Source organism: Lathyrus oleraceus, chromosome 5, assembly GCF_024323335.1.
Source record: "Lathyrus oleraceus cultivar Zhongwan6 chromosome 5, CAAS_Psat_ZW6_1.0, whole genome shotgun sequence".
NCBI lineage: Eukaryota > Viridiplantae > Streptophyta > Magnoliopsida > Fabales > Fabaceae > Lathyrus > Lathyrus oleraceus.
Window position 1 is genome coordinate 501,659,848 of NC_066583.1, and position 72,089 is coordinate 501,731,936.

At 34.3% G+C, this 72,089-nt stretch overlaps 1 long non-coding RNA gene across 2 annotated transcripts; it reads left to right on the forward strand.

The window, feature by feature from the left end:
* Positions 1–24,334: 24,334 nt before the first annotated feature.
* On the forward strand, positions 24,335–49,350 carry LOC127082875 (uncharacterized). Of its 2 annotated transcripts, none has more exons than XR_007788244.1 (4): positions 24,335–24,511; positions 46,694–46,777; positions 47,138–47,241; positions 48,737–49,350. It is a non-coding gene; the product is annotated as an uncharacterized LOC127082875 (long non-coding RNA). The 2 variants fall into 2 exon arrangements; XR_007788243.1 differs by lacking the exon at positions 24,335–24,511 and adding an exon at positions 45,914–46,311.
* Positions 49,351–72,089: the final 22,739 nt, after the last annotated feature.

Here is a 72,089-nt window from a genome sequence, read left to right on the forward strand (position 1 = left end):
TGACAAATGGACCTCTTTTGTACATGATTGAGGTGTCTCAACTCATTTCCCCACCTCATAGCCCTCAGTTGACTGCACAGTTGACTTTTTGGTCCTTAGATGACCTTGGAATGCCCTGATCAGCTTGAGCCCCTACCACTTGGGGAAATTGCTCAAAAATGAAACCCTAGCTCATGTAAGCTCCTCATGACAATCATGTGATCTTCATCCCAAGCAAATACCTCATCTCTTTGAGAAACCCTAGTTGGGAGAATGACATTGATTAGGGCTGACCAGAGGTCACAACCCTAATCCAGAGGAACTTGAGAATGAACCATGAAACCCTGGATGATGATAGAACCATGATGATGGTAATATATCCTTGCAAATAAGATAATTCTCAAGACCTTTGAAGGATCAGGAAACCCTAATTGAAGTGCAAACCCTCAGATGGTTGATCATCAATTCATATAGACCCTCAGGCTTGAATCATGTAACTTCTCCATCTTTTGAAAAGACTTTGGAGGATGACCTTCTTATTTCCATATGATATGAAAAATGCAATGCCTAATGCTCTAAAATATGAAATGCAATATGTCAAACTAGTCTCAAGAAGAGGAGGGCAAATTTTGAGGTGTTACACACAAATATACACACCACTACAACTATCACCTAATCATATAATTTGCCGAGTTATGTATCCAAACATCATCAAGGTCAATTACCATATCTCATACACACATCATAATCACAATAATGCATACACTCAATTATCACATGACTCTAATGTGTCTCAATGCAAGACATGTGACTCTATGCATGCGGTACCTCAATGTGAACCCAACGTTTCACCGCTTTCCGATTCAATATCTAGAATCCAAGCCACGCTTCCGATCCGGACAAGATCAAAGCCACTACGCCTATTTCCAAATAAGGATCAACGTCTATATGGACCCAACGTTCCACCGCTTTCGGATTCAATATCTAGAATCCAAGCTACTACGTCTATTTCCAATTAAGGATCAACGTCTGCTACGCCTATTTCTATTCAAGGATCAACGTCTAATACCATGTGAACCCACAATTTCACCGCTTCCACCATGAAGCCGACCATGCCATGAATGAGTGTACAAATACCAACACACATGCAATTAAGATCATCTCTACCATCTTAACATTCCACATATCACCATAATTCAACTCTATAAATTATCCACCAATGGTACATATACACATTCATAACAATATATCATTCACAAATATGCAATTAAGATCATCTCTACTATCTTAACATTCCACATATCACCATATATAAACTAATTATCAAGTACGCACAATTAAATTTTATTCCAAGATGATTACAACTTTTAAAATCTCAATTTTTCATTTTTCACAGCAAGTAACCGGTTAACATAAAACATAATCAATTTCCTACGCAGATTTTCAAGCAAGTAACCGGTTAACATAAAAACAGAATCAACAGATTTTTAAGCAAGTAACCGGTTAACGCTCGGTGGGTAACCGGTTAACATAAAACAGAATGCAGAATTTTCTGCATTTTTCATCGTTGGAGGACTTCCGGACCTCCGATTTCGATTCCGTAAAAAGCCAAACGTTCAAAAAATTATAACTCACACAATACTCTAAGTACATAACGTTAATTTGCAGTTTTAACACAATCAATCACCACAAATCAAGGATACTTATCAAACCTAACAATTTCAAACAACCATACAAAATTAGGAATTTTAACCTAAACATACTTCTACCCATTGACCCAATCATACTAACCCATAATAGTAAGGATTCCCCCTTACCTCTTTAATTTTCTGGAAACCCTAGTTTCCCTCTTGTTCTTCCCCTCTTCTCCTTACTTTTCCTTTTCTCTTTCTCTATTGTTGTCAAATGATCAAATGAATCCTAATTCTCCCTCTCCTCACCTCTTATATACTAGTATTCTATTTGGGCTTAAAGCATGATACCTCTAATTTAATTAATAGGCCCAATAAGACCTAATATTTAAATATCTCTAATTAGTTCAAAATAAATCAAACCAACTCAATATACACACCAAGTTAATTAATTCCATTATTCATTATATCTCATATCAACTAAATAATTAATTATCACTCCAAATTAATTAATATAATCGATTATTATACTACCTAACAACCAATTAATTAATTAACACTCCAAATAAATAAAATAAAATATAATAATAATAATATAAGAAGTAATTACTAAAATTGGATTGTTACATCGTACACCCATCCGCACTTCAACAGGGGCAACCCCTTTCTCTCTTGTATATGGTATGGAAGTTGTGCTCCCTGTAGAGGTTGAGATCCCATCATTGCGTGTCTTGCCAAGTTGACTGAGGCTGAATGGTATCAGACCAGGTATGATCAGTTGAATTTAATTGAAGAGAAGAGGTTGACTGCCATGTGTCATGGCCAGTTATATCAGCAGAGAATGAAGAAAGGTTTTGATAAGAAGGTCAGACCTCGTGTGTTTAGAGAAGGTGACCTTGTGCTCAAGAAGATCCTAACTTTCAAACTAGATTCTAGGGGCAAATAGACTCCTAATTATGAAGGCCCATATGTTGTTAAGAGAGCCTTTTCAGGCGGTGGTTTAATTCTTACAACTATGGATGGTGAAAAGTTCACTCGTCCTGTGAACGTAGATGTAGTCAAGAAATACTTTGCCTAAAAAGAAAAAGAACAGCTCGAAAATGAGCGTATCGGTGGACTGAAAACCTGAAAGCGCGATCCAGGCAAAAATTCGAGACATAAAACAGAAAGAATTATCGGGATAAATTGAGTACCCCACCTTGGGGAAATTTATGCAAAACTTAGGGATTATGGCAAGTAACTGCATCCTTCTAATCTTCAATTTTGAAGACTTTCTCGAGCACATTGTCGAATTCTAGTCCCTAGTAGCGGCCAACATCATAGTGAATATCAAGAGTTGGTAGAAGGATTAGTTATCATTGTATTCAATGTAGTCTTTTTCCATGTAAATTACCATTTTCAACTTTTGTAAAAGATCTATGGAGTTTTGTCATTTACAGACTACCATTCTATTAAATAAAGTTAAACTTTTATCCAATTGTTTCTACTCTTATTAAATTCATCCAAATAGTTTTAAATTTTATTATGGTCATTTTTTAAATTAAAATTTTAATTAAAACCATGTTTTCTTAAACATACAAAAGCATTAATTTTAGGCAATCGATTTCATTTAAAAGGAATATCAACAGTGGTCTGAAAGTAGTAAGCCCTAAATGTGGAGCATTATTGGTTCTCCCCAAAGCAGTAGGTGTGATTTCTCTTTCATCCCCAGTGACGTGTTTAGCACCCGGTGTTTGTTGATTTCTCCAGCTGATTAGTTCGCCGTTATCCCCAGCTGAAATTGTGTTTGTCCTCCAGCTAAGTGTAGGCATTTCATTGCAGCAGTTGACATGGTTTCGGCAGAACTTTGGTTTCCCACCGGTCGCCATCAGATTCGCTCTCAGTCAGAGTTTCCTCCTAGTTTCTGAGTAGCTATTTGTGTTTGCTCCCATGTAGGGTTGTCTCCCATTTTATATGGTGTTGACCTAAAATTCACCGTAGAGTTAGTAGCAGTTTCCTCAGGGGATCTCCTCATTTCTTCCCCAGCTAGGGTTGAGCCTTTGAGATGATTGATGATCTTTTCTCCAGCAGTTGTTTCCCTCTTTTGTGGATTGGCCGAGAATTGTATCGATGATTCATATCTACGACATTTTGTATCCTTTGTGATCGTTTTGTCAGCATAATCATATATATATATATATATATATATATATATATATATATATATATATATATATATATATATATATATATATATATATATATATATATATATATATATATATATATATACACACACACGCACACACTCATATAACTTCATTATTGCATCATTACCCCATGAGATTCATTTTTGTGATTCTGATTCTCTTTTATGGTGGTACTTTATCCCCATCCAGGTTTGGTGTCTCTGCCCTCCTTCAATTGTAGATTGTCATCCCCCTAAACATAAATTTATATATATATATATATATATATATATATATATATATATATATATATATATATATATATATATATATATATATATATAACTTCATTATTGCATCATTACACCTTGAGATTCATTTTTGTGATTCTGATTCTCTTTTATGGTGGTACTTTATCCCCATCCAGGTTTGGTGTGTTTGTCCTCCTTCAATTGTGTGTGTGTATATATATATATATATATATATATATATATATATATATATATATATATATATATATATATATATATATATATATATATATATATATATATATTATATATATATATATATATAACTTCATTATTGCATCATTACACTCTGAGATTCATTTTTGTGATTCTGATTCTCTTTTATGGTGGTACTTTATCCCCATCCAGCTTTGGTGTGTCTGTCCTCCTTCAATTGTAGAGTCTCATTCCCCTAAGCAGAAAGACTTTAACATTTCTCCTTTCCCCACTGAGTTATTTCCTCGTGGATAATTATTATTTCAACTTCCTCCCTAGTTGATTATCTGGATGGAACCACTCCCCTTGAGTTATATCCTCATTGGGTTGAGTCTTGATTGACTGTTTCTTTCTATATCTTACCTAGATATATATTTTTGGTCCCCTAAGAGTCTATTACCCAGTAACTGGTAGTATTCTTTTTAGTTTGCAGTTTGTTACTTCTCGCCCAATACCCGACAAAAGTTACCCCCTTTTCTCCCCAGCGGATTCGTTTTCACGTCTCCCCAGGAAGTATATCCTTGATATGTTCATCCTAACCGGTGACGGATATTTTCTTCCTCTACTTTGAGTTTATCCTTGATATGTTCATCCTAACCGGTGACGAATATTCTCTCTTTGGGTATTCTTCCCAGTAAAAAGGTAGTTGTAAGCCCTATTTGTTTCCAGAGAGTTAATCCTCGATATGTTCATCCTAACCGATGACGGGTTTCCTTCTCTTTCCGGTCTTCTGCCCAGTAACCGGTAGTTGTAAATCCTGTTTTTTCTACCCTTGTAGAGTTTATCCTTGATATGTTCATCCTAACTGGTGACAAATATCCTCTTTTTGGTATTCTATCTAGTAATTGATATATGTAATCCCTATTCCTCCCTGCAGAGTTTATCCTTGATATGTTTATCCTAATCGGTGACAAATATCCTCTTTTTGGTATTCTATCATGCATTCGATAGATGTAATCCCTACTTGTTGATCATGTGGTTTATCCTTGATATGTTCATATTAACCTGTGACGGATATCCTCCTTAACATTCCTAGGAAAGTTAATCCCTGATATGTTCATCTTAACTGGTGACAAATTTTCTTTCCTCTGAGTCTATCCTTGATATGTTCACTTTAACCAGTGACAAATATTCTCTCCCTTTGGTCTTCTGCCCATTAAAAGGTAGTTGTAAATCCTATTTTTAGCTTTCCCCCAGCAAGTTTATTCTTACCCTGTAACCGATAATGAATGCACCTCCTGGCGGCCCTCAGTGAGTCATCCTTGATATGTTTACCCTAACTGGTAACGAATGTCCTCCCTATCAAATTTTATCATCCCTGTACCTAGTAACCGGTAGTGGATAATATATTTCTGCTCCTCCTGTGTTAAAGATTATTTCTTCCCCAATTGAATTGAGTGCGTATTTCCTTAGTGAAATCGCTGTTCCTGCTTGGTTCGAGTATTTCAGTTTTATTTTGATCTATCCGCTTCCCCTGCAGATGTTCCATTTCTCCCTGGCCGAGTCTTTCCATTTTCATGGAATTCCTCTAGTCCCCCAGCATTTTTTAAGTCGTAGCCTGGCCTACGCATTACCCTTTATCCCCTAGGGTGTCTGTCACCCCAGTGATTTTTTCTTACGAAATGCATTATGCTCCTGCGGACTTTCAGTCTCTCCGGATTCTTTTCCTTTGTGGCAATACTTCCCCGCAAAGAGTTTACTTTAGCATTCATATCATATGCATCACGAGGTCTCTTAGGGACCAAAATTTGTTTCTATATATTGTTATTTAAGCCCATTCTACTGAGTCGATATGAAGATTTTAACCTTCACCTCCTTAGTTAGAATGTCCTTAAATAGGGGCAGCTGTAAGACCCTAATTTTGACCCTAAGACCCATCATGCTATCTCATTATATGCATATGCATTGGGATCACACCTTGGCCTCCTCCTTACCCCTCATTCATTGGGTTTGTATTGGGAGAGATCACAAAGCACCATGTGATTATATCATACTTTGTATTTTATCATTTACTAACCAAAATACGAAAAATATGTCTTTGCATTTGTCTAACTCTTTTGTAGGTAGGGCACATGATCACCTTTGATTCATCAAGCTTACATCTAGGGTTTAAGACCCTTATTGCTAAGAGCTCAACCAAGAAATGATCCACAATGTCTCTAGGCATCATATATGAGTCCCTATGATCTTTGCATGCTATTTTGATCAAGAATTCTTCAAGAATTTGGAATTGGCTTGCCTTGGAAACCCTAGTTCATCTGGGTATCTTGTGTAACTTCTTCACCAAGTTTCTTCACCCATTGATCAAATATTTCAAGGGGCACTTCAAATTTCATCATATTATGCATATATGATCTCCCTTGAGTCCCAAAAGTCAAGAGAATTGCAAGCTAGCAAGTTGGTTAATGGTGGTTGACCAGAAGAATTCATCTGATCAAAACAGGGGTCCCCTAGACCCTATCTCCTACAATTTTTATCATATGAAAATGATTCCAAGAGAAATGTTACTCTAAATGAAATTAAAAACAATTTTCATGTTGAGATCTAGAGCTAGTTTTTATTGGAAAGTCATTTTTTATGGTGAAAGATTATAGGTCATTTTGTCTAAACCCTGATTTGGAGGTCAACTTCCCAAATCCATAACTTGCTCAATTTTTATGAGATGAAAGATTTCCAAGTTGAACAATCAAATTCAAGGTGTCTACTTCAACTTTAAGTTTTGGAGGAAGAGCTAATTCAACGTTTATGAGCATGTGATATGAGGATACATTATAGGTCATTTTGGACTAATACCATTGAGTAAGTGATTTTCCTCAACTTCAAAAACGCATAACTCCTTCATCTTAAATCCAAATGAGGTCAAATTTATGACCAGTTTGAATGATTTTGAAAGAGCTACAACTTTGATGAAGACACTTTTCTCATTTGAAGCTCACACAAAAAGTTAGACAAGATGGAATAAGTGAACATATGGCTTGACACTTAGAATTTTTTTTTATATGTTAAAATTTCTAAACTTCAACCTCAAAAAGAATCATGATAAAAGCTTCAAATGGAAAGGTGTTAAACATAAGAGTTGTTCCTCTTGATCTAACCTTTTCAAAATGTCCAATTTCATCCATTTTGGAAAGATTTGAGTGGTATGCGCATGGCTTGAGCATGACATAATCATCATTTGGAAAAATCAAAACTCCAAACAGCCATACACATTTGCCTTGAATTCCAAGTTGCTTTCAGACTCATTCACACTAGATTATGGACCTAATTGAGTGACTTCATGGGCCTTTACACGCCCATGCAAACATGCATCATCCATTGCCAAATTTGGAAGTTGAATTTCAAGGTGCAAATATCATGAGCTACAACTATAAATAGAGACCTCTATCATCAGAATTAGGGACCCCTTCGCGCCAACTTTGCTCCAATACCCTAAACCCTTCCATTTGAAAGGAGAAACCTGAGAATTTTCTTTGAAAATTGAGTTTGAATCTCACTATTTTGAGATTCAAAACCCCAGGGATCCAAAGCCTTTGTTCATTTCTAATCTACTTCTGCAAGCTTCCTGAGTGAGATCAAGCAAGAATCAAAGCAAGAGCAATCGAGTTCTCCACAATATTGAAGGTATTTTTCAGATTTTTATCATCTCTTCGATTCTCTCTCAATTCTCATCAATTCTCTTGGATCCTTGGTTGTCTGATGTCCTACCAATGTAGGCAAGAAGATTGAATTGCTTTGAGGTCAAATCTAAGCAACTCAGATCATGTACCTCAAATTTCAACTCCATGTATCTCTAAATATACTTGGAGTTAGGATGAATTGAGGTCAGATTCATGATCAATGCCATTTTAGTGATGGTGATAAGTGGACCAGTCCGGCGAAGCTCGCCTGAGAAGATGACCAGCGTTTTGCTCCGGTGATGAGATGATATGGTCCAGAGCCACATAATCATTTCATTTTGTTTTAATCACGAGCGTTGATTTTGAATACCATGTATATGGCGTGCTGACTCTAGTGCATGGTGGAACGCGCATTTGGATCCACTTGATCTGCCACCTCAATTAATGAGGGAGTCAAGTGGTCCACGTTTTTTCTGAATATTTGAATTATATTTTATTTGTGTTGTTTTCATTAATTCATATTAAATTTAATAGTAATCCAAAAAATATAAGGGTTTCACCAATTTTTTTTAAATAAAATCGTCTTTCATTTTCTAAATTAAAATTACTTTTTGGGTCATTATTAGTATTTTTTATTATTTAATTGATTTTGTGAATATTTTTAATTGTTTAAAAATACTTTTAAGATTCCAAAAACTATGAAATTTTTTCTCCAGGGTCCTTTGACCTTGTTTGACCTATGATAAATCTCATGGCCATTTCTTTGATGTTTCGATGAGGTTTTAGGAAATTGATCAACCTTATTTAATTTAATGCATATTTTTATTATTTTTAATTGTTTAAATGCCAAATAAATTGTGTAGAGCCATTTTAATTGACTTTGTGAGTTTGACTGTGTTGTTGGGCCTTGGTCAAGGTCGATTTGACTTTGTTAGGTTAAGATCATTGGATTTAGGGGATTGATGGAATGTACACTCCATCTCCCAAAATGAATGAATGGTCTTAATTTGGTAAAGGTCCTCCTTTGACCAATTTATGTTGAATTCATTCCCCCTCCCTCTTCATCTAATTCCCCTTCTTTATTCATCCATGTCATGGACCTATGATATCTCTATATCCTAAGACTAGTTGATTGTAAAATCAACCTGAGTATGGATGAGATTAGGTCCACCTCTTTGCATATTCTTTTTGTGTGTGGTATGTTTCATGAGCATAATCCATTATAATATGTCCCTAACATGCATTAACACCAAAATTCTATTGTCCAGCCTCAAATAGTTATGACTTCTACATAAGTCAAATTACGATTGCTTAACATAATGCTAAATTTGTGGCACAAAAAGGCATAGCATTTTAGTTAGTGAGATTGTAAGTCTCCCCTCTTTCATGGTATTGTGTGGGAACTTGGCCTTTTTTCCTTTCTTTGGAAGATGTCTTGGTTCAAGGACCCATGCTTGTGATAAGTGGGTTGAGTGTTCTCCAAAGAATGACTTAAGCAAAACAAAGAAAAAGCAATACTAACTTCTAATCAACTAACAACTAACATTTAATTTTAAGTCATTTACTTTTATGCACTTTAATTTTTTTAAGCTTTTAATTCATTTGCCATTATTCATACCATTCAACTTGTTTACTTTAATGCCATTTTCACTTTGCCCATTTGGGCCATATTTTGTGATATTTTGTGTTTGTATATACTTGTTTGTTTGTGTGGTATTTTGACCTTAATGTACATAATAAGAACAAAAACCACGAACTACGAGGTTTTGATCCCTCATTTTATGTTGGTATGTAGGCACAAGTCCGAAGGTCTTGTCAAACACAAAAATATAATTAAAAAATTCTTTTCTCATCCCTCCACTCTATTTATTGCAAACATCATTTTATACAAAAACACATATGCACACAAGAAAGGGCTCCCTAGGAGTACCTAGGACACTTTGGATGCTAACGCCTTCCCTCTGTGTAACCAACCCCTTACCTGTAATCTCTAGAATTTTATTAGTTTTAATTTGAAAACTTCTTATCTTTTGGGGTTTGTTCGTACTTTTCCCTTTTTCCCTTGGAAACAATAAAAGCGCGGTGGCGACTCTGGTTTTATTGACGTCTAGCTTATCAATAGCTTGATGGTCATGAATTTACCGCTACAGACTGCACAAGAGTTGTGCTTTAAAGTATCAAGTGTTGATTCAAAAAATGGCTAACTCTTCGTAGTGTGATCAATCGCCGAAATTTAATTTGGTTTATTTAATTAACAGAATTTAAATTAATAATAATAATGTGTTTATTATTATTGTCTTGTGGTGATCGGTTATGTTCTTAATTTACCTTTATTTGTTTTTTTGGATTTTAAAATACGACCTACATGTCGTGCCTCTCTTTTAATCTCTTAATGTAACTTCTTTTCTCATATCACTCCATCGTATGTAAAACGAGTTTCTTTTATGTAATGTGATGTTATGAAGAAAGAGAAGAATACACTATCAAAGGAGGACAACCTTGAAGATCTTGCTTGGAGAAGCTTAGATCATTATTAGGTTAGCTTAGGTTCTCTCATTGACTTGGGAGAACAATTACGCTAGGGGTCATAATTGTTTCATTTTGTATGTATGTTGATGCATGTGAATGTATGTTAGTGCATGTGAGAGACGATTTATATGATAAATAAGCCGGTGAGATCAAAATAATTTCAAATTCCCTCAAATTAAATATTAATTTTACGCTTTCCAAGTTTTAGCACTCATCAAACTAGTATCGAATAATGTAGGTTTCGCCTACGCGAGGTGCATATTCTATATTAGTAAGGTGCGATGGGATGATTGTAATATCCAATTGCTAAAATAATGGGTCAAACTTAACTAAACAAATTATAATAAGATTATATACGTTTAAAAGCAAGAGTTGGAAATGATTCATATGATGGATTGGAATAAGGAGTTATTCACCCAACTAAAATATTCTAGAGTTGTATTAGATACAATTGGAATGAGTTCCTACCTAAATAACCTAGTTTTGTGTAATCCGCCTATGCAGAATTAAAACAAAGTGAAATATGGATCTCGAACCACTAGAAAATCTTCCAACGGGATTTTTCGAATCAAATGGTGAAGGTCATTTGTTTTGAGTAAAATAGTGGGAGAATATTTAATTAAAGGCCTAATTAAATATGTTAGTTTAATGATACTTATATTTTCATATTTTTCATGTAGATTACCATGACAACAAACACCTATAATAATATTTTACGATCAATCCTTGATAAGGAAAAATTGTCTGGGACACATTTTCTGGATTGACACCGAAATCTGAGGATTATCCTCAAGCATGATAAAAAGTTATATGTCTTGGAGACACCTGTTCCTGAAGAGAAACCTCCTAGTTATGCATCTAAGGCAGAAAGAGATGCTTATAAGAAGCATGTCGATGATTCCAATGAAGTTGCTTGCCTCATGCTAGCTACCATGAATTCGGAGTTGTAAAAGCAACATGAGAACATGACATCGTTTGATATGATCTGACACCTGAAGATGCTCTATCAAGAGCAGTAAAGTATGAACTGTTTGAAGTTTCAAAATCCCTTTTTCAAGGCAAGTTAGCTGAGGGAGCCTTTATAGGTCCCCATGTGTTCAAGATGATTGGGTATGTGAAGAACCTTGAGAGGTTGGGTTTTCCCCTCGGAAAGGAACTTGTGACTAATTTGATCTTGCAACCGTTGCCAGATAGATTCAGTCAATTTGTCCTTAATTTCAAATGAATAATATGGACAAAACTCTTCCTGAACTGCTAGGCATGTTAAGAACTGCTGAGTAGAATCTGAAGTCAAAAGGAAAGTTCATTCTGATGATCGTAAATGGAAAGGGACAAAACAAAAGGCCCACTAAGAAGGGTGGTAGAGTGAAATGCAAGGAAGTTGCCAAACGCAAACCTACTGCTCCTACTTTGAAGCCTAGTAGAGGCATATCAAAGGATGACACTTGCTTCCATTGTCGTAAGACCGTACACTGGAAGAGAAACTGTCCAAATTACCTGGAAGATAAGAAGAATGGAGTAGATACTTCAACTTCAGATATTTTTGTTATTGAAATTAATCTATCTACTTATGCATCATGGGTATTGGATACTGGATGCATTTCTTACATTTGTACCAATGTGAAGGGGCTAAAAAGGAGTAGAGATTTGGCAAAAGGTGAAGTTGACCTACGAGTTAGCAATGGAGCAAAGGTTGGTGCTTTAGCCGTAGGAACTTATGTATTGACTTTACCTAGTGGTTTAATAATTTAGTTAGAGAACTGTTATTATGTACCTTCAATTAGCAGGAATATTATTTATGTTTCTTGGTTGGACAAGTTTGGTTTTTCATTCATAATAAAGAACAATTGTTGCTGCATTTATTTGAATGATATATTCTATGCTACTGCGCAAATGAACAATGGACTATATTTCCTTGATCTTGAAATTCTTATTTATAACATTAATACTAAAAGTATGAAACCTAATGAGTTAAATCCAACTTACCTTTGGCATTATCGTTTAGGCCACATAAATGAGAAACATATTTCCAAACTCCATAAAGATGGGCTCTTGGACTCTTTTGATTATGAATCATATGAGACATGCAGATCTTGTTTAATAGGAAAGATGAAAAAGTCTCCATTCACAGGAAAAGGTGAAAGAGCTAATGATATTTTGGCTCTCATACATATTGATGTATGTGGACCACTGAACATACCAGTCAGAGAAGGTTTTCAGTACTACATCATATTTACTGATGATTTCAATAGATATGGTTGTGTGTATTTAATGAAACACAAATCAGAGTCCTTTGAAAAGTTTAACGAATTCAAGAATGAAGTACAAAACCAACTAGGTAAGAAAATTAAAACTCTTCGATTAGATCGAGATGGTGAATATTTAAGCCTAGAGTTTGATGACCATCTGAAAGAGTGTGGGATTCTATCCCAACTTACTCCTCCTGGAACACCCCAATGGAACGGTGTATCTGAGAGAAGAAATCGAACCTTGTTAGACATGGTCCAATCCATGATGAGTCACGCCGATCTTCCAAACTCCTTTTAGGGATATGCACTATTGACAATAGCTTACACACTTAATCGTGTTCCATCCAAAAAGGTTGAGAAGACACCATATGAGATATGGAATGGTGAGAAACTACATATGTCTTACATGAAAATTCGGGGTTGTGAAGTTTATGTGAAACGAAAAATTTCAACTAAGCTTGAGCCCAAATCTGACAAATTCTTATTTATGGGGTACCCTAAAGAAACAAGAGGGTATTAATTCTACAATTCTTATGAAGACAAAGTGTTTGTCACTCGAACTGGAGTCTTCCTAGAAAAGGATTTTATTTTCAAAGGAATCAGTGGGAGGAAAGTAGATCTTGAAGAAATTCAAGAATCATAAAGCATGGATACAACTATGGAGGAATTAGAGTAGGAAGCACAAGTAGTTGTGGAAGAGCAACCCGCTCAAGTAGAACAAGACTAGCGTAGGTCAAGCAGGATATGTCACCTACCTGAGAGATATAGATATCCCATAACTGATCAAGGTGATGTATTACTCATGGATCAATATGAGCCTGTGACCTACCAAGAGGCCATAACTGGTCCCGAGTCTGAGAAGTGGTTAGAAGCCATGAAATCTGAAATGGATTCCATGTACACAAACCAGGTTTGGACCTTGGTAGAGCCTTTTGTAGGAGTTAACCCTATAGGATGCAAGTGGGTCTTTAAAAAGAAGACTGACATGGATGGTAAGGTACATACCAATAAGGCAAGACTGGTTACCGTAGGATATAAACAAATTCACGGGGTTGACTATGATGAAACCTTTTCACCAGTTGCAATGCTTAAATCTGTTCGAGTTTTACTTACTATCGCTGCATATCATGATTATGAAATATGGCAGATGGATGCCAAAATTGCTTTCCTTAATGGGAATCTTCTTGAGGATGTGTACATGACACAACCTGAAGGATTTGACATACCAGAAGAAACCCAAAAGATATGCAAGTTACAGAGATCAATCTATGGATTGAAGCAAGCTTCCAGAAACTGGAATCTTCATTTTGATGAAATAGTAAAACAATATGGATTAATCAAGAATAAAGACGAGCCTTGTATGTACAAGAAGGTTAATGGGAGCATGATCATCTTCCTGGTATTATATGTAGATGACATATTACTCACTGGAAACGATATCCCTACCCTGCAACAAGTAAAGTCTTGGCTGGGGAAATGCTTTTCTATGAAGGACCTAGGTGAAACAACCTATATATTAGGAATTAGGACCTATAGAGATAGATCATAAAAACTACTTGGCCTAAGCCAGAGTACATACATAGACAAAGTGCTGAGATGCTTTAATATGCATGATTCCAAGAAAGGATTCATACCTATGCAACATGGCCCGTGTCTATCAAAAACACAATCCCCTTTAACTAAGGAAGAAAGGGATCACATGAATAAGATTCCATATGCATCTGCAATAGGATCTATCATGTATGCCATGTTATGTACTCGACCAAATGTCTCATATGCTTTAAGTGCAACGAGTAGGTACCAATCTGATCCCGGTGCTGCTCATTGGGCAGCTGTCAAGAATATCCTTAAGTATTTGAGAAGGAATAAGGACTCATTCTTGATATATAGAGGTCAGGAAGAGCTTGTTGTAATTTGATACACCGATGCTAGCTTCCATACATATAAGGATGACATTAGATCGCAATCTGGTTATCTGTTCTGCTTAAACGGCGGCGTTGTGAGCCGGAAAAGTTAAAAGCAAGATACATATGTTGATTCTACAACCGAGGCCAAGTAAATTGTTGTCTCAAGTGCAACAAAGGAAGTTGTTTGGATAAAAAAGTTCACTAGTGAACTTGGTATAGTTCCTAGCATGTGGATCCCATTTATCTTAATTGTGATAACAATGGTGCTATAACACAAGCTAAGGAGCCTAGATCTCACCAACGATCCAAACACATACTTAGGCGTTATCACCTCATTTGAGAGATAATAGATAGAGGAGATGTGAAAATATGCAGAGTACCTACACTTGACAATATTGTTGATCCACTGACAAAGCCTCTTGCACAGCAGAAGCATGATGGCCATACTAGATCTATGGGTATTAGGGGTATGTCTGATTGGCTCTAGTGCTAGTGGGAGATTGTTGGTGTAAGCCCTAGAGGCAAATACTTTTGGTACTTGTATCGAATAATTTATTAATAATAAAAGGCTTTTTATTTATTATGTTTGTTTAATAAAGTCCCTAGAATAACTAGTTCGCTTAATGTATAAAGTATGACTTAATCATGAGATCCCATTAAACATGAGGACACTATTCTTAAAGTATCTGTAGTCGAGCTTTGTTATGAAGTGGGCTAACATTAAAGCATTAAGACGATTATGTATATAGAATGCTGATCACATCTGATGGATCATGGATAATTAGTTATCAAGTCTTAAACATAGGTATGAATATTAGGAGTAATATTTATATTGGATTGACCCGCTATGAGAATACTACATAGAATATTATAAAAGTGTCATAAGTTATTCTCATGATGATAGTGGTGTATACCACCCTTCGACCTGAAACCACTATGGACCCTGGATGTAGAGTCAAATGCTTTATTATTGATCAAACGTTGTTCGTAACTGGATGACCATAAAGATAGTTGATGGGTACTCCACGAAGAATGCTGAGGGACATGAGTGACCTAGATGGATTTTGCTCATCCTGCATAACAGAAAAAATGTCTATGGACCCAATATTGAACTGGACAAGGATGACATAGTCTATGCCTTGTGTTCAATATAGACATAAGGGCAAAAGGATAATTGTACATGCAAGTAATATCACAAAAGGATTTGTCATATCACATGACATTTTTCGTGTCTTAGGTAGCAGTGATGTGTTGCTAGGTACTGCTCACTGTTTATTATGTTAAATACGTGATTTAATATAATTGCCAATGTCGCGAAAACCTACAGCTTAAGTTTAGCTGGATTTGGCTCTCAACATTGAGGAGCTATTCTGGAAAGAAAAAGCTAAACTGCAATGGCATGCAGAGTGGGACAAATTTTTTTTTCCGTAGAGTGACTAAAATCATAAATTCCACTAAGGTTATTTACTCTATAAAGATTGGTGGAGTTAGTTACAACAATCAGGATCAGATTACTGAGAATGTAGCGAATCACTTTAGGGCTTTATTTGACAATGTTTTTATTTTATAGGAAAACTCTCGTGGAAAATGTCATCCCTAAGTTAGTGACTGAGCAAATTAATAATTTGCTTAAAATGTTGCCATCTGAGCAAGAAATTCATAGTACTATTTTTAAAGGAAGGCCCAAAGCTGTTTATTTTCATGCTTTGGTTGATATAACCAAAGGAAAGCTTGTTGCTTGGAAAGTTAGTTTTCTATTTGTTACTGGTAGAGTGAAGCTGGTTAGGTCTGTTATTCAAAGCAGATGATTTATTCCATAATGGTTTATTCTTGGTCTGTCAGTCTCATTAAGATGATGGAAGGTTGGTGTAGGAACTTCATATGGAGTGATGACATTTACAAAAGGAATTTGGTGATAATGACTTGGAAGCATTGTTGTAGAGATTTGAGGGATGGTGGCCTTAGTATTGGATCTTTGGGGATCCTTAATGAGGCTTCTGATTTGAAGCAATGTTGGAGTGTTTTGAATGATCATGAGGATTGAGCCAGAATCTTGAGGATAAGAGTCTTTAAGAGAGGCAGGCATGTGAAGTACCATCTTTTCTCATCTATTTGGACAGGGAGCAAAGCTTATCATGAAGTAGTCAAGAACAATTAAATATGGATGGTTGGTAATGGAGAGAACATTAGTCTTTAGGGAGATAATTGGTGTGGTAAATATCTGACTGATATAATTCAAATTTACGGGGGAAATCTTGAGCAATTACAAGAAACTTTGAAAGATATTATTCATGAATAAAAAATTATTCTTCCTTCAGGGTAAATTAGGCTTTGTTTTATCTTACCTCAACTTACTACTAGTGTCTTTGTCAATCAGCAGGTGGATGATAAATTGATTTGGGAATCTACTGATAATGGTCATTTAACCCATAAAGAAGCGTATAATTTATGTGGCAGGCATCTTAATCATGCTTGAAAGAGAAATATTTGGATCATTGGCATCCCTCCTTCAAAGTCCCTGCTCTTCTGGAGATTGGTCCATGGTAAATTGCCTACTAAGGATAATATAAGAGGTAAGAATACCCTGTTAGTTTTCAATTTATGTTTCAAGAATTCAGAATATATGAATCACCTTTATTTTACTGTACTTATGCAAAATATATTTGGAATTGGTTAGGAAATTTCCTGAACAATGGTTCGGTCATTACTAGTTTGGAAGAGTGTATGAAGGTAATTGATTATGCACATTCTTCTCAATGTCATGTGGTCATTATAGTTGATGTCTTGAACTATGTAGTTTGCGTATAGTATACAAGAAATCAAGTCAGGTTTCAGAACAAGAAGATACATTAGAAGTCTAATTGTGCCATCATCCTTTCTGTAACCTCCTTGTTTGGTAATTTCTCCTAATGTAGAGTTAATTCTTCCATTAGGGACTTTGTGTTGTTAAAAAAATTTAAGGTTCATATTCATCCTTCTTATCCTAAGATGGTTTTGGAGGTTTTATGGTCGCCTCTCCAACATGGTTGGATCAAGGTAAACATTGATGATGCATATGTTGGAATGCCTTTGTTGGCTGTGTGCGAAAGAATTTTCAGGAATGAATTAGGTGATCACCTTTACAACTTTGGGTGTAATTTGGGGCCTGTTAATGCTTTGTACGCTGAACCCAAGAGGGGAATTTTGGCTATGGAAGCAACTATCAATAAGAAATGGACAAACTTGATGTTGGAATTAGACTCCTCTTTAGTTATTTCAGCTTATAGAAACTCCTATGTTATTCTGTGGCGAATAAGGAATATATAGGTTATTTGCTTGTCTAAGTTGCATAATTTCAATTTTTGCTTCACACATGTATAAGTAAGGAAATCAGTGTGCAAATAAATTAGCTAACATAGGCTTAAAGGTTTCTATTCTTACTTGAGAATGAGGTTCACTCCGATGATTTGTTGGATTTCAACAAAAACAAGTTAGGATTATCAAATTATATAATTAGATAGGCTTGAGGTCAAGTTATTTGTCCCCTTCATTTTTGTACCTATTTTTTTTATTTATTCAATGACTTTTGCCCCTTTTAATTAAAGTAAAATATATATCAAATCTAAAAACTTAAAAATGATAAAATATGATGAGATGGATAATGGTAGGTGAAGAAATATAGTTTAATATTTATTTTGAATTTACTCTTATATGGATGGAGGGTGTTTCTGATGAAGATATTTCAATCTCCAACAATGATAAAAAAAACATTTTTGACGTTTCCATTTGGTCTAAAAGAATACAAGTTAAATCCAACTTCTTTTATATTTTAATTATTTTAAGTGTCTAAGCAATCGAGTGGCATGGAGAATGTTACTTCCTCCGTTTAAAATGATTGTTGCTTTTGAAAATCAAATTTATTTTAAAATGTCAGTCATTTTCACTTTTCAATGTATACATAATTGTTATTTTTTAATTGTGTATTTTAATCAATATTTTAAAAATCGATTTGGTTATCAAACCAACGAGGATATTGGGTCAATGTTTCATTGGTCAAACCATTGGTCACTATTGAATCGCATGACTAAATTGGATTATACTGAAAAACCTAGTCTCTATAACAATATTATATAATTATTAACTCGATCGAACGGATTGATTCGGTTTTTAAAAAATCATGACACCTATTAACTTTAAATTTTCAAAATATCATAATTTTACAAATTCAATATTTAAACTCAAATTTTAAACATAGTTATCACACACAACAAAATAATATAAAATACAAAACCAAATACATTTTGAACAAAATCTAATTATAACTTAAGCAGAATAATAACTATATTTTTAGCATATGCACCATACTTATAACAAATAAAAAATATAAGACCAGTTTAATCATCACTTATCGTATTCAAATTTTAATATCCACGTCAATCCTTTCAAACTCTATGTTCATGTTGTAGAAAATAAATTAGATTTTTTATATGATGATCAATTAATTTATAGATCTATGACGCCATTCTATTTAATTCTATTTAAATATATTTATATAAAACAAGAACCTTGCATCTAAATTTTGAAGTTGCATTTAATTAGCTTTTATTTGTGCGTATGTACAATCAAGTCTCTAACCAATGAGACCGATAAATTAGACTCTTGGATTGAATTAACTATTCAAATTCATTATAAATAATAACAAGAGAATATAGACATATTCACACACAATCTCACTTCCTTATCTTCCTGAATTGTTAAGTTTTTTATTTTTCTCAAAATTTATTCTCAATTTCTTCCATTCCATTATTCTAATAATTATAATGTTGATGGGATGAATTTAAGAAACCCTTATCCACCTATGTTTCAGGTTTAGGTAAAAATCATGGGGAATTTTGTTTTATTTCTTAATTCCTTTTCCAATGGTTCTTTCTTCAAAGTTGCACTCATGATGCCTCCTTCATCTTAAGGTTTTGATGTTCTATCAAATGAAAGTTCTCTTTAAAAAATATAAAATATAATGTTTTTTTTGCTTCTTAACATAGACTGGAAAATATTTCAAATTTATAGAATTAGATAGGTTTGAGGTCACGTTATTTCCCCCCCTCATTTTTGTACCTACTTTCTTTATTTATTTCATGGATTTTTGCCCCTTTTGATTTAAAGTAAAATATATATTAAATCTAAAAATTTAAAAATATAAAATATGATGAGATGGATAATGGTAGACGAAGAAATATAATTTAATATTTATTTTTAATTTTATATATTATCTTAAGAGTCTTATACATAATTTGGCCAACGGAGTGACGATGGTGCATGTGAGTGACATGTATGCAAAATCAAGTAGCTTTATTTTTTAGCATATGCACCATACTTATAACAAATAAAAGATATGAGACCATTTTAATCATCACTTATCGTATTCAAATTTTAATATTCACATCAACCCTTTCAAACTCTATGTTCATGTTGTAGAAAATAAATTCGATTTTTTATATGATGATTAATTAATTTATAGATCTATGACGTCATTCTATTTAATTATATTTAAATATAGTCATATAAAACAAGAACCTTGCATCTAAATTTTGAAGTTGCATCTAATTAGCTTTTATTTTAGTTAATTTTGTATTTATACAAAATAATATTAGAAAAAGCTATATAACTTTTCATTTTATGACTTCAAGTGACCGTTAAATTATGTATAGTTAGTGAGGATACTGTCAAGTCTCTCATCAGAGTGAGACCAACCAATTAGACTGTTGGATTGAATTAACAAGAGAATCTAGACATATCTACACACAATCTCACTTTCTTATCTTCCTGAACCGTTAAGTTTTTTATTTTTCTCTAAATTTATTCTTAATTTATTCCATTCCATTATTCTAATAATTCAAATGTTGATGATATGAATTTAATAAACCCCTATCCACCTATGTTTTAGGTTTAGGTAAAAATCATGGGGAATTTTGTTTTTTTCTTAATTCCTTTTTCAATGGTTGTTTCTTCAAAGTTGCACTCATGATTCCTCCTTCTCCTTAAGGTTTTGATGTTCTATCAAATGAAATTTCTCTTTTAAAAATATAAAATAATTATTTTAAATCAAAATATAATGGTTTGTTTTCCTTCTTAACATAGATTGGAAAATATTTCAAGTTTAATTCATCTTTCTTGAAATTGTGAGAATGAAATTTCATACTTTTCAATTCTTTAAGAAATTATGTTGATGCGTTTAATGAAATCGAAGGGCATGGTGCTATTGATAAAAAAATATTTACTTTTGAGCATCGTAATGTCAAATTTGATGGAAAGGATGAATGTGAGGGAAAATTAATTTTGTGTAAAAGAAGTATGAGAAAGGGGAGAGATGTGGAGGCAAGATTGTGCACGAGAATCTTTAGGTGTTTTTATTATTGTTTTTATCAAATCTGAACTATTAAACTACATTTAACAATACATTTATGTGTAGGTATAGTTTAAACAAATTTAACATAAACCAAACAACACTTACAACACTTTCAATATTCAAACTTTTTTTATCAAACAAAAAGAATCATACGCTAATATACAAGGTTCCTCCATTTCAAATAACACTTGTTTTATCTTCCTTCTCCTCTGAATAAAAAATACAAAGAACAAGAAGAAAAGCTTTACATTACACAACTTACAGGGGAGCCTAATCAATCGTTTAAATCGTCAATAAGCAAGCCATTCAACCTAATGAATTTGGCCCCAAACTACGCCCAAGCTAACTTTTTGGCTAAATTGGAAATATTTATAGCGCTTTTCCCCACCTTTAAAAAGTGTCGCGTTTATGGCTAACCAAATAGCCTAAACAGCCGCTAACCAAAACAAAATCCTCCATTTCTTTTTTGTGATTCCGACCAAGCTAGCATCGAAGGCAAGGATATGGTTTGAAACTGACCCAGACGAAGGTAACCTGCACAAATCAATAGAAACAAGAATGTTGTTCTAAACAGAAGAAGCTATTTGACAGATAATGAAGAGATGGTAATGAGTGAGTAGTATTGTTCAACATCAAAACACTAAAAGAACATTAAAAAATTTTGTGCTAATCATATAAAAACAATTAATTTGATTGTCATTTTCCAGGTTTAATAAAATCCAGCTCTATGACATAATTCTATTTAATTATATTATAATATTATATAAATAGTACAATTTGTAAGAACTTTGCATATAATCCGCAGTAGCACACATGGTTAAATTCGCTGATTGAATTTCCGGGTTCGATTCCCGGCTGCGGAATAATGTTTTGCGTAGCTTTTATTTTATTCAAAGTCATAACAGAAAAGCTAATTATGCGTGGCTAATGTATATCCAAATTTGTCACAACCCCAAAAGCACTTTCAATATTCAAACTTTATTTTTTTTCCCATCAAACTAAAGAATCATAAGCTACTATGTAAGGTTCCTCTATTTCATCAAACAACACTTCGATTCACCACATTTATCTTCCATCTTTTTTTAATAAAAAAACATACTTAATGGATGTCTAGTTTTTGCATCACTGTTACTACTAATATTTTCATCGCAAAATTACATCAGAGGTCTTTTAAATTATTTTTTAATTGGTTGATCCTTTAAATTCTTTTAACAAATTGGTCCTTTAAGTTCTCAAATGTGTGCACCGTTATCTTTTTTAACAGAGTGAAGGGGCTGCATTGTCGCACTCTTTCAGAGAGTTTTCTGTTCAATCTATGTAATCTCTGTCTGGTGAAAATATTGGAGAAATTAGAATGTGTTTTTTTCTACGTAAGTATGTTTTTTTCTTCATGTATTACTATGTCTGTCTGTTCATTTTTTTCTTTATGTATTCATGAACTTGTATGTATGTATGATGTGTGTTCATTGTTTTTTTCTTTCTCTTTTTTCTTTTTAGAATTACTTATATTTGATTGATGATGATAAAGTACATTGTGTTTATGTTTAATCAAATTATTTTCTTTGTACTTGTGTCTTATTCATATTTGTGTCTTATTCTTGATTGTGTCTTATACATATTTACGTATATCTTTCTGCTATGTTTGTGTCTTATTCTTGATTGTGTTGTAGTGAAAGTTTTATATTCTTCCTCAACTAGAACAACTTTAATGAATTATGTTCAGAGAACTACATTTGCACTTTCAATATTCAAACTTTTTTTCTGGGTGGCCTATTGATAATGTGGAAGATAGGTTCGTTTTATGTTGACTTTTTTAAGGAGAAGGATTTTTAGGTATATGTGTGGAATGACAATGAGAACGTATTTCATTATTATTATAAGGAGCTTCTATGGTGAAGTCACACAATTGACTTCTTTGGTGAAATCACTTTAATTGGCCAATAAAACTAAGCCTTAAGTCATATATCACTTTAATTGGGGAATAGGGTTTGTATTTTTTCCAATTCAAAATTTTTGAAATGGATTTGAATTCTTACCCTGAAATTATGTATTTGGGGATTAGGGTTTGAATTTCTTAAATTAAGTCAAATTCACCATAAATTATGTAATTATGGATTAGGGTTTGTATTTTATTAAATTCATAAGTTCTGAACATGCATTTACATTGAATTGGAAGATAGTGAAATAAGATTCGTTCAATTGAATCTTTAAGGTTTCACTTGAATTAGGAAGGTTGTTGTATGAGGTTCTTATGAGAGAAAGGAAACAAAGAAGCTAACAATTGACAACTGTTTAAATTTGAAAACACACATTAAAGAAGGGGTTGAATGGGTAAATAAATCAAAGTTAATGGATAGTATTAACAAACCCAAGTGCTTTCTCTATGTATGATGCAAGGACTCAACATAAGAGATACATGTCTGTAAATTTGAGATAAGCTCTATCACATTAATATAAAATTTATAGTTACAAATGAAGATTGTTAAATGTACCTTAACTGATTAGACAAGTACACAAGTTTGATAAATTATGATTTATCTAATGTAATAATAAACATGTAACCTTGTATTGAATGATATCTAAATATTTTACTCTTTGTTTTGCATGTGTATGGATTATTTGGAAGAGTAGGAATCGATTGATCTTTAAGAACATAAATAACAGACTGTCGCAAATAGTTAAGCGGGTCAACATTTCAGCGTGGAATTGGCTTTACTCTAAAGGATTCAGTTTTTTGCTCAATCAATGGGCTGCCAATCCCTTATTATTTGTTGGATTTAGACCGTAATTGGTGGGAAGGACCTATGACGCTATAGAAATTGTATGCTCTGGTCTTCAAGTTGTTTATGTGATGGGGCTGCATTGTCGCACTCTTTCAGAGAGTTTTCTGTTCAATTTATGCAATCTTTGTCTGGTGCAAATATTGGAGAAATTAGAATCTATTTTTTTCTACGCAACTATGTTTTTTTTTATGTATTACTATATCTGTCTGTTCATTTTTTTCTTTATGTATTCATGAACTTGTATGTATGTATGATGTTGTGTTCATTGTTTTTTTTTCTTTCTCTTTTTTCTTTTTATAATTACTTATATTTGATTGATGATGATAAAGTACATTGTGTTTATGTTTAATCAAATTATTTGCTTTGTACTTGTGTCTTATTCATAGTTTGTCTTATTCTTGATTGTGTTTTATACATATTTACATATATCTTTTTGCTATGTTTGTGTCTTATTCTTGATTGTGTCTTATACCTATTTACATATATCTTTTTGCTATGTTTGTGTCTTATTGTTGATTGTGTTATAGTGAAAGTTGTATATTCTTCCTCTACTAGAACAACCTTAATGAATTGTGTTTAGAGAACTACAAAATGCGACATTTGCAGTTTCAATTAAGTTATTTGTTGTTTCAGTGGCTATATTGTTTGGTTGTTGAAGAAGTACCAGAAAATGATTACATGTTGCCATTATTTGATGCTGGGGTGCATAAAAAGTCCCAATGAATATGATAAAGAAGCTTGCCTTGATGCTAAAAAGGTAAGTGGCCGTTGTTTTGAAAGAGAATATGTTAGAGCATGTAATTTGACACAAATTTTAAGACAAATTTCAAAAACAATTTGAATGGTTAATGTAGTTCATATATGTGTCCTTAATTACATCCAAAGAATGTGACTGACCATGATTTTGAATGTCATGAACCATAATTTTTAGATATTCAAATATACATGCTCTCTTATAACCATAATTTGTAATGACTATTTGATTTTACAGTTTTCCATTTCCAAGAGAATATATGACTATGTATTTGACGAATGGTCCATGTTTAGAAATCTATATTTTTCATCTTTAATGAAATTATAATTTTATTATGAAATTCTGCAGGAAGAAGTTTCATGTGAATTGAGAGATTTGAAGACACTAATTCCTTGGGATAAAGAAATGGTAAAGAAGACACAAAGACTTCTTGTGAGTAAAATTATTTATCGAATAATAACCAAAACACGAATTTGTATTACCATGTATCACAATGCATTGAATAATATCCAATATAATGATAAATGTGTAACTTGTATAGAACGATACCTTAGATATTGTTCTATATTTGAGTTCAAATTTACAGGCATGTAGTTACATGAAAATTGTTGTTCATTTCCAATGTCAAATTTTGATTTCCAATATCAAATTGTTAATGAGCTTCGATTAATACATGAAAATTTTGTTCATTTCCAATATCAAATTTTGTCGGAATGAACAACTTTTTCTTTAAAATTGATGGGCAATTCATAGGAAAACACCATTCGATTTATATACGTTTATAAAAAAAAAGATATTGTAACAATCTTGCATCTATTTTTGCAAATACTTTTTACGTTGAGATATGAGAAAGGGGAGAGATGTGGAGGCAAGATTGTGCACGAGAATCTTTAGGTGTTTTTATTATTGTTTTTATCAAATCTGAACTATTAAACTACATTTAACAATACATTTATGTGTAGGTATAGTTTAAACAAATTTAACATAAACCAAACAACACTTACAACACTTTCAATATTCAAACTTTTTTTATCAAACAAAAAGAATCATACGCTAATATACAAGGTTCCTCCATTTCAAATAACACTTGTTTTATCTTCCTTCTCCTCTGAATAAAAAATACAAAGAACAAGAAGAAAAACTTTACATTACACAACTTACAGGGGACCCTAATCAATCGTTTAAATCGACAATAAGCAAGCCATTCAACCTAATGAATTTGGCCCCAAACTACGCCCAAGCTAACTTTTTGGCTAAATTGGAAATATTTATAGCGCTTTTCCCCACCTTTAAAAAGTGTCGCGTTTATGGCTAACCAAAGAGCCTAAACAACCTCTAACTAAAATAAAATCCTCCATTTCTTTTTTGTAATTCTGACCAAGCTAGCATCGAAGGCAAGGATATGGTTTGAGACTGACCTAGATGAGTGTAACCTGCACAAATCAATAGAAACAAGAATGTTGTTCTAAACAGAAGAAGCTACCTGACAGGTAATGAAGAGATGGTAATGAGTGAGTAGTATTGTTCAACATCAAAACACTAATAGAACATTTAAAAATTTTGTGCTAATCATATAAAAACAATTAATTTGATTGTCATTTTCCAGGTTTAATAAAATCCAGCTCTATGACATAATTCTATTTAATTATATTATAACATTGTATAAATAGTAAAATTTGTAAGAACTTTGCATATAATCCGCAGTAGCACACATGGTTAAATTCGTTGATTGAATTTCTGGGTTCAATCCTCGGTTGCGGAATAATGTTTTGTGTAGCTTTTATTCTATTCAAAGTAATAACAGAAAAGCTAATTATGCGTGGATAATGTATATTCAAATTTGTCACAACCCAAAAAGGTTTTTTTTTACAAAAATAACCCACTTTTAGGAGGAGTCTCCAATTGAAGTGGCGACTCCTCTAAAATGCATTTTTTTTGTGTTTTATGGTATAAGTGATAGATAAAATTGATATAAGATCACTTGATATTAATAAAATTTGCCGTTTACACAAAGAAACCTAATGGTGATGACCGGGATCACCTAACCGACCTCCGGTCCCACATCCTCTAGCTACCCTAACCCGTGGCCCTAACCCAACATCTCTGGCATTTATTCTATTCAAAGTAATAACAGAAAAGCTAATTATGCGTGGATAATGTATATTCAAATTTGTCACAACCCAAAAAGGTTTTTTTTTACAAAAATAACCCACTTTTCAAGGAAAATCCCAAAATACCCCTGGTTTAAAAAAAAATCCCAAAATACCCCACTTTTAGGAGGAGTCTCCAATTGAAGTGGCGACTCCTCTAAAATGCATTTTTTTTGTGTTTTATGGTATAAGTGATAGATAAAATTGATATAAGATCACTTGATATTAATAAAATTTTCCGTTTACACAAAGAAACCTAATGGTGATGACCGGGATCACCTAACCGACCTCCGGTCCCACATCCTCTAGCTACCCTAACCCGTGGCCCTAACCCACATTGACGATTCGGTACCAGTGTTTGATCATCTGAGGGGCCAGGAGCGTCACTACCAACTACAGGAGAAGGTTTGTTGAGGTAGTCAGACAATTCGGCATAGTCTTCAGTATGCATCGATGGTGTACCGCCGTAGCTGAGCTCATGACTCATGCCAGAGAAGTTGGGATGTGGTTGACTCATTGATGGACGACCGAGACGGTTGAAGGGAGACATGGGTGTGAACGATGCGTCGAGGAAAGGTTGGAAAGGTTGTTGGGGTGTTTGGTAGAGATAGGGTTGTTGAATGTTTTGGTTTTGTGAGGTTTGGGCTTCTTGGCTATGGTAGGAGGAGGGGCGGTTGGTGTTGAATGATCGTTGGGTGTTCTGGCTTAGGCGACTTTGGTAGGGTGATGGGGTGGGTGCTAAGCGATGTTGAGTCTCAGGTTGATGGTCAATTTGTTGGTGGTGGTATGGGGTATGTTCTTGATATTGGGGTTGGGTGTATGGAATGTTTTGGTTGTATGTTTGTGTGTTGGTTGAACGGAACGTTTGACGGACAGGGGGTGGTGTGTATCCGGTCTGACACTGTTGTTGGGGGTTTGATGTTGAGGTGTCAGGTGTGTAAGTCATCTGGCGTGGGTCGTACATGTACATATCCTCGACAATGAACTGAAAACCATCTGATCTGTACCAAGCCATATAAGTACGACTTGGTTTTTCTTCAGTTGGCATGACTGTGTCAGTTAACACATGGTCATGACGGTGCTTCCATTTGCGACACTCCGATCTTGCGAAGCTTTGCCATGGATTGAAGTTTCATTGGTCGTTAACTTTGCACAGATGCCATTCTCCTAGGCTAGCTGGGGGATCTAGGATATTTTGGAGCATACCGAACTGCAGCTTGACACGATCACTGTTGTGCATCGCCACAGTTGTGAACCGTATTATCGGTGTGCATGCAGTCCATACGGCCGCGTCTTCAGCGTTGACCTCATGGTCATGGTCCAAATTAAAGTATGAACGCCAAATGAACTGAAATGTGAAATAAGATAGGATTATAGTCAATGTAGAAGAAGTTAACAAAATATAACGAAATAATTAAGTTATTTTCCTTACGTCTGTCGGTCGAAGGTGATCCAACAGGTTGCGATACTGAGTAATACAGTGTCTTGGACATCTGTTGTAACTCATACCACGTGTAGACCATCTAGACCAAAAAGTCAAAAAGTATTTGTTAGAGGTAATAATCTTTGAAGAAGTAAGTAAAGATATAGCAATTTAAACAACTTACTTTTGTGCATATGGAAATGTGAAAGGGTTGTTATTGACGGGTGCTAGAGACGGTAGTCTTGACCAACCCCATGCTTGTAGCAAAACATCACATCCAGAAAATGTAGATGTGTCTTTGTGTAAGGTTTTGCACAAGGAGCTATAGAGATAGGCTAGACAAGCAGATCCCCAACTGTAACTTCCTATTCTATCTACATGTCTAAGTAGAGGTAAGTACATAATATGCATGCTAGAACCACTACCTTCGGGAAATAAAAACGAGCCAATTAACAGCATAATGTAACACCTTGTTTTTATTATTCGAGCATCTTCGGTAGAATGCTCATCTAAGTATAAAATATTATAGTACGACTTAAGGCGTGAGAGTAGTATACCTTGACCTCTTGCATTATCATCTAACAAATGAATCCCTAAGAGCTCCATGCAAATTGAATTTGCATAGTTGGTCTTACCATTAACAGCCTTACCTTCAATGGGTAGTCCTAAAAGCATGTAGACGTCTTCTAACGTCACGGTACACTCACCGGTTGGGAACCAAAATGTGTGTGTCTCTGGTCTCCATCTTTCGCATAAAGCTAGAATGAATTTGTTATCTATGGACCAAGACAAAATCTTGCTAATGTAACCAAAACCGGCGAGTTCAACATAAGGTTGAATCATCGGGTCCATATGGACATATTCGTGGACCCGAGTTCGGAACCTTGATACATCCTATAAAAGAAAGAATTAAAAACTTGACTAAGTTGGTATGTCAAAATAAAAGGGGGTTGGTGAAGATGAAAGATAAAAAGTTAACAAAAGAAAAAACTTGCATATGTTGCGATGTTTGCAACCGTTCCTCTATGTGTTTTGCCTATTGTGAGGATAGACATTTTGTCGGGGGGTTGGTGTAGATGAAACTACAAGAAGTTGTTGCAGATGAAATTGTAGAAGAAGTATTGTAGAAGAAGTAGTGAGAGTGATGGTGTGGAATAAGTGTTGATGGAGTGGATGTATTTATAGGCAAATGGATAGGAGCATGAAAAGTTGTGCTTGCATGGTGTCTCCACTTGAATTGGCGACCATGTACAACCTTTAAGAGGGGTCGCCATTCAAATTGGCGCCTCCATAGGGACATGCATGCAAGACATAGGTCTGATTGCTTGGTTTCGAGGTCTGAATGCATGGTGTCTCCACTTGAATTGGCGCCCATGTGCAAGGAATGAGTGGGGGCGCCAATGCATTTGGAGTGTGTGTCTGCATGTCTGACATGTGTCTGTCTTGTCTCTTGCATGCTAAACATGTCACTTCTTGGTTGCTTGCATGGTTGACACATCATTTTGGAGTAGCTTGCATGTGCGACACGTCATTTCGGAGTAGCTTGCATGTGCGACATGTCATTTCAGAGTAGCTTGCATGTGCGACACGTCAGTCCGAACTAGCTAGCATGTGAGACACTTCACTCCTCTATTTAAGTGTCTTACTATCAACATCCAAGACACTTCACTCACATTCATCTGCAGTAAGAAAATAGTTTTCATCTGCACAATGTTATCTTCATTATTATACAGTGTGAACGTTCACTGCAACGGTGAAACATACGAGTCTGAGCTACATGGTTTTTATTTTCGAAACACCGATACCATTACAGTCACGATCAAGAGAATTGCAACCTTCTTGCATTTGAAAAAAAGAATACAATTCTTTATATGACCGGGTATTGTGTCAAAGATCACATATCAAAATCCAATATTTTTTGAGAATGGTTAATGCAAGTATTTCCCCCTTAAGGTACGAGACGATGAAGATGTTGAATACATGTTTGTTAGTCATGAACATTCAGGCTACAACTGTATTGAGTTGTACATTACTCTTTAACCATGTATACCATCTCAACAATCTCAACTAACCGGTCAGGATGAATCTGGTGAAGATGATCAACAATGGTCAGATGACGTCAACCCAGAAGCAGAAGCAGAAGTGGACGTCGTTGATGAAGAAGAAGAGGAGACCGAGATACAGGTTTATCACATGTTGAACAACGACGATGAAGATGATGATCAACCACCACCAATACCTCCTAGTCATGTCTACAATCCGCCTCAACATATGACAAATATGGATCATCACGATGATGAAACATCCAACAGTGTTTTCTATAATCCGTATCCGAGATCAGAAGGCGAATTAAAGGTGGGAGACATGTTTCGTACCAAAGAAGAATGTGTTATGGCAATCAAATAATTCCATATGAACAACTCTGCTGACTTTACAGTGAAACGCATTGATTCTAGAAGGTAAGTTATTGAATGTCGTAACATGCTTTATAAGTTTCGTTTGGCTGCGTCTTACAAGAAGAAAAACGACTCTTGGGAGATCGCTTCAATAGACCCACCGCACAGTTGCATTGTAACTAACGTTGAACAAGATCACCGTAAACTAAGCGCAACTTTGATATGTCAAGACATTCTACCGTTGGTTAATAAAGACCCATCAGTGAAGGTGAGTATAATTATATCCCATATCAGAACAACATATAATTATACTCCATCTTACAAGAAAGCCTGGATTGCGAGGACAAAGGCTGTTGAACAAGTTTTCGGCAACTGGGAGGATTCATACAAGGAATTGCCATGGTTTTTATGGGCACTAAAAACATATGTCCCAAGAACTGTGGCAATTATGGAGACAGTGCCAACGATGATGCCAGACGGAACCTGTGCTTCAGGTAATAGAATATTTCACCGTCTCTTTTGGGCATTTGACCTGTGCATCAAAGGTTTCGCATTCTGCAAACCTATTATTCAAATTGATGGCACTTGGTTATATGGAAAATATAAGGGTACTTTGCTCATGGCGATTGCACAAGACGGCAACAACAATGTCTTTCCCATTGCCTTTGCTTTTGTTGAAGGTGAAACGGCTAGTGGATGGGGTTTCTTTCTTCGACATCTCAGAACGCATGTGGCTCCACAAGCCAATCTCTATTTGATTTCTGATAGACATGCTTCCATTGAGAATGCCTACAACAACCATGACAACGGATGGCATGATCCTCCTTCTACCCATGTCTACTGTATCAGACACATTGCACAAAACTTCACGCGTGCTATAAAAGATAAGAATCTTCGCTAGAAGGTGGTGAATGCTGGGTATGCTTTAACTCAGCCGTCATTTCAATATTATCGTGATGAAATTAGACTATCTAATGAAGACGCAGGGAGATGGCTAAATAACATACCAGTAGAGCAGTGGCCACATGACAACAAACATTGTGGAATGCATGAACGAGGTATTCAAAGGAATTCGAAATCTGCTGATAACCGCCTTGGTAAGATCAACCTATTATAGGTTGGCTTCTATGTTCGCAACAGAGGTGAAAGATGGGTGCGGTGTTAATGTCCGGGCAAGTATTCAGTGAGTGTTGCATGAAGGTCATGAAAGAGGAGAGCATCAAAGCTAGCACACACGCTGTAACAGTCTTTGACTGTCATAGACAAAATTTCAGCGTCCAGGAAACAAGGGACCACAACGAGGGGAGACCAAATTTAGCCTACACTGTTAGACTAAACAAAAGTTGGTGCGATTATGGAAAATTCCAGGCCTTCCGCATACCTTGCTCCCATTTCATAGCAGCATACGCTTATACTCGTCAAGACGCTTATAGCCATTTATCTGATGTGTACAAGGCCAACACCATCATGAATGTATATACTCAAAGCTTCTCAGTACTACCAATGGCGGATTACTGACCTCCATATGAAGGTGATATTGTTTGGCACAATGACGAGATGCGTAGAAAGAAGAAAGGAAGGCCAAACAGCACACATATCAGAACATAGATGGATTCCACAGATAAAATAATAAGATTATGTAGTATCTATCGTCAACCAGGACACAACAAGAACAATTGTCCCAATCGAGGAGCATCATCTAGGTCTTAAGCTTTTTGTAACATTGTATTTCTGTAACTTTCAATCATTATATATCATTAAGTTTTTGTTACAACGAGGTTCACAACAAACATCAGTACAAAACATCTGAAAACATATATATTTCTAACTGATTACAACAATCAAATTGATGTCGTCTCGACCGAACATCATTTCCCTAGTATCCTTATCAGTCTTCATTCGCACCCAACCAAAGATACTGTCAAGTCTCTCAATACTTCTGATTTTTTCCCCTTCTGGTATTTTCCCATCTAACCAACGAACCAGCTCCCTCTTCAGTTGTTCGAACGTGGTGATGTTCCAAAACAGCATCAGCATTTGAGGTTTGTCTCTCGCACAAATCACCTTTCTGTATCGGCGACGAACACCAAACATGATTCCTAAATGATTATATGAGATATGGAACGATTAGTCACACAACGCATCTATTTATAGGACAAAAATTGCATTTTAGGAGGAGTCTCCAATTGAATTGGTGACTCCTCTTAAAACCTACACAGGGGTGCCAATTGGATTGGCAAGGGCACCTGCCCTAGCCAATCCAATTGGCGCCTCCATTCAAGTTTTAAGAGGAGTCGCCAATTCAATTGGAGACTCCTCCTAAAAGTGGGGTATTTTGGGATTTTTTTTGAAACCAAAGGTATTTTGGGAATTTCCTTGAAAAAATGGGTTATTTTTGTAAAAAAAACCCAAAAAGCACTTTCAATATTCAAACTTTATTTTTTCCCCATCAAACTAAAGAATCATAAGCTACTGTTATTAATATTTTCATTGCAAAATTACACTAAAGATCTTTTAAATTATTTTTAATAAAAATCATACTTAATGCATGTCTAATTTTTGCATCAGTGTTACTAGTAATATTTCAAATTCCCAAGCGTGTGTACCGTTATCTTTTTTAACAGAGAGAATGTGTTAATAGTGGATGCAATTATTTAAAATTGCATGAAAATAATAAAGTGCATTCAGAAATACATCAATCAAACATTTTTAAATATTCAAAATATGAAATTGAATTTCATTGATAAGTCATATATAATCATACATTCACAATTTAATAAAATTAATATTTTAAAAATTTGGTAACCTAAAAAATGGGGAAATCCAACCATCCTATTTTGCAGTTCTTTTATCCCGCAAACAAAAACTAGAATCATAAGCATCTTTCCCATCGCAAACAAAAATTTAATGGAAGATCAATTCTCAAGAGGGTCAGTACTTTTTTATGAATCTACAACATACTCTAATGTCACTCAAGGAAACAAACGGTTATGGGTGCGCAAGGAAGTGGATGTAATGACAAAGGTTTGGAAGATGACTTTGGAGATGGGAATTAAAGGCATAAACAATGACATGTAATATGTGGAAGCAATCAAAGAGATGGAAATTACCAATCAAAAAGGGAAAAGAAGAGAGGGAAAGCCAAAAAAAAGGGGGTTATCATTAATATTTTGTCACTCAACATTAGAGGGTGCAAAAACTGGATAAAACAAAGACAACTTTAACATAACATAAAAATAGGTCTAGTCGATGTCTGTCCATTACAAGAAACTAAAACACAATTTTTGGATGATTATGGAGTTAGTAGTCTCTAGGGAAAGAAAGAAGTCGAATGGACGACAAAATGGTCACAAAGGAAATAGGGTGGCCTATTGATAATGTGGAATACATGTTCATTTTATGTTGAATTTTTTTAGGAGAAGGATTTTTAGGTATCTGTGTGAAATCGCTATGAGAATGTATTTCATTATTATTGTAGGGAACTTCTATGGTGAAGTCACACAATTGACTTCTTTGGTGAAGTCACTTTAATTGGCCAATAAAATTAAGCCCTAAGCCACATCAGTTTTATAGTGCAGGAAGTTTATAATGAACAATTTTTTATATGAAATTTTCAGTTATATCATATCTATCCTCATTAACTTAATAATAATATACAAACTAAAAACAACTTTGATCACAAAAATTTAATAGTTTTTATTTGAAAAACAAGTTCATTTGTTCATGGAACTTGTTCTTCTTCTTCCTTCTCCAAACTTTAGATGTCGAAATTGCAATTGAAAATCCTAAATCCCACCCACTTGTTCTTCGAAATCCTTATTCTTCTTCTCCCTTCTCCCAAATCCTTATTCAACCACTTCCCTCTCACCCAATTTTGTAATCATGTTCATGTTCGATTTTTAGCTTTTCGAGCAAATATTCGTGTAATTTGTATTGGTTGCGGTGTTCAACCATTAAAATTTGGTTGTAGTTGTCATTATTAAAAAAGAATGATGAAATTCAATCTATATATAAAAAAAAAATAGAAACGAAAGTTATTTATCAATTCAAAATAATTTTTAAATTAGTCAATATTTCCACTTATTTATCGTTAAAAATGGTGAATTCAAGTCTCTGACAAAAAAAATCATCTCTTATAGCTTTTATTTGATTTAAATTTTAAAATACTATAGTTTTTTTTACATTGTTATAAAAATCGGAACAAAATTCAAATCGGACAGACTTTAAATTTAAGGTTTAATTAGTTCTGCCGATTAAATATACCGTCATATCAATTATTAATAATATGAAACTGCATTTCATTGATAAGTCATATATAATCATACATTCACAATTTAATAAAGTAAATATTTTAAAATTTTGGTAACCTAGAAAGTGGGGAAATCCAACCATCCTATTTTGTAGCTTTTTTACCTCACAAACAAAAACTAGAATCATAAGCATCTTTCCAATCGCAAACAACAATTCAATGGAAGATCAATTTTCAAGAGGGTCAGTACTTTGTTGTGAATCTACAACATACTGTAATGTCACTCAAGGAAACAAATGGTTATGGGTGCGCAAGGAAGTGGGTGTAGTGGCAAAGGTTTGAAAGAGGCTTTGGAGATGGGAATTAAAGGCATAAACAATGACATGTAATATGTGGAAGCAATCAAAGATGTGGAAATCAACAATCAAAAAGGAAAAGAAAGAGGGAAAGCAAAAAAAAAGAGGGGTTATCATTAATATTTTGTCACTTAACATTAGAGGGTGCAAAAACTCGATAAAATGAAGACGACGTTAACATAACATAAAAATAGGTCTAGTCGATGTCTGTCCATTACAAAAAACTAAATCACAATTTTTGGATGATTATGGAGTTATTATTCTCTAGGGAAATAAAGAAGTCAAATGGACGACAAATGGTCACAAAGGAAATAGGGTGACCAATTGATAATGTGGAAGATAGGCTCGTTTTATGTTGACTTTGTTTTAGGAGAAGGATTTTTAGGTATCTGTGTGGTATGACAATGAGAAAGTATTTCATTATTATTGTAGGGAGCTTCTATGATGAAGTCACACAATTGACTTCTTTGGTGAAGTCATTTTAATTGGCCAATAAAATTAAGCCCTAAGCCACATTAGTTTTATAGTGCAGGAAGTTTATAATGAACCATTTTTTATATGAAATTTTCAGTTATTGCATATCAATCCTCCATTAACTTAATAATAATATACAAATTAAAAATAACATTGATCACAAAAATTTAATATTTTTTATTTGAAAAACAAGTTCATATGTTCATGGAACTTATTCTTCTTCCTCCTTCTCCAAACTTCAAATGTCGAAATTGCAATTGAAAATCCTAAATCCCACCCACCTGTTCTTCGAACTCCTTATTATTATTCTTCCTTCTCCCAAATCCATATTCAACCACTTCCCTCTCACCCAATTTTGTAATCGTGTTCATGTTTGATTTTTAGCTTTCCGAGCAAATGTTCGTGTAATTCGTATTGGTTGCGGCGTTCATCAAATTGATTATAATTTTTTTTCCATGTTTGTTGTTATATGATTCAAAGCAATAATTTCATGTTGTCACTCCTTTCACGGATAATTGTTCATATCCATCCCAGAAATTATAAAATTGGGGAATAAGGTTTGTATTTTATGCAATTCATAAATTTTGAAATGGATTTGAATTGTTACCCTAAAATTATGTATTTGGGGATTAGGGTTTAAATTTTTGAAATTAATAAATTTTCAAATTAATAAATTTTGATATTAAGTCGAATTCACCCGAAATTATGTAATTGTGTGTTAGGGTTTGTATTTTATCAAATTCATAAATTATGAATTTGCATTTGCATTGAATTGGAAGATAATGAAATAAGATTGGCTTATTTTATAATCGCTTATTTTAATCACTTATACTTTGTTTTCTTAATCGATCCCTAAACCATAAGCCCCCAATCGATTTCAGTAGGTTAATAATAATACAAGAATCCTTGTGATCCGGTACTCAAGTTGCCGCTTACGCTAAACTACAATTTTCTAATTACCCATTTTGACCCGTGCGCGACAGCGGATCAAATAGTTGAGTAGATAATTCCACTAACATGTGGTTTTTATGTGACAATAACATCAATATTCACATAATGGACATTGATCATCAACAAATTTCTTTTTTCTTTAAATCTAATGACAAGACTCTTAGCATTTCTGTTGTGTATTCCTCTACTTGTTATTTTGCTAAGAGGAACTTGTGGATTAGGTTATAGAGAGTGTTAAATCATGTTAGCCTTCTCTAGTGTGTAATAGGATATTTCAACACCATTATTGGTGCTCGTGAATATAGTGTCTCCTTTACCCCTTCTAGTGTCCCCATGGAAGAGTTTGCTAATTGGTCAAATAATAATAATTTGGTGCATATTCCTACTAGTGGTGCTAAATTTACATGGTCTAATGGTAGGAACGAAGCCAATAACACACAAAAGAGATAAGATAAGGTTATTTATAATCAGAAGTGGATTAATCATTGCATGAAAACTTCTTGTTCCACCCTTATTAGAAACAGATCAGATCATTATCTTTTAAGAATGTGTGGTTTGGCCTAACTTGTAACACCCCGATAATAATATGGTAATTATTTAAATTAAGTTGATAAAATATTTATTAATTTAATTAGATAATTGGATTATTATTATTATTATTTTGGAATTATTGAATTATTATTATTATTATTGGGATAATAAAATAAAGTGGAAAATATATAAGTGTGAAATAAAGAAAAAGAGCCCATTTGGTAAAGAAAAGGTTTTCACGTGAAACAGAGAAGCGATTGAGAAAGTGGAGAAAGGGCAAAGAGGCAGAGCAAGAGGAAGAAGATTGGAGAAGAGAAAAGCTTGGAGCTTAGAAATTGCCGGATTAACTCAGGTAAGGGGGGTTTATCGTCGTTTAATGGGTATTATGGGTTAGCATGTAATGGGTAGTGATAAACCGTTGAATTGACCCTAATTGGGATTGTTGAATGCTGAAAATTGTGATGGATATGTTGTGTTGAATCTGAAATTGAATCCGTAATTGTGTGAGTCGTGTTTTCCCGAACGTATAGTTTTCTACGGAATTGGAATCGGAGGTCCGGAAGTCCTCTAACGGCGGAAAATGCGGAGAATTCTGCATTCTGCTTTGTGTTAGCGCAGGAACTGTTGTTTTGTCTGCGTTAACCGGTTAACCCAGGGTGTTAACCGGTTAACACTGTTACGAATTGAGAATTAGTGCTGTTTTGCCTGCGTTAACCGGTTAACCCAGGGCGTTAACCGGTTAACACTGATAAGTTTTGGGCAGTAAGCGTGTTTTGTCTGCGTTAACCGGTTAACCCAGGGCGTTAACCGGTTAACACTGTTGCAGTATGGAAAAATTGTTAATTTAAATGTTGTGTACATAATCGATGTTTGGCCTATAGTGGCGTATGATGTAATAGGGATTAATTCCCGCTATTTTGAGCAGTATAGGTATTAGTAGAGTGTGCTAATACTGTGGTTAATTATTTAACATGATATGATGTTTTGATACATGTTTTGATGATGTTGATAGTATGCATAATGTTGTGAATGTACATGTTATGTATGCAATTGTGAATGGACTGTTGTATGGCTTAGAGTGTGAGCATATGTCCATTGTGGATTTTGTTGTTGATGTTGCATTGCTAGATGATTAGCATGCATATTGTGGCCTTTAGGGTGGTAGCTAATTCCCATGGTGAGGAATTAGTGAGTTAGTCATTTTAGACTGTTGTGATGTTTGCATGCTAGGTGATTAGCGTGCATAGCATGACCCATTTGGGGTGGTAGCTAATTCCCATGGTGAGGAATTAGTGAGTGAGTCACTAGGTCTCAAATGAGTGGGACTAGTGGGCTTGGTAGCCGTGCCTGGATTTGGACGGTGAGGTGAACTATATGTTCACAAAGAGTCGGTACCGCATGCATGGAGTCTCATTGCATAATTGATATATGGTGTATAATATGAATGGATGTATTCCAGTATTATACATGTGTTGTGTGTTGTGTGTTGTGTTGATGTTGAGTATGATTGAGTTGACATTGCTGTTACTGAATGTGTAATCTGATTTGGATGATGAAACGTGTTATTTACTTAGCATTACATGATGTTTTATAATGCTTATTATATCGATTGAAGAACTCACCCTTACAACTATTTTTCAGGTAACGAGCAATGAGTTGAGTAGAAGTTAATGCTTGGAGTCTAGTGTAGTCTCCTTAGTGGGTCGTGCTCTGATAGATGTAACATCGGGATGGGATGTTTTAACTTGCTTTAAATGTTTTATTGTTGGTTGTGAACCATTTTACATGTAATGTTTTACATGATTGATGAGATTTCTATCCGCTGCGTTTTATGCAAATGCTTATGTTTTGAATTTAATAAAAGAGCATGACCGTTATATTGGTGAATGGTGTGAAGTAACTGTGTGACACCCTTGATTGCATATTACTCTGATTGACACATTGTTATTTTAATTAAATATTTGGGGTATTTTAGAAGGGTGTTATATAACTCAACCCTACAAAACCGGTTAGTAGAGTTAGGACTACCCCCACTTAAAAACACATGTTTAGGCCATATATTGTCCGATGTGGGACTCTTAACACACCTCTGCACGCCCAGGACTGGACATCTGGAGCGTGGAAATAAATGGTGGGTGGCCCGATAGCGGAAACCATAGTAGGTGGCCCACCGGATCTTAAACGAGGCTCTGATAGCATGTTAAGAATGTGTGATTTGGCCTAACTCAACCCTACAAAACCGGTTAGTAGAGTGAGGACTGCCCCCACTTATAAACACATGTTCAGGCCATATATTGTCCGATGTGGGACTCTTAACATTATCCACCCCTCCTTCACTATTATTGTCAATATGCTAAAGTTAGGTCTCAGTTCATATTTCTTCACACCTGAACCCTACACCAAGATTGTCAAAGAGGGGTGGAAGACTCCTAGAAATCTAAAATGGTTAGTTTTCATATGTTTGTCCTTTCAAAGAAGCTTCAAATTCTTAAAAGCAATATCAAAGCTTGGACCAAAAATATCTTTGGGAAAGTTCATGATCAAGTCAAGAAAGCAGAAAAGGATTTTGGTTGCATCCAAGAGAAAATTGAGCAAGATGGTTACAATGATGATTTGGCTGTCAAAGAGAAGGAAACTCAAGTTAAGTTGGATTTGGCTCTCAAACCTAAGGAGCTATTCTGCAAAGAAAAGACTATAGTAATATTAGAAAAAGCTATATAACTTTTCATTTTATGACTTCAAGTGACAGTTAAATTATAAGTAGTTAGTGAGGATACAATCAAGTCTCTCACCAATTAGGCCGACAAATTAGATTGTTGGATTGAATTAACGATTCCGATTCATTAAAAATAATAATAAGAGCATCTAGACATATCTACACACAATCTCACTTCCTTATCTTCCTGAACCGTTAAGTTTTTTTTATTTTTCTCAAAAATTATTCTTAATTTCTTCCATTCCATTATTCTAATAATTCTAATGTTGATGAGATGAATTTAACAAACTCCTGTCCACCTATGTTTTAGGTTTAGGTAAAAATCATGGGGATTTTTTTTTAATTCCTTTTTCAATGGTTGTTTCTTCAAAGTTGCACTCATGATTCCTCCTTCATCTTAAGGTTTTGATGTTCTATCAAATGAAATTTCTCTTTTAAAAATATAAAATAATTATTTTAAATCAAAATATAATGGTTTGGTTTGCTTCTTAACATAGATTGGAAAATATTTCAAGTTTAATTCATCTTTCTTGAAATTTTGAGAATGAAATTTCATACTTTTCAATTCTTTAAGAAATTATGTTGATGTGTTTAATGAAATCGAAGGGCATGGTGCTATTGATAAAAAATATTTATTTTTGAGCATCGTAATGTCAAATTTGATGGAAAGGATAAAGGTGAGGGAAAATCAATTTTGGGAAAAAGAAGTATGAGAAAGGGGAGAGATGTGAAGGCAAGATTGTGCACGAGAATCTTTAGGTGTTTTTATTTTTGTTTTTATCAAATCTGAACTATTAAACTACATTTAACAATACAATTATGTGTAGGTATAGTTTAAACAAATTTATCATAAACCAAACAACACTTACAACACTTTCAATATTCAAACTTTTTTTAACAAACAAAAAGAATCATACGCTAATATACAAGATTCCTCAATTTCAAATAACACTTGTTTTATCTTCATTCTCCTCTGAATAAAAAAAATACACAAATATTTTTTACATTGAGATATAAAAGAGAGAGGACTATTATTCTTATGTTTTTATTTCTTATATTCCACAATCATTCTTTTTATTTACTCAAACCTTTTCTTTTACAATTTTCAACGAGTCACGAGAATTTTAGTACAATTTTATATAAAAATAATTTAGACCATGAAAAACGATTTAATATAAAACGATTTTTTATTTAATACAATATTTATAGTTCTGATAAGTGTTGCTCTTGATACATTTAAAAATTTGCATGCTATATTTATTTCACATGTAAATGTATATACAATTGTAAAGTTACATACTTAAGTAATTGTGTAAAGTCTTATTTTTTTTATAAACAAAATATTGCATTAAGTTTAAGCAGAAGGGTGTCTAACCCATATACAAAGAACAAGAAGAAAAGCTTTACATTATACAACTTATAGGAGACCCTAATCAATCATTTAAATCGACAATAAGCAAGCCATTCAATCTAATGGATTTGGCCCCAAACTACTCCAAAGCTAACTTTTTGGCTAAAGAGGAAATGTATATAGCGCTTTTCCACCCACCTTTAAAACGAGTCGCGTTTATGGCTAACCAAATAGCCCAAACAGTTGCTAACCGAAACAAAATCCTCCATTTCTTTTTTTGTGATTCCGACCAAGCTAGCATCAAAGGCAAGGATATGGTCCGAAACTGACCCAGACGAAGGTAACCTGCACTAACCAATAGAAACAAGAATGTTGTTCTAAACAGAAGAAGCTATCTGACAGGTAATGAAGAGATGATAATTAGTTTCTTTTGGCCTTAAACATAAGGGGAAAACAAGATTATGTTGGCCCGATAAAACACCATGTTTGGCTAACTCATCTTTGGTTTGCAACGTGTTCTAAATTAATCTCCATGTGAAGACTTGAATATTAGAAGGCATGTTCCGTGACCAAAATAATTTGAAAATCTGAAGCTTGTTTGCATCACAAAAGCTTGCTTCTAATCCAAAACAACACACCTGGTACGATTCCTGGATGTGGAATATTTTCGCATAGCTTAGATTTTATTTTAATTAATTTTGTCATAAACCAAACAACACTTTCAATATTCACACTTTTTTTATCAAACAAAAAGAATCATAAGCTAATATACAAGGTTCCTCCATTTCTATTTAAATATTTATGTATTCGCAAATGAAATTCTTAATTTAAGAATGCAATGATATTTTGAAGGGATTTAAAATTTCTTGTGTTATATATGATCGTGAAGAGTACTATTATATGATAATGCGAAATTCATTTTCTCATATAATATTTTTAGATTTCAAAATCTGAAAGATATATTCAAATTCTAAACACTAATTTAGTCATGAGTAAGTAGTATTGTGCAACATCAAAACACTAATAGAACATTTTAAATTTTTGTGCTAATCATAGAAAAAGATTTAATTTGATTGTCATTTTCCAGGTTTAATAAAATCCAGCTCTATGACATAATTCTATTTAATTATATTATGAATTTGTATAAATATTACAATTTGTAAGAACTTTGCATATAATCCGCAGTAGCGCACATGGTTAAATTCACTAATTGAATTTCCGGCTTTGATCCCCGACTGCGGAATAATGTTTTGCGTAGGCTTTTATTTTATTCAAAGTAATAACAGAAAAGCTAATTATGCGTGGCTAATGTATATTCAAATTTGTCACAACCCAAAAAGCACTTTCAACCATTCAATTTAGGAGTTTAGTCCTTAATTTTAAGATTAAAAATTCAAATTTTTTATTTGTGGGTTTCTTAACATGTGCCATTGGGGCACAAGTTAGCATTATCATAGATTAAATATTCTCTGCGCTCAATCTCAACCATTTAATTTAAGTGTTCTTGAATTTTCTGGGCTCATGCATTTGTGCCGGTAAAAATTCTAATACATTTATAGTTATTAAGACTAATAGGTTATAATTAAAATTTTGTTGTAATTGTCATTATTAAAAAAGAATAAAAAGCACTTTCAACCAGGGGTGTTCGCGGTGCGGTTTGGGCGGTTTTTGCGATAAAAATCACCCGAACCGCAAGAGAAAAAAGCATGCGGTTCGGTTTGGTTCGGTTGACTTTTAGAAATAAAACCAAACCAAACCAAACCAAACCAAATCAATGCGGTTTGGGTTGGTTCGGTTTTTTATAATATTTTTATTGAGCCATATATACTTCTATAAATAATGACATAACTTTGTGTTTAGTCATTCATATATTACTAAATAACATCAAAATTCATCATATTTAGACAAAAATGTTTCATTCAATATACAAAAAATCAGATTAGACAAAAGTGGAATAAAAGACAAATATAAATAGTAGCATAAAATAATATCAAAGACATTATAATAAAACATAAAAAAACATATGAGATGAGAGATTAGAGAAGATGAAAAAAAGAACATAAGAGATGCGAGATTGAGAAGAAAAGTGCAATAAAAACGTAATTGGAAGAGAAAATAGTAACATAAAAGATAAAAAAGAAAGAACACAATAGAGGACTTATTAGCGTAGAATAGGCGAGACCTACATGGAAAAGAAGATGAGAAGAATGTGTGATACTACTATGAGAGATTTAAGAATGTTGAAATTGAAACCCTAAGTGTGATTAAGAGAAAATTATTTGTAATTGTAAGGTTAAGACATACTAGGTTTGAGGTTTGGGTTGGATGTGGGATAAGTGAAGTTTGGGTTGTAACATAATGCGGTTTGGTTTGGTTTAGTTCGGTTTGCAAAATACAAACCGCAAACCAAACCAAACCGTGCGGTTTTATTAAAAAATGATCCAAACGAATCCAAACCAAATGCAGTTTTTTGCGGTTTCGATTTGGTTTGATTTGGTTTGCGGTTTTCTATTGGGTTGGTTTGGTTTTGAACACCCCTACTTTCAACCATTCAATTTAGGAGTTTAGTCCTTAATTTTAAGATTAAAAAAACTATTTTTTTTTCAAATATAAATTAAATATTCTCTGCGCTCAATCTCAACCATTTAATTTAAGTGTTCTTGAATTCTCTGGGCCCATGCATTTGTACCGGTAAAAAGTCTAATACATTTATAGTTATTAAGACTAATAGGTTATAATTAAAATTTTGTTGTAATTGTAATTATTAAAAAAGAATAATGAAATTCAATCTATATATAACCAAAAAAAGATAGAAATGAAAGTTATTTATCAATTCAAAATAATTTTTAAATTAGTCAAAACTTCCACTTATTTATCTTTAAAAATAGGTATGGTCGATGTCTGTCCATTACAAGAAACTAAAACACATTTTTTGGATGATTATGGAGTTATTAGTCTCTAGGGAAAGAACGAAGTCGAATGGACGGCAAAATGGTCACAAAGGAAATAGGGTGACCTATTGATAATGTGGAAGATAAGTTCGTTTTAAGTTGACTTTTTTTTTCAGGAGAAGGATTTTTTGGTATCTGTGTGGAATGGTAATGAGAACGTATTTCATTATTATTATAAGGAACTTCTATAGTGAAGTCACACAATTGACTTCTTTGATGAAGTCACTTTAATTGGCTAATAAAACTAAGCCCTAAGTCATATCAGTTTTATAGTGCAAGAAGTTTATAATGAACCATTTTTTATATGAAATTTTTAGTTATTGCATATCAATCCTCCATTAACTTAATAATAAAACTTTAATAGTTTTTATTTGAAAACCAAATTCATTTGTTCATGGAACTTGTTCTTCTTCTTCCTTCTCCAAACTTCAGATGTCGAAATTGCAATTGAAAATTGTAAATCCCATCCACATGTTCTTCGAACTCCTTATTCTTCTTCCTCCTTCTCCCAAATCCGTAATCAACTACTTCCCTCTCACCCAATTTTGTAATTGTTCAATTTCATCTCATCCACATGCATCTCCTTTCACGGGTAATTGTTCAATTCCATCCCAGAAATTATGAAATTGGGGAATAGGGTTTGTATTTTTTGCAATTCATAAATTTTGAAATAGATTTGACTTCTTACCCTGAAATTGTGTATTTGGGGATTAGGGTTTGAATTTTTTAAATTAAGTCGAGTTCACCATAAATTGTGTAATTATGGATTAGGGTTTGTATTCTATTAAATTCATAAATTCTGAATTTACATTTACATTGAATTGGAAGATAGTAAAATAAGATTTGTTCAATTGAATCTTTAAGGTTTGACTTGAATTAGGAATTTATATTTTGATGTTGTGTTATTGAATTGTTAGCATTTCGATTGAAATGCGAAATTAGGAAGGTTGTTGTATGAGGTTCTTATGAGAGAAAGGAAATAAAGGAGCTAACAGTTGACATCTGTTTGAATTTGAAAACACACACTAAAGAAGGGGTTGAATGGGTAAATAAATCAGAGTTAGTGGATAGTATTAACAAGCCCAGGTGCTTTCTCTACGTAGGATGCAAGGACTCAACATAAGAGTTACCTTCCTGTAAATTTGAGATAAGCACTAGTACATTAAATTTTATAGAACAATATTGTATATAATTATGTATTTGAGTTCAATAATGTAAAATCTATAGTTACAAATGAAGCTTGTTAAATGTACCTTAACTGATTAGACAACTATACAAGTTTGATAAATTATGATTTATCCAATGTAATTATAAACATGTAACTTGTATATAACGATATAGTAGATATTGTTCTATATTTGAGTTCAAGGAGGAAAGGTAGTAGCAAATAATTTTTTTACTCTTTATTTTGCATGTGTGTGGATGATTTGGAAGAGTAGGAATGGGCTGTCGCAAATAGTTAAGCGGGTCAAAATTTCAGCGTGGAGTTGGCTTCACTCTAAAGGATTCAGTTTTTTTCTCAATCAATGGGCTGCCAATCCCTTATTATTTGTTGGATTTAGACTGTAATTGGTGGGAAGGACCTATGATGCTATAGAAATTGTATGCTTTGTTCTTCAAGTTGTTTATGTGAAGGAGTTGCATTGTCACACTCTTTCAGAGAGTTTTCTGTTCAATTTATGCAATCTTTGTCTGGTGCAAATATTGGAGAAATTAGAATTTTTTTTTACGCAACTATGTTTTTTTTATGTATTATTATATCTGTCTGTTCATTTTTTTCTTTACATATTCATGAACTTGTATGTATGTATGATGTGTGTGTTCATTGTTTTTTTTTCTTTTTTCTTTTTATAATTAGTTATATTTGATTGATGATGATAAAGTACATTGTGTTTATGTTTAATCAAATTATTTGCTTTGTACTTGTGTCTTATTCATAGTTGTGTCTTGTTCTTGATTGTGTCTTATACATATTTACATATATCTTTTTGCTATGTTTGTGCCTTATTCTTGATTATGTTATAGTGAAAGTTATATATTCTTCCTCTACTAGAACAACCTTAATGAATTGTGTTCAGAGAACTACAAAATGCGACATTTGCAGTTTCAATTAAGTTATTTGTTGTTTCAGTGGCTATATTGTTTGGTTGTTGAAGAAGTACCAGAAAATGATTACATGTTGCCATTATTTGAAGCCGGGGTGCACATAAAGTCCCAATGAATATGATAAAGAAGCTTGCCTTGATGCTAAAAAGGTAAGTGGTCGTTGTTTTGAAAGAGAATGTGTTAGAGCATGTAATTTGTATTGCATCATATTTGTGTGTTAAAATCAATATTTTGACACAATTTTTAAGACAAATTTCAAAAACAATTTGAACGGTTAATGTAGTTCATATATGTGTCCTTAATTACATCCAAGGAATGTGACTGACCGTGATTTTGAATGTCATGAACCATAATTTTTAGATATTCAAATATACATGCTCTCTTATAACCATAATTTGTAATGACTATTTGATTTTACAGTTTTCCATTTCCAAGAGAATATATGACAATGTATGTGAGGAATGGTCCATGTTTAGAAATCTATATTTTTCATCTTTAATGAAATTATAATTTTATTATGAAATTCTGCAGGAAGAAGTTTCATATGAATTGAGAGATTTCAAGACACTTATTCCTTCGGATAAAAAAATGGTAAAGAAGACACAGAGACTTCTTGTGAGTAAAATTATTTATCGAATAATAACTAAAACACGAATTTGTATTACCCTATATGACAATGCATTGAATAATATCCAATGTAATGATAAATGTGTAACTTGTATAGAACGATATTGTAGATATTATTAAATATTTGAGTTCAAATTTACAGGCATGTTGTTACATGAATACTGTTGTTCATTTCCAATGTCAAATTTTGATTTCCAATATCAAATTGTTAAAGAGCTTTGATTAATACATGAAAATTTGTTGATTTCCAATATCAAATTTTGTCACAAAGAACAATTTTCGAATTATTGCCTAAAGTAGACTTCCGTTGTTAGATATTAACAAATTTCTTTTTGCAATTTGTAATAGCTGAGATGAATATGCAACATGGTGATTAGAGATGAAGTCAACATCTGAAGGAGGAGTATGTGAAATGAGCTAAACTCAGTTGTACTTAGCTAGATCACAAAGAGGTATGTTAAATCCAGACATAAAAAATGTTAACTGTATTTGGTGTGTACGTTAATTTCTAGACGTTAAAGTAGTAATATACTAGCAACCATAACATCATAGAGTGAAATATCACATCATCCAAAATACAAACAAATTATCCACCAAACATGGAATAACCACCAAATTGTCCTTAACTTTATAATAAGACCAAGTTAATGTAGAATTATCCAAACTCAAGCTGATTAACACAAACAGATTATCTAAAATACAATAAAATTATGCAAAATCTAAGAAAAAAACCAACCTAATGCAACATTATCTCAAATACTTCATAAAAGCATCATACTTAAATTTAGTGAAATATCACATCATCCAAAATACAAACAAATTATCAACCAAACATGGAACAACAACCATATTATACTTAAATTTAAAATTAGACCAAATTAATGGAAAATTATCCAAACTCAAGCAGCTTAACACAAATAGATTATCCAAAATACAATCAAATTATAAAAAATCTAAGAACAAAACAAACATGATGCAACATTATCCCAAATACTTCAAAAGTCTTCATACTTTCACCAATGCCTTCCTTTTCTTCTCCTCAACATCCCAATAACTTGAAGCCTTTGATAGAACTTCGTTCGACAAAACATTATTTGATGATTGAAGAAGATAAAGTGTAAGCTTCATCCTGGTAGGAGTCACAACCTGCATATAATTATAAATATTTAGTAACATTGGAAATCTAGTTATAGGGGAAATGTTTAAGAAATAACGATCACATTAATTCAACTTACAATTATCGCTTCATAATCACTCCTGAACAGACATTCAACCATCCATTTGGCCTTTGATAGACTTACTTAATGAAGGTAAATGTAGGAGTTGATTTTCTCTCGGTTGCTGGCATTTTTCTAACCAATTTTTGATGCTCCACTTTAGGCGTTGATGTTGTGGCGTAGTAATCTTTTGAGTTATGGTTATCATGTAAGCTCAGGCTAGTAGTTTGGTCACGTTTTGGGACCCAATTAAAGAACTCAAGCAAGTATAGAATGCCAATAGTCACGTCAGATTTTGTGTGATGTACTTGAGAAAAGCAACTTTTGGTGCACATTAATGGGAGAGTGAATTAGTCTGTTACTTCAAAAAAAAATTGTAAGTTACTATTTTTTTTATGAACTTGTAAGTTAATTTAAAAATTTATTTAAAATGTTGTTGCCTTGAATGGGCCGTGTATATTCGGGCTCAATATATGCATTAAAGAATGAATATACTAAATGACATTAGGTTTTGGGAGCTATATTTTCATCATTTAGAATTTAGAAAATAAGCAGTCAAGAGAGAGGAAAAGCTCCCATTATCACCATTTTGTCTGGCGGCAGGTTTGTTTTCTTCCCCGAAGAACATGTTATGTGCTCTACATTACACGCATTTGTTTGTATGTAGTTTTAGTCTCTTCCGTTTATGCATGTGTTTTAAGATCTGAATTTGTGTATTCTCTTACTGTAGTTCGTCTTCAGATTCAGATGGCCAGAAAGAAGAGACTATGCGCACTTTAAATTAGATGATATCTGAGATCAAGCATGAAAATAATGTCCCTGAAAACAGTGATACATAATATGGCAGTAAAGAACCCTCAAAGGAGAGTGACGATGACAATTCTGAATCTGATGATAGTGATATTCTTGTACCTTTATGTTGGCAAAAAAAACTATTACATCTGCTTCAAAGGCAAAAATAAAATGTTTTGGTATGATAACAATTTTATTTTGACATACTTAAAAAATATTGATTAGCGTGTTCTAACACTATCTGTGATATTTCCAATATTTTCCCATATCATTTTCAAATAGAGTATTGCATAAGGATCAAGATTCAATCCAGCTTATTGATGTTCAAAATGGGAAAATGTATGAGTGTGATCTTTACACTATTGACATAGACATAGACGAGAAGTACATTGCAAATGGCTAGTACCAATATGCAAAGGAAAAGAAACTCTGATTAGGTGATAAGTTGGGATTTACTATGCCTTATGGTCCTGATAGGCTGTATGTAAAGAGGTTGAACTGTTGAATCGAGGAAAAGGGAGAATATGTTATTTGATAGGAGAAGTAGTTGGATTAGTCAGGGTTTAATATTACTGTATTGTTAGTATAGACATGTGTTTATTTGAAGTCATGTTTTTTGTTATGATTAACTATAGCATGAAGAATGAAAATTTGTGTTTTTAACTTTGTAGGATGAATGTGACACCTTTATAATAAATACAAATTTGTCTTATCTTGTTCTGATTTAATATTATAAATCTTTTAAAATCAAATATAGTTAAAATATTTTTAAAAAAATTGTTTTATCTTGTTCTGATGAGCTATGATTTCGAAGAAGCAAGTAATGATATCGAAGTCGAAGATATTGTTAACATTCTAGTCGAAGTCGACGCATTGGCTGACATGCCTAACACAGTCGAAGTCGAAGATGGTGTAGCTAGTCAAAGGCCTCAAAGAACTAGAGTTTGTCCAACAAGACTCCAATACTGTATAGTGATTGGTGACGATGAAGTCACACCATATGGAGAATTAATTCATTTTTCCTTAATTGTAGGTGTGAAACAAATCAACTATAGCGAAGTCTTAAATGATAAACAATGGAAGTCAACTATGGGTAAAGAGTTTTAAGGAAGCGAAAGAACAACACATGGAAGTTAGTAAAATTGCTAGCATATACAAAAGCTATCGAAGTGAAATGGGTGTTCAAGTTGAAGCACAATGTTGATAGATTGATAGAAAGACATAAGGCAAGATTGGTAGCTATAGGTTTTCTTCAAAGAGCGAGAGTCGACTACTCTAAAGTGTACACACCAGTAGCAAGAATGGAGATTGTTCGGCTAGTAGTAGCCTTGGCATGCATGCAAGGATGGGCGACATTTCACTTAGATGTGAAATCATCATTTTTGAATGAACCTTTGGATGAAGAGGTGTATGCCACACAACCTCCTAGGTTTGTGATTCAGGAGGAAGCAAGGAAAGTACACAAGTTGCACAAATCACTTTATGGTCTCAAGCAGGCACCTAGGGCATGGAACAAGAAGATCGACTCATACTTAGTTGAATTGGGATTCGTCAAATGAAAATATGAGTATGGTGTCTATGCATAGGTTGTGACACAAGATATAAAAATGATATGCTTATATATCGAAGATTTGCTGGTAACTAAAAATAGCTTAGAGAACTTGTCGAAGTTTAAAGAGATGATGAAGAAGGAATTTGAAATGTCGGATATAGGAAACTTGTCTTATTTCCAAGGCCCATAATTTCAAATGTCAAAGCAAGGTATGATGCTAATTTATTTAAAAATGTTGTTTAAAATGTTAATTTAAAAATTTATTTAAAATGTTGTTGTCTTGAATGGGCCGTGTATATTACTAGTACTGTATATTCGGGCCCAATATATACATTAAAGAATGAATATACTAAATGGCATTAGGTTTTGGGAGATATATTTTCATCATTTAGAATTTAGAAAATAAGCAGTCTAGAGAGAGGAAAAGCTCCCATTATATCCATTTTGTCTGGCGGCAAGTTTGTTTTCTTCCCCGAATAACATGTTATGTGCTCTACATTACACACACATTTGTTTACATGTAGTTTTAATCTCTTTCATTTATGCATGTGTTTTAAGATCCGGATTTGTGTATTCTCATACTGTAGTTCGTCTTCAGATTCAGGTGGCCAGAAAGAAGAGACTATGAGCACTTTAGAGTAGATGATATCCGAGATCAAGCATGAAAATAATGTCCCTGAAAACAATGATACATAATATGGCAGTAAAGAACCCACAGAGGAGAGTGACGATGACAATTCTGAATCTGATGATAGTGATGATCTTGTACCTTTATGTTGGCAAAAAAACTATTACATCTGCTTCAAAGGCAAAAACAAAATGTTTTGGTATGATAACAATTTATTTTGACATACTTACAAAATATTGATTAGCGTGTTCTAACATTATCTGTGATATTTCCAATATTTTCCCAGATCATTTTCAAATAGAGTATTGCATAAGATCAAGATTCAATCCAACTTATTGATGTTCAAAATGGGAAAACATATGAGTGTGATGTTTTCACTGCCGACAGGGACATAGACGAGAAGTACATTGCAAATGGTTGGTACCAATATGCAAAGGAAAGGAAACTTCAGAGAGGGGATAAGCTAGGATTTACTATGCCTTATGGTCCTGAGAGGCTGTATGTAAAGAGTTTTTACCATTGAATCGAGGAAAAGAGAGAAGATATCATTTGATAAGAGAAGTAGTTGGATTAGTCAGGGTTTAATGTCATCGTATTGTTAGTATGTACATGTGTTTATTTGAAGTCATGTTTTTTGTTATGATTAATTGTAGCATGAAGAATATAAATTTGTGTTTTTAACTTTGTAGGATGAATGTGCCACCTTTTTAATGAATATATATTTGTCTTATCTTGTTCTGATTTAATATGATAAATCTTTTAAAATTAAATACAGTTAAAATCTTTTAAAACTTTTTTGCTTTATCTTGTTCTGATGAGCTATGATTTTGACGAAGCAAGTAATGATATCGAAGTCAAAGATATTGTCAATATTCCAGTCGAAGTCGAAGCAGTTACTGACATGCCTAACACAATTGAAGTTGAAGATGGTGTAACTAGTCAAAGGCCTCAAAGAACTAGAGTTCGTCTAACAAGACTTCAATACTGTATAGTGAATGGTGATAATGAGGTCACACCAGATGGAGAATTAATTCACTTTTCCTTACTTGTAGGTGCGAAACAAATCAACTATATCGAAGCCTTAAACTAAAAACAATGGAAGCCAACCATGGGTGAAGAGTTATAAGCAATCGAAAGAAACACCACATTTGAGTTAGTTAAATTTCCAGCACATACAAAAGTTATCAAAGTGAAGTGGGTGTTCAAGTTGAAGCACAATGTTAATGGGTTGACAAAAATACGTAAGGCAATACTGGTAGCTCAAGGTTTTATTCAAAGATCGGGAGTCGACTACTCTAATGTATACACACCAGTAGTAAGATTGGAGACTGTTCGGCTAGTAGTCGCCTTGGCATGCTAGCAAGGATGGTCAACATTTCACTTAGATGCAAAATCAGCATTTTTGAATGGACCTTTGGATGAAGAGGTGTATGTCACACAACCTCCTAGGTTTGTTATTCAGGAGGAAGCAAGGAAAGTACACAAGTTGCACAAAGCACTTTATGGTCTCAAGCAGGCACCTAGGGTATGGAAGAAGAAGATCGACTCATATTTAGTCAAATTTGGATTCGTCAAATGCAAATATGAGTATGGCGTCTATGCACAGGTTGTGGCACAAGATATAAAAATCATCTGCTTATATGTCGATGATTTGCTGGTAATTGGAAATATCTTGGAGAACTTGTCGAAGTTTAAAGAGTTGATGAATAAGGAATTTGAAATGTAGGATATGGGAAGCTTGTTTCATTTCCTAAGCATGCAATTTCAAACGTCAAAGAAAGGTATGATTCTACAACAAAGAAAGTATCTCAAAGAGATACTCAAGAGATTCATGATAAATGATTTGACTCCTGCATCTTCGCCAATCGAACCAAATTTGAAGTTGGAGAAGCAAGGAGAGGAAGAAAAAGTCGATGCAACTTTGTTAAAACAAATTGTCAGATCTCTGAGATATGTGTGAAGCAATCAACCTTATATAGGTTTCTCAGTCAGATTAGTGAGAAGATACATGCGTGAACCAAGGGTATCACACATGAAGGCTGCAAGAAGAATCCTGAGATACTTAAAAGGATTGATAAACTATAGAATTCTATTTCGACGAGACTTAGAAAGCAAAGAAAATATAGTTACTTTCTATTCAAATGTTAATTGGTGCGGAGATAAGGAAGATCAAAGAAGCACAACTGGTTATTTCTTTCAAGTATTTAGTGCCCCAATCTCATGGTGCTCGAGTAAGCAACATGTGGTGGCATTGTCATCGTGTGAGGATGAATATATAGAAGGACCTTATGTTGTGTGTCAAGTAATTTGGATCAGATTCGTGTTTGAAGAAATGGATGGCGAAGTAAAGAAACCTCTGGTGCTGCAGACTGACAACAAGTCAGCCATAAATCTTGTGAAGAATCCAGTTTTGCATGGAAGGAGTAAACACATCAAAGTTATATTTCACTTCTTAAGGGAGAAGCTAAATTGAGGTGAACTTGAAGTAAGGCATTGCTCAAGTGAAGCACAATTGGCCGAATTTTTCTCTAAATGATTGAAGATCGACAAATTCTTAAATTTGAGAAAGAAATTAAGAATAGTTCAGATCGACTATGATTAGCGTATGTTGAACAACTTGGGTTATAAAGGAGTATGTTGAGATATAGGTAATATAATCCAAGTTATATGGCCCAAGCCCAAAGTTAATTAGGGTTTAAGGTTTGTTACTTACTTATTTGATAAGTTAGTTAGTTGTATATAAATACATATCATGTAATTCAATTTGTATATCATTCAATAATAAAATGACTTAATTGCAACTTTGGTGCCCCTATTTTGTCTTTTTTAGTTTTGATCCCCCCATTTTAAAAACCACGTTTTTGGTCCCTTTTTTAAGTTTTGTTTTGAGTTTTAGTCCCTTGACTAATTTGAGAATAATATTTTATGATGTAGCGCTCGTTATGATGATGTGTCAATGTCAAATTATAATTAATTTTTCCAGCTCATTATTTATTAAATTTTTTATATTTTTAATAATAACAAAAATTTAAAAATAATTCATAGACAATTCATAAATATAAACTAAGTGACTGAAACATTTTTTTCATGCTCATCTCCTATTTTCATCATTCCCAGAAAAGTGTTCTTCCCCAAATGTAAACCCTATTATTCATCAACAACAACTCCAACTTTAGAGCCTACCCTTATAGATGACACCAAAAATCTTCCAAAGCTAGGGGATGTTTCACAACTTCAGCTATTGCAAATGCTCTTTCGGCACTTTTCACCTACACATTATCTTCTTCTTCACCTACACACTATAATGTGTAATGCTCACACCATCATCATCAATTTCCACCAACGATAAACCCTTTCATTTCACAATTTTGTTTCCTTTTATTATCCTCATTTAAACCCACACTCTTTCTTTCAAGGTTTAGCCAATTTCCTCCACCAAAGACCCAATATTGGCTTTTTTTCCCTGTTCTCCACCATGAGCACGATGATTATGAAATCTCATATCTCAGTAAGAATCGAAGTCGACAATAGCAAAACCTACAAAAGAGAACAGAGAGGAAGAAATAATTGACAACAACAACAACAAACAGAAAAAGAGAGAACGGGGAGGAAGAAAGAATCGAAGCGAAAGAGAAAAGGGAATCTATGTCTTTTCCGATTGCTGGAAAACCAGCCACTGCGACCTCCGCCCAATCATCTCCAAACCTCGCAACCTGCGTTGCACTTCACCTCTTTCATCGTTCCTGGCCACCACGCTTCAGATTTGGCCATCCACAACAACAACCACACCTTCATCCTTCGATCTGACAACCACACACTTCCATGAGTGAGAGAAAGGAAAAAATGATGTATTGAGAATGGATAATGAGGTTGTTGGCTATATCAATTTGAAGTAATTAGAAGAAGGAGAAAAAAATTCAATGTTTTATTTTTTCTGATTTTTATTTATTTGATTTATTTAAAATAAATTAAATTAAATAATTTATTTTTAAATGAATCAATATGATGTGGGAATATATTTGGGCAAATAGAAATTGACATGTCATCATAATAAGTGCCACATCATTAAAAATTATTCTCAAATTGGTCAGGGGACTAAAATCCAAAACAAAACTTAAAAAATGGATCAAAAACGTGGTTTTTAAAATGGGGGGAACAAAACTAAAAAAAAGTCAAAATAGGGGGACTAAAGTTGCAATTAAGCCGAATAGAATTCTTATTGCCTTATTCTCTCTCTTTCTCTCCTCACTAAAAGTGTCTCACGCATTAACATGGTGACCCCTTCAATTCTCGATTCAACCGGTTCGATTCGGTTTTTAAAACACTATTTTAATTATTATTTTGTGCATTACTTACAATACATTAATAAGGTTAATTTAATAAATATGTAATATTTTATAATATTATTATTACAATATTTTTTATATGTGCAAATTTTGAAAAGGGGGGGGGGGGGGGGGTATAACAATATTCACTTCATCTCTAAATTTACGATACTAAATAATTGAAAACATTAATCAATTTAGTCATGAGTAGTGTGCAACATCAAAACACATAGAATTTTTAAAATTGTTAGGCTATTCATAGGAAAAAATATATAAGATATTGTAACAATCTTGCATCTAATCCGTAGTAGCACACCTGGTAAAATTATTGAATTGAATTTTCAGGTTTGATTCTCGGCTGCAGACTACTTTTGCAAATACTTTTTACATTGAGATATGAAAGAGAGGACTATTAAATTTTAAGTGGATATTGAGCTAATAGTACATGAACTAAAATACAAAATGTTAGTGGGAAGGAAAGGATTCGCTTTCTTTGTGGAAATTGAGTATGATAATATGCCAGAGTTTTGCACTCACTATAAAACTATGGACCACCAAGTTATTTAATGTAGAGGAAACAATGAAAAATAGAGCAAGGAAGTGATAGTGAGAAACAAACAATAGAATGATGCTCAAAATGAGGTTAAGAAGACACAAAGAGATGAGTTGATGGACCTCAAGCCCTCTTCCTCAAAAGCAGATGCTCACAAGCCTCTAGAACAGAAGAAGGATGATGTAAACATTGAGATGTCGGGAAACAATGCTTATGATATATGGCTATTAATTTAAAATCTAATAGTGAAAATAATGCTTATGATGTCGGGAAACATTTTTCTTGTTGTTGGTTATGTTTCAAAGTGGGTGGAAGTTATCCCTAGTAGGACTAATGATTCTAGAGTTGTTGCAGATTTTTTCAGGTCTAATATTTTTTGCAGGTTTGGAATTCCCCGAGCTATCATAAGTGACCAAGAAACTTATTTTTGTAACCACGCCATGGATACTTTGCTCTAGAAGTGTGGATTTATGCATAGAATCTCTACCGTATATCACCAATAAACTAATGGGCAATCTAAGATCTCAAATAGGGACATCAAATAGGTTTTATAGAAAGTGATGCAAACAAATAGGAAGGACTGAAGCCGTCGTCTGGAAGATGAACTTTGGGCTAAAATAACAACTTTCAAGACACCAATAGGGATGTCTCCCCGTCGACTTGTTTTTGGTAAGGCATGACACCTTCCTGTAGAGATAGAACATCGTGCTTATTGGCTGGTAAAAAAATTTAATTTGGAGATGCAACAAGCAAGTATTGAAAGAAAAGTCCAATTACAACAGCTTGAAGAGCTTAGGCTAAAGGCTTATGAAAGCTCTAGGATTTATAAATAGAAAACTAAGCACTTTCATGATAAGATGATTTCTATGAAGGAATTCTCTATGGGCCAACATGTTTTACTATTTAACTCCCGCCTTAAGCTTATGGCTAGGAAATTTCAATCTAAGTGGATTGGCCCTTTTGTCGTTACTAATATTTTCCCTCATGGTGCAGTAGAAATAAAAAGTGCAGGTACTGGCAAAACCTATAAGGTCAATGGGCAGCTCCTGAAGCTATTCCATGAAAGTTCGGTGCCTGAAGATGCACCCTTAGAAGAGTTTTCGTTGGAAAAGCCCACCTACTCTGCAACTTGACAAGGGAGCACATTTTCCTTTCTCTCACTCTTATTTAATAGTTGTATCCCTTCATTGAAGACATTGCATGTTTTAAGTGTGGGGGATGGAACCATTTATTTGTTTTGTTTTCATTTTTTCTCTGTTTTTGGTTTTTGTTTGCTTTCTTAAATAAAAAATTTGCATGCTTTTTCCTTTGGTTTTTTAGTTACAATTATGAGTATTTTTCTTAGTTCTCTTGACTAAAGTCTTGTGGTGTAATGTGAAAAATTTATTGTGCATTTTTAGTATGATAGGTAGGAATAAACTCTGAATTGTACATCTTTAGCAGTATATCATTAACCCTTGTGAGTTTTGAGCCTTATATGGATAACATACAAAAATCCATCTCTTTTTTTCTTGTGTGATTCAGTCATGTCTGTTAGTCTCTAGAACTTGAATTGACTCTTATTGATGATGTTGTTTACTTGTGCACACTGATATGATAAAGACAATTTTGTATTTATTTTATTTTATTTTTAGCCAGATAGCTAAAAAGCCAACCCTGAAATAATATCATCCCTTGTTTGAAACCCCCTTGATCTTATTATCCTATTTTTTTAAAACTCATTACAAGCCAAGAAGTGAAAAACAATGTTATCACCCTATTCAAACAGTTGAAAGAGTATTGTTTGGAGTTGTGTGGGGTTGAATAATTATGTTTGTAATATTTCAGAAGTTGGAAGAAAAAGAAAAGAAAAAGAGAAAGAGAAAATAGAAAAAAATATATATAGAAGGATTTCAATACATGTCAATACATACTCCTTCCGAAAAGGAAAAAAAGAAAAAGAAAAAAAAGGAGAAGAGAAAATAGTTGCTATAGAGTTGTTGTTGAAGTGAATGAAATCTTTTGTAAATTCAACTCACGCGGTTTCTTTCAAGTCTCTTTTGTCTCTTTGAATTTTAGCCTAGTACCCCCTTAGGATTTATCTCACCCGTACCTTGGTCATGTTACAACCAAATAAAAGTCCTTTTGATATTTGTGTGCATGTATTTAAATTGTAGATGTTAGAGTCTTTTAAAGCTTATGGTAGTACTAACTTTCATGTTGTGCTTTGAGTGTAAACAGTTAACCTAAACACTTGAGAGTTGAGTGAATTTTATCCTGTGAGGATCTTACTGTTTTTGATGTACACTTTGGTAATCTATTTTCCTATCTGCTTTGAATATCATAAAAAGTTGCTCACGAACCCCATATTATTGAAGCTTAGACTTAGAATTCTGCTTGTACCTTGTATCTTGAAAACTTTTGGAAGTGCATGCTCTGTTTTTTCCTTTTGTTCTGAAATTGTAATTTTGCTCGAAGTGTAAAAGTTCAAGTGTGGGTGAATTTGATCAGTGCATTTTGATTCACATTCTTCTATAATGTACTTAGCCATTCCCTAGTTTATTTTTCTTATTTTCTTATTTTATTATGTTTTTAAGTTTATGTTTGCCTTTAATCTATTTTCGTTTGCTATTTTCATGTTTTAAAGGTTTTTGATACATGTTCACTGTTCGGATCATAAATGGAACTACGTGATGTTGTTTTGAGCGTTCTTATGTGTTAGAAATCTAAGAGAAAGAGATACAACTTTCACGTTGAAGATAAAAGTTGATTCGGAGTGCAGGAATCTCACATAATTCGTTGAAGTTGCTTACTTTAGAAAATAATTTGTTTTGGGTCATTTTTGGGCCGAGTTTATGTTTTTTGACCCAATTTGAATTATAAGGCAATCCTTATTTTGTTAAAAGGGATCATCCGTGGTACTGTAGCTTTTTAAACACTATTCATGATAAAATTTTTGCTCTGTACGATTATGATGAGGAACTAATCTTCCAAAGTTAATCTGTTGTAATCGAGTTTCCAACGCTTTGAGGTTTTTATTCTATCAATTAAATTTTATTTCTTTTTAAACTCTATTATATGAAAATTCATTTTATTAATATGTATTTTATGGAATGGTTCTGATTAAATTCGTTTGATTGTATTCCTAACTCTTAATCGAAGTTTACGTCGCTTTGTCGTTAAATCATGTTTGTAAATCGTGTTTGCTTAATTCGCGATTGTATTAATCCGTTTTCTTAATTCAGAATATAGGAATACCAATTTGTCTTATATCTATTGCACTTGTCAATCGATATTGAATCGGATAGAGATCGAAGCCACTTAGGGAATTGGTAGGTGAAAACCAGTGATTAGCCAGAAACCGAAAATAGTAGATTGGCTTATTTTATAATCACTTATTTTAATCACTTATTTACTTTGTTTTCTTAATTGATCCTTAAACCATAACCCTCCCCCCAAATCGATTTCACTAGGTTAATAATAATACAAGAATCCTTGTGATATGATACTCGAGTTGTCACCTTCACTAAACTACAGTTTTCTAATTACTCATTTTGACCCGTGTGCGACAGCGGATCAAATAGTAGAGTAGATAATTCCACTAACTTGTGGTTTTTATGTGACAATAACATCAATCTTGAAATAATGGACATTAGTGATCAACACATTTCTTTTTCCTTTAAATCTAATGATAAGACTCTTAGCATTTCTGTTGTGTATACTTCTACTTGTTATTTTGCTAGGAGGAACTTGTGGATTAGATTACAGAGAGTGTTAAATCATGTTAGCCTTCCCTGGTGTGTAATAGGATAGTTCAACACCATTATGGGTGCTCATGAATATAATGGCTCCTTTACCCCTTCTAGCGGCCCCATGGAAGAGTTTTCTAATTGGTCAAATAATAATAATTAGGTGCATATTCCTACTAGTGGTGCTAAATTTACATGGTCTAATGGTAGTAACGGAGCCAATAACACACAAAAGAGATAAGACAAGGCTATTTGTAATCATAAGTGGATTGATGCTTGTATGAAAACTTCTTTTTCCACCCTTGTTAGAAACATATTAGATCATTATCCTCTCCTCCTTCACTTTGATTGTCAATATGCTAAAGTTAGGTCTTAGTTCAGATTTCTTCACACCTGAATCCTCCATCGGGATTTCAAAAAGGGGTGGAAGACTCCTAAAAAGATAAAATGTTTAGTTTTCGTATGTTTTTCCTTTCAAAGAAGCTTCAAATTCTTAAAAGCAATATCAAATCTTGGAACAAAAATATCTTTGGGAATGTTCATGATCAACTCAAGAAAGCAGAAAAGGATCTTGGTTGCATCAAAGAGAAAATTGAGCAAGATGGTTACAATGTTGATCTGGCTGTCAAAGAGAAAGAAGCACGAATTGATGAGAGATATAGTAAATAAGGAACACCACAAGGTACGGTGCACTTAAGTGAATTATAGAACATCGTAAGGTATGGTGCACTTAAGTAGAATACAAAATATGGTAAAGTACCACACACTTAAATGATTTTTGGTATATCATAAGATATGGGCCACATACACTTAAGGGGGATTTTTAGCTTGCAGCTGTCGCATCTCGAAAAATACGATTCCTCGCGATGGTCGTGGAAAAATTAGGTTCGAACAGAGTCGCCACCGAACTCTATTTATCCTAATGAAGGAATAGGAAAATATCGATAAAACCTTTAGGAAATAGAATAATGGCCGTCGTAACCATATTCGGGTTCGGGAGTGGATTACGTAAGGGGAAGGTATTAGCACCCCTTACGTGCGTTGTACTCAACGGGAACCTTTTAGTTCTAATTTGCATTTTAAGTGTTAATTTATGTTTGTTTGTTATCTTTGGTTATAAAATATTAGAAATTGAAATGGATGAGAACCTCGGAAAGGGAAAGGGGAGGTTTTTTTATTAGTGTGCTCGCGAAGATACAACAATCTCCTGCCTACGTATCCTTATGGTATAATAAGGAAATCAGAGCATTCGTAGTTTGGGGAACTACGGTTGATTGGTTTTTTTAATGAACAACTGTTTAGATCGCATCCTAAAGGCTAAACGTTGGCTTGTCTACTCCCGGCGGAGGCTTAAGCACTAGTTTATTGTACGCATTAGAAAGGATTAACAGTGTTCTTTCTGAAGAAGTTTTGGTCACAGGGGTGACAAGTTGACTCAATATGTTTGATGTTTAGTTTGATTGGTTTTGACCGCACGAGGGTGAGGAAAGATAGGTTTGATGTGTTGAGATATTTTGGTTGGATGACAATTACTCGGATATTCGAGCAAGACAACTCGTATCCTAATAGTCGGGAAAGGGAGTAGAAGACTCTAGACCACTTTCTTTTTCATCCTTAATTACAGAAAGGATTTGATAATAATTAAGGTGTTTTAAATGGATGACGAATACTCGGATAATCGAGTAAGACAACTCGTATCCTAATAATCGAGAAAGGGAATAGAAGACTCTAAACCACTCTCTGTTTTATCTGAGTATTTATGAAAATAAGGTTGTATAAGATTGACGTATTTTAGTATGAACGACAAATACTCGAATGACTGAGTAAACCAACTCATATCCAAGCATTTGAGGAGAGGAATCGAATACTCAAGTCCATCTCCCTTTTCGCATAATTTGTTATGAAAGTGGTTTGATTAAGTTGTATGTTTGCGGAGAAATGACAATTGTTCGACTGACCGAGTAAGAAAACTCGTATTCGTCCAATTGAGGAGTGAAGTTGAAAACTCAAAGTCGACTCCCTTTTCATTTAGCTTATTTTGAAAGTGTTTTGATTTAATCGGGGTTTGGAAGTTTGTAGAGGAACGACAATTATTTGACTAACCAAGTAAGAGAACTTGTATTCAAATAGTCGTGGAGAAAAAATTGAAGACTCAAAGTTATCTCCCTTTTGGTTTCTTGTTATAAAAGGATTTGATTTGTTTGTGCTTAAATGGATTAGAAATGACGACCATTTGACTAACCGAGTAAGAAAACTCGTATTCAAATAATCGAGGAGAGGAGTTGAAAACTCAAAATCATCCCCTTTTTCATTTTTAGATGAAGTGTTGCTTACATGTGATTAAGTATTTTAATTTAACTTTTATAAAGAATATTCGATGTCGGATCGAGGTTTTAAAATTTGCATTTTTGTGAATGAACTGAATTTATTTAGTGAATAATCCATCTAATCGATTAATTAAAACCGAATAGGTCTCATTGTAAGAAGGCCCAAGAGTAAGCCATGTGCGGTTGATGGCGATGCTTTTACAAGCGATCGACTTACAAAGGTATTTTGAAAATAGGCTCGACTTTGAATCGAGAAGTATGTGATTTATTTTGAAGTCGGCTCGGATTATTTTAAAATCGACGAAAGTGACATGATTTTGTCATAATTATAGCATGTCATTTCGTGTACACTCAACGTTCGATATAAACAAATAGATAAAGAATAATCATGCACATACACTCCTCAAGACAAATAAACATCTAAATTATGAAGGACATTTGTGATTCTATAATCAGTTAATTAATTGAATGTCTAACGGATTATTTTATTTTAATTAAATAATAAGTAATAATAAAAAAATGAATATAACTAAATGACTACATATTTATTAAATATTAATAATGATAACAATCATATAACTGTGTATTTTCTTTTAAAAATTAATAATAATAATAGTAATAATTACATGTTTATTTTCTCTCTCTCTCTCTCTCTCTCTCTCTCTCTCTCTCTCTCTCTCTCTCTATATATATATATATATATATATATATATATATATATATATATATACATATATATATATATATATATATATATATATATATATATATATATATATATATATATTAACAATAGCATAATTCAAATTTCGAAATAAGATAAATAAACCAAAGTATTGTTTTATTTTAATGATCAAAGAATCTAATGTATATTTTTTATGTATAAAAATAAAATAAGTGAAAAATTACTTGAAAATGCATGTAAATGGGCCAAGGGAAACAGACCAAGCCCAAGTGGGCGCTGCTAGAAGTCGCCTGGGGGGTGCTAACAACGAAAATAAAGAAAAAAAACATAATAAAAAGGGAATATGGGCCCAAATCTACACGGCCCATGTCAATCCCAAAATAAAAACGCCATCATTAAACTGTGGGGGGTGTGAACAGTCAAGGAACATGGGCCTAAGAGCAAAGGAAAGCCCAGGAAGGGTTTGGTCAAACGTTGACCCCAGAAGTCTCACTCTCTGAATGGTGACAAGTGTCCAAGGCTGGTGACACTTGTCACCACTACCCTCACGCCTCCCACGGTTAAATTTAAAACAAAAATAGAGAAAAGAAGCGTCACTTTACAGATCCCTTCTCTCTCTTCAATTTCCCAACCGTTTCAAGAAGACTCTGCAAACCCTAAAGAAAAAATTTCTTCCCGGAGAAGACGGCCGAAGGCGATGGCTCACGGAGGAGCCTCCCTTTTTCTCTGGTCGCCCTAACCAAAACGCAATCCATCCCACTACATACAACCTCCCGAGTTTGAATCCGAACTCCAAAATCCCTAAACCAAACTCAAACCTTCTAGATCGGAGCAAGAACCAACCGATCTAGAACTTCTCCGACCCCTAAACCCTTAACACAAAATCAAGGCTTTTGCATGTTGCGATTTAAGGAAAATAATGGGGATTCATTCTACTTACCACAGCGAAGGAGGTGGAAAGATGATTTCAGGCGAAGAAGAGTGTTTTTGATCCGAGTTCGTCGCCGACAATCCATCACGGTTTTAGATAAGTTTCTTCTTAATCTTTCTTCTCGTTTCCTTCTTCTTTGTCTGTTAACTTATGTCTGATGATTATATGGATTGCAAAACTGTTTCAATTTTCTGTTTTATGATTCACTGGTTTTTTGAAAATTCTATGTTTGATGTTCTTAACGAAAATTGTTTTGGATTAATCTCTGGGGTTTCAAGAATGTCTTCTTTGTTTAGTTTTTAGGTTTGAAAAAACCTTTGTCCTCTTGCCTCTCTCTTTCTCTTGCTGTTAACTTATGTCTCCTCATGTGCACAACCGATGAACTTTTGAGTCTTATAAAAAACACCTTTCAGTTATGCCCTTTCCTTCCAGATTAAGTGGGATCCGTTTTGTAGATTTGTTACCGTTTTAAACCATCTTTGAAATGCTTTTTGGATGTTCAAGTTAGTCCTCTGGGCAAATTGTTAAACTGATTAATTTATTAGTTATTTTTCGGTCCTTTAAGCGCTTCTGGAAAGGGATTTTTTCATTTAAGCTCTTTTTTCTATGCAGGTTACAACGTGAAGTGGCCTGATTGAAGAAACCCACATCCACTCTATGAGGCAATTGGATTTAGGAGCGTTTTGGCCTGAAGAATGGTTTTGGCCGTTGGTTCTTCAAAGGCTCTGTTCTCAACCTGTCATTGTTGCAGCAGCTTTTGTTATTTGAACTTTTTATTTTGGATAATTATGCAACTATTCTTAAATTGTTTGTAACGTGTGAAGTTTTAAAAAATGTTTATGTAATTAATCTTCTTTTTGTTTAAAAACAACTAAATTTTATTTTAATATTTTGTTTGTATATGTCCCATTAAGGTGCTTTAAATTTATCCTGTTATCTCAATTAGAAACTTGTTTGGACCGTTTTGAACTTAAAAGGTTGCTTTTAGCATGTTATTACTTAACAAAATACAACCGTGACCAAAGTTTTAAAATGAAACATCAATGCAATTTCAACTCTAAAAAACAACACACTTTCAACTTTGGCACAAAGAAACCAAATAGGGTGACTTGATTTAAAACAACATAATTTCAACTTTGGCACAAAGAAGCCAAATATGGTGACTTGATCTAAGACAACATAATTTCAACTTCAGCACATGAGTCTAAATGTGGTGCTTTGATTTAAGACCGACACATACATGCCTCAAAAAATGCAAATTTAATTTAGGGACCTATGAAGAACTTAGAATTTGGCATAAATATCTGGAATGTGCAAATGGACTAGTAATAAGTGAACATAAAAATAATAACATGGCTCTTAATACTTACTAATAAGAAAATAAGTTTTGGATTAGTAATGTAAAAGATTCAAACCATATTTTAAATTATGGACACACTTATGCAAACGGGCCTTCGAAACAAAGAGATCTCATGGGTACACCACAATGGGCTTTGTTATCCAAAATACACATACCATTCCATGCTTCAGTACAACCAATGCAGCAAATATATTTTTTTTAAAGATCTTAACAAATGAAAAATGTCTTTGAAGACTTGTTGTCACCAAGGGGCTGAGAAACCTCAAGAGGAGGCTTATATCTTAAGATAAGATACATGTCTTATAGCATTGGGTAGTAAATGTTGGTTGTAGATTTTTTACCCGGACAAAATTGGGGTATGACAGTTGCCCCTATTTAATTACCTCAAACCGGAAAGTAAGAATGACAACAGTCTTTATGCATTCGCGGTAGGAGATAATTAAATACAAGAAGACCCAAATTTTGTCCTAGGAAATGAAAGGGAGAAAATACAAGAAGAAAATATGGTGAGAAATGGAAAAAGACATTATCCCACCGTAAAATGGAACAGTCAAGACTTTCTGTGAGTCATCAGAACAGTATCTTGGATATCTCAGTCGAGATAGGTGGAATGGCATCCCTAACTAAATCTCAAGACTTTCCGGGACATTATAGCAGTATCTCTAAAAGACTCTAAAATGAGACTCTTCATATTGATGAAGCAGCATCTCAAACAGTAAAACATGAGATTCTCTGTATCTAATCAAACCAGCATCTTATATGATAGAATTAAGATATTCCAGGAAGGGAAAGATACCTTAATCGAATCTAAGACTCTTTGAGGATATTGGAGTAGTATCTCTAAAACAAAATCTGAAATGTGACTCTTCATATTGATGAAGCAGCATCTCAAACAGTAAAAGTGAGATTCTCTGTATCGAGTCGAAACAACATCTTATATGATAGAATTAAGATATTCCAGTAAGGGAAAAATACCTTAATTGAATCTAAGACTCTCCGAGGATACTTAGAGCAGTGTCTTTAAAACAAAATCTAAAATGAGACTCTTCATATTGATGAAGCAGCATCTCAAACAGTAAAAGTGAGATTCTTTGTATCCAGTCGAAACAACATCTTATATGATAGAATTAAGATATTCCAGCAAGAAGAAAAAAATACCTTAATTGAATCTAAGACTCTCCGAGGATATTAGAGCAATATCTCTAAAACAAAATCTGAAATGAGACTCTTCATATTGATGAAGCAGCATCTCAAACAGTAAAAGTGAGATTCTCTGTATCCAGTCGAAACATCATCTTATATGATAGAATTAAGATATTCCAGCAAGGAAAAAAATACCTTAATTGAATCTAAGACTCTCCGAGGATATTAGAGCAGTATCTCTAAAAAATCTGAAATGAGACTCTTCATATTGATGAAGCAGCATCTCAAACAGTAAAAAATGAGATTCTCTGTATCTAATCGAAACAACATCTTATATGATAGAATTAAGATATCCCAGCAAGGGAAAGATACCTTAATCAAATCTAAGACTCTTCGAGGATACTTAGAGCAGTATCTCTAAAAAATCTGAAATGAGACTCCTCATATTGATAAAGCAGTATCTCAAACAGTAAAAACGAGATTCTCTGTATCGAGTCGAAGCAGCATCTTAATTGATAGAATTAAGATATTCCAAACAAGGGAATGATACCTTAATTGAATCTAAGACTCTCCGAGATACTTAGAGCAGTATCTCTAACAGATAAATGAGATTCTTCAGATAAATGAAGCAGTATCTCGAATGTTCGTCTGCTGGGGGAAATTTTAAGAAAAGACTCCTTTTGAGGGAGATTTACTAGAAATGCTCTGCAGGGGAAAAAGCTCATAAAAGACTTTTTAGGGTAACCTCTGCTTAGGGAGCAATGATTGTAAAGAAAAATGTTGGGAATATCATTATTGATCATAAAATTTGAAAAATGGTTTGCCGAGAAATAATCCTACGAGCATATGTAGGGTAATAACTTCATTTGGAAATGAGGAATGTTCGAGACATATATGAATGGCCTTGGATCCTGATATTTTAGATTTGATTTTTGTATGATGTTCCACTTTAGGTGGGAATTCCATGCACGGGATGATGCATGGGATGCATGCAAGTATGCAATTTTTTGGGGGATATTTGGCTGTGCATGCGAATGACTGTTGTGTTTTTTTTTAAAATTCCCGTTTTTGTGGGGAGCGTTATACATGGGTATGTTGATGACTGGTACAACTGTGTTTGATGAATCTTCTTGTTTGGAAGGAAATGATGCATGTGATGTATTTGGGAATGCAACTGGGTAATTGGATATGCCCCTGGTTAAGACATTTCGCTTTGAGGCATGATGCCAACAATGTGGATTTTTCATCATTGGGACGATCAACGGAGATCAAATTTTAATGCCCCTACTAGGTGGTTTTGGGAATATATTTGGGTTGTTCCGAGTCATTAAAGGGTTCGAACTTCTCAACACGCGATACTCCATTCATGATTTATCAATGTTTTTGTCGAAAATGTGATGGAGCCTTGCCCCGGTCTGGCTATACCATGAGTACATTTATGAGAGGTATGAATCAGTAGTTGAAAGGAACATAATCGTCTACAATCAGTCCTACACCTTTATGAAAGACAAGAATGAATCTTGGGAACTAAAGGATTCGTCCGCTTACTGTTTCAAAAGCAATTTTACCACTTTATTCAAACATGCGTTTTATTTTCTCCAATAGTTTTTAAAAGTGATGTTTATCAAAATTAAAAGGTGCTTCGCAAACAAACAAATAAAATAAAAAAATGATTTGGGCACACTTTTGTTGAGAAAAATTCTCTTTTATTGATTTGACCCTTAAATGGGTGATTGTACATAAAGACGCCATTCCTTAATGAGGTAATTGCGGTGCATAGAAACAAAATGGCAATGAAAATTGAGTCCTTATTGAGTTTCCACACTGCTATGATCCTTATGTCTTTGATAGCCCGAGCACTTTGCTTTTGAAAAGTGAGGTAGATCGATTCTTTGTCTTCGAGGGTATGTTAGGTGTTTGTAAGTACAACTCTTTGCCTTGGAATTAATCCTTAACTTTTGCCTGGACCGCCCTTTCGGGTTTTCGATCCACCGGGATACCTATTTTTGCCTGAGTCGCCCTTTCGGGTTTTCAACTCAGCGAGTCAAATTCTTTTATTTTTATCCCCAATTTTTTCCTAGATCGCCCTTTCGGGTTTTCGGTCCACCAAGATAGCCATTTTTGCTTAAATCGCCCTTTCAGGTTTTCGATTTAGCGGCTTTTATTATTCCACTTTTTTAGGCGAAGTACTTTTTAACAGCATCAGCGTTGGTGGGAAGCGCCAGCTCATCACCGTCCATAGTAGCTAGAACCATAGCACCTCCGGAAAAGGCTCTAACCACCATAAATAGACCTTCATAATTTGGCGTCCATTTCCCTCTAGAGTCTTTGTGAATGGGCAAGATTTTCTTCAGCACTAAATCTCCCTCTTGAAACACCCTGGGACGAACTTTCTTGTCGAATGCCTTTTTAAGACGCCTCTGATAGAGTTGACCGTGACCTAACGCTTTCACGCGTTTCTCCTCAATAAGGTTGAGCTCGTCATACCTTGATTGAACCCATTTCACCTCGTCTAGCTTAGCCTCCATCAGGACTCTCATCGAGGGGATCTCTACTTCTATAGGGAGAACTGCTTCCATACCGTATACCAAGGAATAAGGAGTTGCCCCTGTTGAAGTTTGTATTGACGTGCGATAGCCATGTAACGCAAAAGGTAACATCTTGTGCCAATCCTTGTACGTAACAACCATCTTTTGGATGATTTTCTTGATATTTTTATTTGCTGCTTCAACATCCCCATTCATCTTAGGTCGATAGGGTGATGAGTTATGGTGCTCAATCTTGAATGTTGCGCATAACTCGTCCATGGTCTTGTTATTAAGATTGGACCCATTATTGGTGATGATTTTGTTGGGAATACCATATCGACATATGATGTTATTTTTCAAGAAACGGGCGACTACGTGCTTTGTGAAATTCGCATAAGATGCGGCTTCCACCCATTTGGTAAAATAATCTATGGCCACCAAGATAAATCTGTGTCCATTTGACGTTTTGGGTTCTATCATTCCAATCATGTCGATGCCCCACATGGAAAAAGGCCAAGGTGATGCTATGACATTCAACAGAGTAGGTGGTACATGTATTTTGTCAGCATAGATTTGGCACTTGTGGCATGCTCTGGTGTACTGGTAACACTCAGCTTCCATCATCAACCAATAGTAACCTGCCCTTAAGATTTTCTTTGCCATGGCATGCCCATTGGCGTGCGTACCAAAAGAACCTTCGTGTATGTCCCTCATAAGCTGATTTGCTTCATGTTTGTCCACACACCTTAACAAAACCATGTCGTAGTTTTGCTTGTACGATACCTCCCCATTCAAGAGGAATTTTGATGCCAATCTCTAGAGGTTCCTTTTGTCAAGGCTGGAAGCCTCTTCTGGATACTCCCTCTTCTCCAGATACTGTTTGATATCAAAGAACCAGGGTTTACCATCTGGCTATTCTGCTGTTGTCAGGCAATGAGCAGGTTCGTCAAAACGCCTAATCTCAATATGAGGCTGATAGTTGGGCCATATTAATTTGTACATGGAAGCCAGAGTTGCTAAGGCATCTGCCATCTGATTCTCTTCTCGAGGAATATGAGAGAAAGTGATTTCGTCAAACTTTGGGAGTAGCTTTAGCACATAATCCCGGTACGGAATTAGGTTAGCATGTCTTATTTCCCAATCGCCTCTGATTTGATGTATGACTAGAGCGGAGTCCCCGAACACTTCTAGTATCTTGATCTTCAACTCAATAGCTTCTTCCAACCCTAGTATGCAAGCTTCATACTCGACCATGTTATTTGTGCAGGTAGAACAGAGCTTTGCGGTGAATGGTAGATGGAAATTCTTGGGAGACAACAGCACTGCCCCAATTCCATGGCCTATTGCATTTGAGGCACCATCAAACATGAGCGTCCAGCCTGCTCTTGGCTTGAGGCTTTCCTCTAGTTTGGAGTCTTCAACATCCTTAACAACCATGATGTTCTCATCTGGAAAGTCAAATTTCAAAGATTGGTAATCCTCCAGTGGTTGGTGAGCAAGATGGTCTGCTAGTATGCTTCCCTTGATCGCTTTTTGTGCAACATATTGGATATCATATTCTGACAACAACATCTGCCATCAGGAAATCCTACCAGTGAGAGATGGTTTCTCGAATATATACTTGATGGGATCCATTTTAGATACCAGCCAAGTTGTGTGAGTTAGCATGTACTGTCTGAGGCGCTTTGCAGCCCATGCGAGTGCACAACAAGTCTTCTCGAGTAATGAATATCTGGTCTCATAATCATTAAATTTCTTGCTCAGATAATAGATGGCATGCTCTTTCCTACCAGTCTCATCTTGTTGTCCCAATACACAACCCATGGACTCATCGAGCCCGGTTAGATACATGATGAGAGGTCTCCCTTCGGCAGGGGGCATTAGAATCGGTGGCTCTTGCAAGTATTCTTTGATTTTATCGAAGGCTATTTGACAGTCCTCATTCCACTCTACACCTTGACTCTTCCTCAGAAGCTTAAATATTGGTTTGCATGTTGCAGTAAGGTAAGAGATAAACCTGGCGATGTAATTTAATCTCCCCAAGAAACCACGAACCTCCTTCTCAGTCTTTGGTGCAGGCATATTCTGAATGGCTCGAACCTTGTCAGGATCTACTTCAATTCCCTTTTAGCTTACAATAAAGCCTAAAAGCTTCCCAGATCGAACCCCAAATGTGCATTTATTAGGATTAAGTCTCAACCTAAACTTCCTCAAACGAGCGAATAGTTTCTCCAGGTTGGTGATGTGCTCTTCTTCTGTCTGGGATTTGGCAATCATGTCATCGACATACACCTCAATCTCTTCATGAATCATGTCGTGAAAGAGAGTCACCATGGCACGTTGATATGTTGCCCCAACGTTTTTTAAACCGAACGTCATTACTTTGTAACAAAAGGTGCCCCAAGGAGTAATGAACGTGGTCTTCTCCATGTCTTCGGGATCCATTTTAATTTGGTTGTATCCTGAGAAACCATCCATGAAGGAAAACACGGAGAACTGAGTTGTGTTATCCACTAGTACATCAATGTGAGGTAATGGGAAGTCGTCTTTGGGACTAGCTCTGTTTAAGTCTCGGTAGTCTACGCACATGCGGACTTTTCCATCTTTCTTTGGCACCGGTACAATGTTGGCAACCCATTGTGGGTATTTAGCTACTTCCAGGAAACTAGCGTCAAACTTCTTTCTCACCTCTTCTCTGATCTTGAGAGCCATATTTGGTCGAGTTCTTCTTAGCTTTTGTTTGACAGCAGGGCGTTCTTCTTTAAGAGGAAGCTTATGAGTCACAATATCAGCGTCTAATCCGGGCATGTCTTGGTATGACCAAGCAAACACGTCGTCATATTCGTGGAGGTGCTCTATAAGTCTTGTCTTCACTGTATCTTGAAGCGCTGCGCCTACCCTTACTTCTCTCATATCTTCTTCTGTTCCCAGATTGATAACTTCAACATCTTCCTGGTGTGGTTGAATGACCTTTTCTTCTTGTCTGAGTAATCTGGCCAACTCTTCAGGGAGTTCGCAATCTTCCCCCACTTCTTCTTCAGCTTGGTAGATTGGACAATAAAAGTCATATTGGACCATAGCAGTGTCGTTATCAATGGTCTCGGTGGTGTTTCTGCATGTTATGATTTATGCAATTTATTTAGAAAGTGCGTGCATAAAAATTGATTGCCATTTTCGTAAATAGATCAAAACGAAAGAAAAGGAACAAAAATTTGAATGCAAAACATCATTTCATTAATGATAAAAACTCTTGAAAAAGATAAAGGAGGCCCTACAACATGCCACTGTGCCTTGGGCAGAGCACAGGGTTTTGTCTAAAATGATAAAATTACTTTTGAAATATTTTGGGAACTTCCACGGCCTTCCAGTTTGTTAGTTCTTCATTAGGTGCGACTTGACGCATCCAACTGGACACCCCCTCCTTGCGGTCTTCTTCACTGATCATTGCCACCTGCTTGCCAAAGATGTGGCCAGCGCTGGTGAACGTTTTCTCCACAGAAGGAATCTTCTCTTTGTCAAATTGGTTACCAG